Raw genomic sequence first — 69,860 nt, forward strand, 5'->3', positions numbered from 1 at the left:
TATATGACTTCTTGTTATATATAACTCCAATTTAAAAGTAGAATCAAGTAAAAACTGAAAATATTTGAAAATAGAACGTTATAGGTAAAAATGGGGCACAACTCACAAATTAAAATAAAGAGAAAATAGGTTATCATTTGTATATAAGTTTTTTGATCGAGTAACCTTAAAAATCACATGAAACATTGGTCGGGCTTGGAAAAGTGTTAAGCATCCTGGGTTCAAAACCTACCAAATTCATATTTACTCGTTTGTGTGGTCAGTCGATATAGATATCTAATTCTAATTATGAACAATCAGATCTGTCTAGCATCAATGGATAGACTCCAGAAAATTAGTTGGTTCGATTTCGGTCCGCCGGACACCCCAGATTATTAGAAAAAGGAAACCTTAAATACATTTCAAAACTGAAAAAATACAAATTCTGAAAAGAAGTTATTGTGGAGAAGTATGAGATTTTTTAGCCAAAAAAAAAAAGAAAGAAGTATAAGATTTTCTCCCGAAGGATGTAAATAAGTTGGGGCAAGTCAACCAAAAGCAGTAGTAGACAAGTGTATGAATGAAAGCGTAGATCCATAGGCAATTTATCACCAAAAACGTCAACGAGAATAAAATAAAGTAAAATCTTGACCAAAAAAATAAAACAAATAAGATCACCGACAGACACAAAAGAATAGAAAAGAAAAATATCAATTAACTAAAATTCAAAGCAAAGCAGATTATTTTAACGACCGTGACGCTATCTATCGCCTCTCTCTCTATCTATCGCTGCCGCTTGGGTGCTTAGATAGAGCCCATTTTCCACTAACTAAAGAGAAGAGAAAGTTCGTTGGTTTCCCAATATAGACTCACCTATTATAGAAGAAGAAGAAGAAGAAGAAGCAACTTCTTAGATCCGATTCTCACTCCCCTCTCTCTCTCTCTCTCCCTCTGCCTTGATCTGTTTGTTCCCATTCCTCTTCCGAATCTAAGAGCTACTGGTGAGTTCCTTCCTTCCTTCTCTGATTCCTTCCTTCGCCAGGAACTAGGAGGTCTAATATCTGTTCTCGATTTGCTTATTGATCGCAGAAGATGACGATTCTAGTTTGATTAATCCTATTGATTAGTTTCAATTCTACTTTTGATTGAATCGCGAATCTCATTAGTTTCCTCTCTTATCAGATCCAATGATTGTTTTAGATTCCAGTGATCAATACAATTTACTAATTTTGTCAATATCTGAGTCTTGTGAATTCTTTATATATAATAAGTTAAAATCACATTTGATTGATACTCAAGTTTTCCAAATCTTGTTTGTTTCCGTAGACACGACAAAGGAGAAGGCGATGAGAGGAGGAAGATCAGACGGAGGCAAGAAGAAGCCAGTGATCGCTTTGGTCTGCATTGCAGCGGTACTTCTTGTTTTTGTATACCTCTTCTTCGGCTCCTCTAACCATGGAGCCTCAGCTATCGAGTACGGGAGGAAGCTTGGTTTGGGTGGTGATGATGATCCCACTACCAAAAAGGACGAGCCTTCTTCCACCTCCTTTTATGTAGATGATAATGATGATGATGCCAATGGTTTCACTCCAAGAAGCTTCCCTGTGTGTGATGACCGCCACTCGGAGCTTATTCCTTGCTTAGACAGGAACCTCATTTACCAGATGAGACTGAAGCTTGACTTGTCTTTGATGGAGCATTATGAGCGCCACTGTCCTCCTCCTGAAAGAAGGTTTAACTGCTTGATTCCTCCTCCTCCTGGTTATAAGGTTGAGTTTCCATTTCATTTCTTCTACCTCTGACATGTGCAGCATTTCCTCACGCTTTTATTTTTGTCTTAGGTTCCGATTAAGTGGCCGAAAAGCAGAGACGAAGTTTGGAAAGTGAACATTCCTCATACTCACCTTGCTCATGAGAAGTCTGACCAGAACTGGATGGTTGTCAAAGGAGACAAAATCAATTTCCCTGGTGGTGGCACTCATTTTCACTACGGTGCTGATAAGTATATTGCATCCATGGCTAATGTAAGGCAGTCTGACTACATCTTATGGGTTGTAATACTTGTTCTTCAACTTACTGATATGATGTTCTCGAAAATTTTGCAGATGCTTAAGTTTCCGAAAAACATTTTGAACAATGGGGGGAGGCTGAGGACGTTTCTTGATGTGGGATGTGGTGTTGCTAGTTTTGGTGGTTACCTTCTTGCATCAGATATCATGACTATGTCCTTGGCACCAAACGATGTGCATCAGAACCAAATCCAATTCGCTCTTGAGAGAGGGATTCCTGCCTACCTCGGCGTTCTTGGAACAAAGAGGCTCCCATATCCAAGCAGATCGTTTGAGCTTGCACATTGTTCGCGTTGCCGAATCGACTGGCTCCAAAGAGACGGTATCCTTCTTCTCGAGCTAGACAGGGTGCTGAGACCTGGTGGCTATTTTGCGTATTCGTCTCCAGAAGCATATGCACAAGATGAGGAGGATCTCAGAATATGGAGAGAAATGAGTGCTCTTGTGGGGCGTATGTGTTGGACCATAGCTGCTAAAAGGAACCAAACTGTGATTTGGCAGAAACCAATGACAAACGATTGTTATCAGGAAAGAGAACCTGGAACCCAGCCTCCCCTATGTAACTCTGACAGTGACCCTGATGCTGTGTATGGTGTAAACATGGAAGCCTGCATTAGTCAATACAGTGAACGTAAGTTTTCATTTGTCCTCTTCCTTGTCAATAACAGAGATTATAAGTTATGTTTTAAGTAACTTGACATGTATAGCATATCTGAGAACATATGCCCACTGACACAATTTTCCTTTATTCCACTAGATGATCACAAAACCAAGGGAAGTGGATTGGCTCCATGGCCAGCTCGATTAACCTCTCCTCCTCCTCGGCTAGCTGATTTTGGATATTCCACTGACATGTTTGAGAAGGATACGGTATGTTTAAGCTCATGATCTTAATTCTTGTGACCAAAGCTTCAAGTGATATAGACTGTAGTTGCTTCCACAAACAGGAAACTTGGAGGCATAAGGTAGATGCTTACTGGGATCTCTTGAGTTCTGCAATTCAATCAGACACTGTGAGGAACATAATGGACATGAAAGCAAACATGGGTTCCTTTGCTGCTGCTCTGAATGACAAAGATGTTTGGGTTATGAATGTTGTTCCTGAAGACGGCCCTAACACGCTTAAACTGATATACGACAGAGGCCTGATGGGTGCTGTTCACAACTGGTCAGTTTCTTCCTTAACCTCTTAATTTTATCATAATCTATTTATATCTATGTTCCTTAATGATATATGATTATATGGCAGGTGTGAAGCCTTCTCAACTTACCCTAGGACTTACGATCTACTCCATGCTTGGGACATCATTTCTGATGTCAAGAAGAGAGGTTGCAGCGCAGAGGATTTGCTGTTAGAGATGGACCGTATACTTCGGCCAACCGGTTTCATACTCATAAGGGACAAACAGTCTGTCGTTGATCTTGTGAAGAAGTATCTCAAGGCTTTGCATTGGGAAGCAGTTGAAACCAAGGCAGCCTCGGATTCGGACCATGACTCGGATGTGATACTCGTTGTCCAGAAGAAGCTCTGGTTGACAAGTGAAAGCCTCAGAGATCTCGAGTGATCTCCATGATTGCCAGAAACTGCATCCAGACATGAAAAAACAAGATTCACAATAGATTTCTTTGTTGGAATCAAAGCATACAACGATTAAAAAATTCGTTTTATAGCGGCTTAACGTTTTGTTTTCTTTTTAATATCTTTCTTTACATTTTCATATATATGTTGTTTGTATGGTTCAGTAGAGATGCTCAGTTTCCTATCAATTTAAACTTTTTGATGCAGTTTAGTTATGTATACCTTCAATCATTGCTTAACATATTTAAAGAACCCACTGATTGTTCACTACTAAACACTACAGATTTGTGATTAAATACTTCATCAAACTTAATCCCAAAACCTTAGATGATGAGAATAATCTCGTTGAAGCTAAATCATTAGAACTTAGTGATCAATAAAGAACAAAAAGAAAATAAAGAAGCAGCGTGATAGAAGGAACAAAAGGCATGCGTGTTATTTACTTAGCCCCCATTATAACTCGGAAGTAACTTTACTGTTGCTGGAAGAAATCTTTAGGTTGTCCCAAGCAAAATTGGTGATAATGATTATTTTATGAGATAAAAAAGAGTAAATAATTAAGTATATGTAATTGCATTTGATGATTAGAACATTTTATTGGTCTAAAAGGAAACTAAACATGTGAAAGTGTTATACAAGTTTGTCTCGTGGACACAAAGTTGAAGCTGTTGTCCACTTCTCTAAGTTAACTCCCATGATTTATGTCCCCACCTTTTTTATATATTCGATCCGAATAATTGATATTCAAATTAAATAGCCTTGAGTGCATGACAATAGCATCCATACTTTCTTACTTTTATAGCTAGACTCATACGACAATAGATTTCAAAAACAGTTTCTTGCTTTCTTCTTCTTTGTATATGTTATATTATATATAATTACACTATAAATGAAAGAAGATATATAGTAGGACTTGTAATATCCTACCCATAGAATCCAAAACAATCGTCGCTGAAAATTAAAATCTTCTTCAGTAATATGAATATCCTTCATTGAAAAAATTATATATATAAAAAAAATATATATATAAAATATATATATATATATATCTAAAAATTAGATACATTTTTAATTAGTATTATAAATTATAAAAATTATATTCATATTGATAATCGATGTATTTAATATGTTATTTTGTTTCATTGTTTTATTTATAGAATGTAGATTTTGGATCAAAATTTTTTTTTTTTGTATTTGCGGATTACATATAATTCACTGTCATTGAAAAGATTATAAGCAATTACAACTCATAAAATATCAACAAAATAACAATACACAATAAACATTATATATTCACTATAATTTAGATTTTAAAAACAGTGAAGCAAAATCACAAAAAGAAATTAATTACAAAAAGTTATATTTGTATTATCTTGGATTATGTTTATTGTTTGTCAAAATTTTAATGTTATTTAACGGTTTATCCAGGTTTTTCTCATGGTTCCATATATTTTTAGATAATCTTTATTTTATTTTAATATGATATTTTCAATTTTGGTTTTAAATAACATTTGTGATCTTATAGATCAAAAAATAATTTGATGTTCATCATATACAAATATAAATTAATTTAATTTAGGTTAAGAATATGATTGTTTAATTTTCTAAGTATATGATTTTTTTAACATAAGTATATAATTTATATTTTATGACATTTATTGTAATGATGATTTAACTTTAATCTTAAATTTAATACTGTAAGAATATGTATTTGGATCAATTTATCCAATAAGAATCAGAGAAATTAGCTATAATATTAGTCACTGAAATTATAAACTAAATATAAAATATATGTAATTATAATATTATCGCTAGATTTTTTAATATCTATTGTTAATATCTACTTATTAATTGAATATTCTAAATATTATGATCAGTATATATTAAAATATATTTAAAGTATATGTTAATAACTGTTAATTAATTATCTTAAATATCATGATAAATATAAAGATAAAAATAAAATTTCAAATAATTATATTAGTTAAACTAATGAATTGTCCTAAAATTATGGAGAAGATTACAAATCATTAAAACCATTTATATTTCTCAAATAATATTATAGATATGTATATATGTATAAGTTTTTTCAACTCATTTTACTGAATATAGTACTTAACGTTTACTTAAATACCAACATAACTAGGATATGATCCGCGCCTTGCGCGGGGTGATCATGCTCAAAAAAAAATTGGGATATATAGATTAATATATACAAACTTTAAAAAGTTAAAATTTTACGGTTCTCTTTTTATTACTTTTATTTATTGTTTAAACTATGTATTTCATCAATATGTTGTGTAATTAGAGATCGGTTACGGATAAAACCCGCACTGCTCACCCGCTAACCCGGGTTTAAAAACAATTTGGTCAAAAAATCTAACCCGCACTACCCGCAAGCAAGTAATTTTGTACCCGCACCTGCCCCGCTTTATTTCCCGGGTTTATACTTTTTTAATAATTATTTAATTTAGTTAGTATAAAAATAATATTTATAATTAACATTGTGTATATTTTACGTAATACTAAAATTATTTTTACTAAATTCTCGATTTTTTTTTAAATCATTTACTTTTTTACTAAAAAAATCAATTTAAAAAAAAATATATATATATATATATATATGCGGGTCGGCGAATATCTACGATCTAAAATCCATTAACCAACATCCGCCCCGCATAAATAATTCATGACCCACACCCGTGAAATGATTTTATTTTCATATTGATGGACCCGCACCCGCCCTGCAGCTGGTAAAATGGGGCGGGCCCTGCGGGTTTAAACTTATATTATCAGGCCTAGTAATAGGGATGTCTGTAAAATATTGTGAATCGTAAACACTGAAGTAAAATTTTACAAATATAAATATTAATTATACTTTGGACCATAATAATCTATGATTCAAATTAAGCCTATTTTTTAATATAGTGGTATCTATGTTTCCACACAACATTATATTTTCTTTTTACTATTATACTTATTTCCAAACATTTTCAAAAGGTATTTCTAATTTAATAAGATGTTGTAAAAAAGAAAAAAATTAATAAGATAAATTCCAAACTAAATTATATTTTTTATTACTATTTTTATTTTCAAACATTTCCAAAAGAAATTTCTCCTTTAAAATATAGATGTTCCAGTCTTGTGGCAGAATGGTTGGTTTGGTCCACTTAAATTCCAAAAATTATCAAAAAAATATTCATTTCGTATATTTTATAGTACTCACTGACATACACACAAAAAAATCAAATAAAGATTAAGTTTAATTTCTGAAACTATAAGACCCACTATTTTAAAAGCGTTCGTTAAATTTACACAAGATAAAAATCAATTTTGAAAGACCTTGACTGAGAAAAGGGTCAAATTGGCTGATTTGTTCCATCCTAACAGTAGCATGGATCTTATCCCTCTTATATAACAAAACAATATTCTTTAGTAGTTGGTTTAGATAATCAAACAATTAAAACTGAAAGAAAAAACACTCTAGGTTTTCAGTATGTTTACTTTGGACTCGACCAAAACCATCTCTTTTTCTCTCCCACAGCACTGGAATATTGTTTACAAAGACGAAAAATTTTCACCTTCACTTTCCACGTAGATTCGAAAGGCTTCAAATTAGAAACAAAATCAAGACCAGCAATTTTAGGCTTGTGTGGTTTAAGTAAAAAGTTTAGATGTAGTTGTGTTCTAGGACCGAGAACAAAGTCTCATTTATATAGTAAACACAAACCTTAGTAAACAAATAATTGATATTAAAGAATAAGGAAGGCGTTATCTCGTCAATCCCGTTAGCAATAATTACGACATATGATTGTGAATTTCTATTGTATATTTTGAAAATTACATGAGATTACAATACCAAATATCAATGAGTGTACGCGATGATAGTCATAAATCCTCAATTCAAATAATTATCATAATTTTTAGTAAGGATCTATAATAGGAAACAAATAACGAAAACATAGGTAATCAAATAAACGTTATATTAGGATACTGAATATCAATAAGTGTACGTAATTCAAATTGTTAACACAATTTTTTGTAAGGATTTATAATAGGAAACAAAAACGAAATACTGTATTAGGCAACAAAAAAAAATGAAAAAAAACAATTAAAGCTATTGTCGCGAATAAGTGGGGTGGATTCTCTATACTTAATGCTAATTATATATAGTTACGTAATATTTGATTAAGTCATGCCATAAATAGTATATATTGTGACAGCTTTATAGGTAGAAATGATTGCGTGATTGATGGATTTTTCTATTGTATGTTTTTGAAAATCACCAGTGATAGTAATTGTATAATAAATCATATAAAAAATCAAACTACTTAAAATAGATAAAAATCAATCCACATGAAAATATGTAAACACATAAAAAATAGCCTTTCATCAAAAAAATAAATCACATAAAAATGTTGATGTAGAGAAATAAGACATGTTTAGTATTATATTGTATTCATTTTTACCGAAGAAGATAATGATATACATATTCAACCATCCTACACTTAAGTTGATAATATGACCCCTGATAAACTTTGGACCAAGGGTGGATCTCAAGTTTATATTATAAATTGAAACCTATTAATAATAGGCTATTATGTAATATAAAATATGATCTCTCATTTCTTAAAAAGATAACACATTCGTAGTATATCTTCTCTTGAATTCCGAAATGTAAAACAAAATCTAAATGATAACTTTATGAATCATGATAGTTGTCCCTATGTTGTCGCTATAGGGGAAGATAAACAAAAAATATATTCTATGTAGAGAAATCATAACTTATACATTGTTTTTATTTTCTTGTATTCAAAATAACAAAATAATATTAGTGTGACAAATATTTTATCGTGATAGACATATATTGTGAATATGACCACGTAGAAAACTTAAGTTGATAATATACGGTCTTATTAAATGAATGTAGCTACGTTATCTAAATAATATGATACAACATAATATAATAGATGAGAGTTTGATCAATGGCATATCTCGTAAATAATCTAGTCTAATAAGGATTTTTATAAAAGAAGGCTGAGAATGAATGTCAAGACGACACGTCATTATAATGGCAATATTGTAATAAGTTTACTCATTAAAGGTTATGTTTTTTAATTGCTTCCTTTTTAATAATAAGTGGACTATTGTCAACAAGTACCGCAATTTTTAATAATTATATGTCGAAAACCAAAACATATGATAATGACACTAACAATAAAATCTAGGTGAACCTTTACAATAGTGGTTTCTTATTTTTTTTTCGTATTAACTATTGTTGGAACCACTGCAATTACACACATAACGTTGTGATACATCTACATTTTTATAATTAGTTACATTTAATTTATTTGAAAAAAAATATGAATGTGATAGATACCTACAAAGTCTGGCAACACACAAAATGGTCCCCGCGTTATTCTTCCCCACCTCAAAGCTCTTCAAAGATTGCGAAAATTAAACCCTTATCCTCTTCAATCTTTAAAAATGTTTTTTTCATAAAGATAAATAAAAGTTGCTTCTTTTCTTTCTATTTTCAAATTCGTAATGCTGTGGCGCATAAGAAAATATCAGATATCAAGTACATCTATCTTTTTAAAAAAATCAGTTCATTTAGCAAAATTAAATTTCATTATTATTTTTTTCAAGTTATATCTTGTTTTTGTTATCAGGAGACCTTATGAACAGAAATCTAAAAACACATTTTATCACGTATATACAATTATACGTTTTTGCATTTAAATGACTAAAGTGGTTATACATGAAATTGTTTTGTTTTGTATGTAGTTATTAAAACTGAAAAATGAGATATATGTATATAGCAAAAAAGAATTGAAAAATGAGAAGACGATATATGTATATACTGTACAGGCAAGAAAGAGAAAAGGAGTTTTTAAATATGACTTAAAATTTTAAGTTAACTTCAAGGTAATTTTTTGGAATTTATATTTGTCATATTCATTTTAGAAATTTAAGTTATTCACGAAAACATCATTTATTTTCTTTTCGAAAATAATTGTTTTACTATGTTATCCTTATTTTCTTCTTTTATTTACAAGTTATTAGCATCAATACACTAACCACCATGAATACACCAACCAACTAATTTCAAGTTCTAAATACACCAAAAATGACATTTATATTTTCATGTTCTTATTTCTTACACACAAATCATTTCTCTTTTACTCTCTCTCTCTCATTTTATTTCAAACCAACTTTTTATATCAAAATTTATAAACTTATTGGAGTTACTTAACTTCATGTTTCTTGGTTAACTTTCATTATGAAGTTATGTGTGTTTGGAGAAGGTAAACATGAATCTTATAGGATCTAAGAATGATATTGGATTTTTTCCAGATCTTTTCGAGAAGACTTATAGAGAAGTCTTCTGGTCAATGCTAGTTACTTTTGCAATTGACTATTTTGAGTGTCTTTCGTAGAAGACTTTTATAGAATTCTTTTAATTTTTTGTAACAAAAAATAGAAAAAACTTCTATTGTCGCAAGAAAACTTGTATTGAAGTCTTCTCTTATAAACATGTTAGTTTTGCAATTGACAAAAGTTTGCAGATATTTGACTTTTTAAAAAAGATTTCTCACAAAAATTTACAGATATTTGACTTTCTAAAGAAGACTTCCGGTGAAGTTTTCCGGAGAAATCTCTTCGGAAAAGATTTCTATCGTCACATGAAGTTTTCAAAGTGTTGCAAGAAATCTGTTTAGTTTAGTTTTGCAACTGACAATAAATGATTAAACATTTAGTATTAATTAGAAGATTTCTTGAAAAGTCTTTGCTGGTTTTATTCCGAGATTCTCGTCAAATTTGTGGTTTTGAGAGAATACTTCTGTAGAAGTCTTTCAGTTGAAGATTTTACAAAATTCTCTTCTTAAAAGTCAAATATGGTCAATTGCAAAACTAATTTATGCAGACTTTTTTCTTCATGTGACGGTAAGAAGATTTTTTCAGAAATATCTTTAGAAAAGTTAAATATCTACAAAATTTTGGTCAATTACAAAACTGACATCTTTATCAGAGAATCTTTCAAAAGCAAAAGTAAACTAATATTTACAAAGGAAAGCTTCTCTAAAAGTCTGCTCTAAATAAGTATTTTCTAGAAATCTGCAATAGAGAAGACTTATTAAATAAATAATTTTTAATAGAATATAGACAAATTAGATATATTATTTCCAATTTTATATAAACTATCAGAACAAGAGTCTGCTAAAAAATCACATAAAATTAAGTTTTTTGCTTAAATTTTAATATCTTGTTTAAATCATGTGAAGTCTTCCGAAAAATCTGCTTGAGAATTTTGTTTATGAAGTCTGCCGAGAAGTCTTCTTAGAATTCTGCTATGAAGTCTGATATACATTCTTCAAAACTGAAAAAAAAACATGCATATCTAAAAAAAATATTAAACTTAAAATAATTATAATAAAGAAAGATATCTTATTTTCTTAAAGAAATATAAACCATGAAAATATAATTTTAAGCTAAAATAATCACATTATGTTGAATTTGTAACTTTATTGATATTTAGCACACAAAATAATTGGTGAAAGTAAAATTTTACCAATTTGGCAGTTTGCATAGTTAAATTTTCCAGAAAATTTCTTCATAAGTCGAGAAGATTTCTCCAGAAGTTTTGAGAAGTCTTCTGGAGAGGTCCGACTCAGATCTGATAAACATGCAAATCAGAATATTAAAACGGTTTCAAAACAGAGTAAAACTTCAAAACAAATTATGCTTAAATAATAAATTAAACAATCACATGAAGTTGAATATATAGTTTTTTCAAATCTAACATATAAACACAAATAAAATTACATATCTAAATTTACAAATTTATTTTTAAAGGAATGGAAGATAAAAACCATAAAATGAAAAAATATGCAAAAACAAGAAAAAGTAGTGAGAAAGATATAAGAAAAAATAATAAAAAGTTGATATAACGTTTGGTATCTTCAAGTTTTTTTTTTGATATCCAACCACTTTCAAAAGCAAAAGCAAAAGTAAACTAATTATTTGTCTCTTTGTATAAATTTTCTTTATATAAAAAAATAAATATTCTAATTAAATTAAATATTTTCGGTACTGAAAACTTCTTAGGAAGTCTAACATAATGTATTAGACGAATTCTCAAGAATTTTTCTAATGCACCATATGTTATAAGACTTCCCAAAAATTCTTCTTTCCCTTAAAATCAAATAAATAACTAAATAACAACAAAAACTTCATTAATCATAAGTTCAACTTATAAATGGTTTAATATATTCAAAACTAAACACATATATGTAAAATTTAATTTAATTTTAAAATTTTAAGATGGTAAAATATAAACCCCTTAAATAAGAATAATACTAACATATCTTACTAAATCTTAAACAAAGTACACTCGTGACTTACAACCTATATTCACTCATTTAATGAAAACAAATTAATTTTAGTTTATGTAAGTTTACCTTATTTAGAAATGTTTATAGTTACATTCTTTTAATTTATTTTCTATCAAAATATTTTTCTATAAATGATTTAGACTTTGCTGATCTGAGAAGACTTAACAAAGTTATAATCGTAAAAGTAATTACAAATTATTTGTTTGGTCATAAAGAAATATTGTAATTTCAGTACTTTATTGGGTTAATTTTGTATTTAGTTACTTTTAGATTATATTTTTACATTTAAAATCAACTTTTATGTCATTTTGGTAAATCTTTCAATAATAGAACGGAAAATGAGTGGAATCTTTCTTTAGCTGCTAACTATTTAGAATTTATTCTACTAATATAAAACATATTTGACGAAATAAAAGTACATGTATTTCAATAATTATTAGTATTTTTTTTTTGAACAACAAAGAATTATAAGTATATAAAATCAAAACACATAGCTAAGAACTAATGAATAAAATAAAAAATTTAAAGTTATCTTATAGAGTGGCTTTTTGTGAATTATTTTACTATTTATATACCGTATATGTTTTCCTTACATATAAGGAGGGGTTAATGGGAGTACAAGTTATGTAGAGTTGGCTAATTCTAATAATCGATAGATTTGTTGAATTTTTAAAGAGTTGAAAAGATTTTTTCGTATTAAAAGAAATTATCAAAATTTGCTAATGTAATGATTTTGAAAATCTAGTGGTTATATGCAAGATTTTTGAAGTTTTGTTTTATAAGTAAAATTGTCTAGAATTCAAGTTTCAATAACATTAGATTTAATAGGTTTATAAAATCATTAGAAACTAAAATTTTAAAATAAAAGAGATTTGTAAGTTACTAAACAATCATAAAAATAATAGCACTATATTTTACTAAGAATATTAGAATCCATTAACCAATAACACTAAAATTTAAGAATTTTAACAATCATGAAATTTCACATCCATTAAATAAAAGTACATGTGCTTCTTTTTTGGAGCAACAAAGTACATGTACTTCAAGAATTACTAGTATATAAAATCAAAATACATAGTTATGAACTAATGAATATAATGAATTCTGGTAGAGTTCAAACTCTCCAAAGAGATGAATTCACTAGGCTAAATAGGAAAAGCTATGTCTATCAAAGGAGGAGGGTGGGATTGGTTTCCTATGATCCATGAGTTTAATCTAGCTTTACTAGCAAAACAACTATGAAGGCTACTTAAATACCTTGATTCGCTAGTGGTTCGAGTTTTGAGGAGAAGATACTATAAATTGAGTTCGCCTTTGCGAACAATATCTGTAAGTAACCAATCATTTGTGTGGACCAGTATTTCAGCGGCTCGAAAGCTTTTGCTATTGGGAATTAGACAGAAATATACATTCTGGATATAAGGTTAAGGTGTGGGAGGATCCTTGGATCCCTACAATGCCAGCTAGGCATGCTCATCCTGAAGCACCATTTTTGCACCTGAACAAGAGAATCAGCAACCTTATTAATCAGGAATCGAAGACGTGGGATATTCACCTACATGAGGATTATATGTTGCTCTCGCTGATATACCTCCCATAAGAAGTTTGGCCATAAGCTCAAATCATCGTCGTGATACATTATGTTGGAATTTCACCAAGAATGGCCAGTACATGGTTAAATTTAGATATTGGATAGCTCGAAATTTATTGAAGACAGAGAAAGAAAAAGAGGTACTGGAGTCCAGTATAACTAAACCTCAATCCTTTGCTTGGACGATTAAAGCTCCTCAATATATATGTCATCTTATATGGCAATTGATAACATGATATGTGGCAGTAAGGAAGAATTTGAATGGGCGTAATATGATATGTGATAACTACTGCCCATGATGTGGAGAACCAGAAGAATATTTTACTCATGCTATCTTCGAATGCCCGCATGCTTTACAAGTTTGGTACCTATCAGCGACTCCAACTAATCCAGATATCTTTCCAGCACCGAGTATTTATGCTAATATGGATTAACTTTTCTGGAGAAATAACAGCATTGTCGAGCCATAGTTAGACAGAGATCCTTATCCCTGGATAATCTGATATATTTGGAAGGTTCGAAATGACAAACTCCTTAGGAGGATTGATAGGGATCCACTGGGGTTAGTTTGTTATGCAGAAAGTGAGTGTCAAGCATGGTTCAATGCAAACGAAATGAAGCCTACTATTCTACAAAATCACAATATTGAGGAACCCCAAGTCTTAATCTTGGAAAATATTTTCATGTTAGATGGGTCATGGAGATCCACATTACATTTCAGCGAGTGTGGATGATCTTGGTTGGACAGTTTGGGGAAGTTTCAACTTATGGAAATACGAAATTATCCACAGCGAGAAGTTGCTTTGCATTCAAAAGTTGAAGTACTACAACGGGCGATGGAGAGTATACTCCAGCTTTCAACATTTCAGAACTTTAGAATGGATTTCATGGATTTGATCACCATAATTAAGGAGCCTCATATTTGGCCGGTCTTTACAATAAAATTGGAAATGATAGAGACTCAACAGATATGATTTCCGGAATTCAATATCATTCATTTTCCACGAGCGCAAAATCAAATTTTAGATTCTTTAGTTAGGACTATGAGATTTTTCCATAAAGAATTTTATTTTATTGATTGTTCTATTCTGATACGGTTATCCAGATCATTTTAAGTTTAAGTAATATAAATAACTGTTCGTCGTAAAAAAAATATAGTGAATAAAATGTAAAGTTAAAATGATCCTGCAACATGATTTTTGTGAATTATTTGATGTGGTTAAAGAATAAAATATATTTAACTAAAGAATATAATAAATAATGGGTTTTCCAAATTGGTGATTTTGTGACGATAAAGAATTGCGGACAAATCACAAAATAGCATTAGAAAGCTTAGGACCACGGTGTTCATAAATACCACGTGGCTTGATGGCACTGCATCACCGGCGGATATCTAGGCTTTTGAACCTTTTTCATTTGGTGTCTGTCTAGCGTTGTGGTTAGGAGTTAGGACTCGGCAAGAACCGGATATTCGAGTTTTTTAAGATATTTATGATTTGCTTTGAATATTATGGATATTTAATTTTTCGATTTATTTTGCTTCGGAAAAGTACGGATATTCGAAAAATAGATATTCAAAAAATAAATATCCGGAAAATAAATAGATATTTGCAGATATTTACGGATATCTCATTTGTTTTGACTAATACAAATAATCTTAAAAATTCGATACAAATTATTTTGTAAAATATATATTTTGCGTGATATAAAGGATAAAAATTAAAAGTACTGAATCCTCATATTTTGTAAATTTTTAAACTTAATTAACAACTATAATAATAAAAAACTTAAGAAAAAAATTATTGTTGTATTAAATATTTTATCTTTCTTTTATGTAATACTTTTAATAAACAATAATGTGAATAGAATCTGTCAAATCATATGTTAGAATAATAATTATATAATTTTATACATTTAAATTTTAAATATAATAAAAACATACATGTATTTATATATTGACGAATCGGATTAGATATTCGCTTCCTAAAATTTTAATATTTGTGATCTGCTTCGATTTTAGCGGATATTGAATTTTAGTACTGCTTTACTTCGAAAGCTTACGGATATCCGAAATTTTTGGATCGAATAGCGATAAATAACGAATCAAATCAAATTTAAGGGATAAAATGCTCAGTTTGCAGTAGTTTCTCAATTCTTGTTTAACTAGTATAAATAATTTTGCCCAAAAGAAAAGGCTAGTATAAACAATAACTTTTTTTATTAATGACGTTTGCTAATAACAAAGAAACTATTCAAATTTAACTATTACAGTATATTTTTAAAATAATAATATCACATTAAATATTGCTGCATCATGAAGTGGATAATCAGTTATTCTTTCGGTTTTTCATTACTTTAAATTTTATAATTTTTAAAATGTATTTTTTAGATTTTTATGTAAATTATTCTTGTAGTGTTCTTTTGATTTCCGATTATTTATATTAATTTAATTATTTTTTGTTAATTAAATATATTTATATAGATAACTATGGAATTAAGAAAAAAGAATATTTTCTTACTCTAATTGAAAACGTTAAATAAGAAATAAACGGAAGGGAATATTCATGATCTCAATTAGTATCTATGATTCTATATACGTCTACGTATAGATAAGGTAACAAATGACTTTTTAGTAAGACTGAGATCTATACAATTAAAAGACTCCTAATCCATTGTTTCTATGATTTTGACAGTAAACCAAATCCTCATAGTTGTAAAAATATTTATGCCTAAGAGAGGCAGAGTTTGTGCATATAATTTGTCTACACATCAAAAGCAACGAAAGCTTCAAACTTTCCTTTCTCCCTTTCTCTTTCACAGCAGACTGCAAAATTTGAGGAATCAAGTTCCCCTGAATCGAGGTTCCCTCTCCTCTCCACTTAAACCCTCACCACCAAAATCGACCCTCGCTCTCTCTTTCTCTTCCAAAGTCTCAAGCTTTGTTCTTCTGGGTACATTCTGTTTACTCTTTTAAATCGATTTTGGTATCGCTTTGCTTTGCCTTGATCATGTTTATTGAGTTTTTGCTTTGAATTTTATGGGTACAGAGTAAAGGTGTAAGCTTTACTGTTAGGGTTGGGTAGTGAATGTAATCTTTGTGGGTACAGAGTAAAGGTGTGTAAGGCTTTGATTAAATGCTCAGGCTTGTTTGGTTGTGTAAGGCTATTCCTGCTTTTCTTATTCAATAATCCTTTGATCATTTTGTTTGCTTATTAGCTATTCTCCAACAATACTGCAAGGGTAATACCTCTAAGCACATTTGGTCAAACATTGTCTTGCTAGTTGCCTTAGATGTGGAGTTACTGTTAGCTAACATGTGTTATCTCGGTGTAGGTGCAAAGACGCTAGAGATTCTTTTTTGGTTTGGGAAGGGATGGATATCGTCAAAGGTTGGCTCAATAAGTTAAAGTCTAAAGGGAAAGACAAGTCCTCTAAAAAGATGGAAGCGGCTACTAGAAGTAACAATGTTAAGGATGAATCCAAAACAGCTGGAGGTGGTGAAGAAGCTGTGTCCAATGTGACCAAGCAGAAGGCTGCCGCTGCGAAACAGTATATCGAAAATCATTACAAAAAACAATTGCAAAGTCAGCAGCAAAGACAGGAGAGGTATGGTCTCATTCTCTTCACAATATACATAATTATTGTGTCTGGCATACATATTGTATTGTTGACGATTAGCTTTCTATGTAGTCTTCTAGAGTATGCTAATCTTTATGAGATATTTTTTTTGATAATTCAAGGATAAAGCATAATAATTTCTGCTCTTTTTATGTGAACTTATACATATCTTTTGTGTGGTAATTTGGATTTTGGTGCAGACGTAATATGCTGGAGAATAAGTTAGCTGCTGCAGAAGTCTCTGAGGAAGAGCAAAAGAATATGCTGAAGGATTTAGAGAAGAAAGAAACTGAATACATGCGACGTCAGAGACATAAAATGGGAACTGATGACTTCGAGCCATTGACAATGATAGGGAAAGGCGCTTTTGGAGAGGTTAGGATCTGCAGGGAGAAGGGAACTGGCCATGTCTATGCTATGAAAAAGCTCAAGAAATCTGAGATGCTTCGTAGAGGCCAGGCAAGCTCTCTTTTTTTTTAATTTTGATATTATCTTCCTTTTTTCTTTTTTTTCTGTCAGTGAAATCTGTTGGTTTGCTTATGTTCAGGTGGAACATGTGAAAGCAGAGAGAAATTTACTTGCAGAGGTTGACAGCAATTGCATAGTGAAGCTGTATTGTTCATTCCAAGACGAAGAGTATCTGTATCTTATCATGGAGTATCTACCTGGTGGAGATATGATGACGTTGCTTATGAGGAAAGACACACTTACTGAAGAGGAGGCGAGGTTTTATGTTGGGGAGACTGTCTTAGCTATCGAGTCCATTCATAAGCACAACTATATCCACAGGTCTACTGAAGTTAACAAACTTTTGTATATAGCTCTCTTGTCTGCCTATTTTCCTTTTTGATGTTCAAAAAGTGTTTATTTTACTACAGAGATATCAAGCCTGATAATCTGCTACTGGACAGAAGCGGTCACATGAAACTATCAGATTTTGGATTATGTAAGCCATTAGACTGTAGTATTCTGGAGGAAAAGGATTTCACATTTGCGCAGAACGTTAGTGGGGCTTTACAAAGCGATGGTCGCCCTGTGGCGCCTAGACGCTCCCGCTCCCAGATGGAACAGCTTCAGAACTGGCAGAGAAACAGAAGGATGCTTGTAAGTTTATCTCTGTTAGAAGTTTCTGTTGTAATACGGCTTTTACTTAGTAAAAGGTTATAAATATCAATTGCAGGCTTATTCAACAGTTGGAACTCCTGATTATATTGCTCCAGAAGTTTTGCTGAAGAAAGGGTATGGAATGGAATGTGATTGGTAAGTGAAGACAACTGTTGGGTCTTGTTCTGTTTGGTTTCTTTAGTATAAAGATCAGTTAAATATGTGATGAAATGATTCCCGTTTAGGTGGTCTCTTGGTGCCATAATGTATGAAATGCTTGTGGGGTTTCCACCATTTTATTCAGATGATCCAATGACAACTTGTAGGAAGGTAACACATTCCTCCCCTTCTTTGGTGATACTAGTATATGCTATAACCTTGACAAATTTCATATTGATTTGTCTTCTTTTTTGTTTATATATGCAGATAGTAAATTGGAGAAACTATTTGAAGTTCCCAGAAGAGGCTAGATTATCACCAGAAGCTAAGGATCTCATCTGTAGACTTTTATGTAACGTAGAACAAAGGCTTGGAACAAAAGGAGCCAATGAAATTAAGGTGCTGCTTCCTCTAAAACAACCGTTAAGATTTGAAATTCTCTTGTCTAAAGTCTATTGGTAGATGTTTAATAAAACGCTTATTCTTTCTTTCTTTGTAGGATCATCCTTGGTTCGTAGGTGTGGAATGGGGAAAGTTATATCAAATGAAGGCTGCTTTTATTCCCCAAGTCAATGACGAGTTGGACACCCAGAACTTCGAAAAGTTTGATGAGGTAAACTATAACAGAAAGATGGTTTGAATATATATATAAATAGATGGACACCCACGATGATGCATGCGTATAAGGAAGCGGTTGATATTCATCTTTTAACTCCTTGTGTAACAACAGACTGACAAGCAAGTTTCAAAGGTGACAAGATCAGGTCCATGGAGAAAGGTACGTGAAGTCATGCATATACGTACACATTCTAATGTCATTAGCATTCTTAACATGAGACTTGTCTTTTGTTTTTGTTTTTTTTTGTCCAGATGCTGTCATCTAAAGACATAAACTTTGTGGGTTATACTTACAAGAACGTTGAAATAGTGGATGAAGATCAGTTGTCAGGGATAGGTAAATTTCACTTTTTTTACATAACGAATCCAACTTGTAATTTAAAAACGTTGCATATATATCTGCTTCTGTTGTAACTTGTTGTTGTGGTACTGGTTGTTGCAGCTGAGCTGAAGAAGAAGAGCAGCAAGCCAAAGCGGCCATCAATTAAATCCCTCTTTGGTAAATGCATTTCACATCTGCAAGAAATCTATTTGGAATGATATATACAATTATGATAGGTTTATATTAATTACAAGGAACATCAATTTTTATCATCTAACTAGATTGTTAAAACCAAACATTGAAACAGAGGATGAATCAGCGAGTAGCAACACAAGTCACCAAGGAAGCTTCTTGAACCTCTTGCCACAAGTTCCAGAGAAAGAAGGCAAATCCAGCTCATCATCCGGTTGACGACAATGTGGCTGTCACAAGCCTAAACCAAAACTTGTAGAGAGACAGAGAGAGATACAACATTCATTTTAAATTAACAGGTTTGAGTTTTCGAATTCAGGGTTCGAGAAAGTACAGTTTCCCCTCGTGCCCTTTGATATTTGTGTGGAGATAGAGAGAGTTTTTAAGTATTGTTCAAACAGTTTCCAGAGAGAGATTGATATGGTTTGGTTGATTTGATATCTTCTTGTTCAAAAGGTGGTTTTATTTTAAGTACAAACCAAGTAAAATATTATCATTATGTTTTTATGTGTATATTCATCTCTTCTTGTTTAAAAGGTGGTTTTATTTGAAGTAAAAACCAAGTAAAATATTATCATTATGTTTTTATGTGTAAATTCATCCAAAGATCACATGTAGGTATATGACCATTCATCAAACACTAGCAGCAATAGCCTTGATGATAAGATATCGTATAGGAACTGTGAGCACATAGTCACACCCCTCAACTTCTCCTCAAACTTCACCACTTGTCAGCCTTTTAAGGGCAATCGCTGGACACCAAATCATCTTTTCCAACATGATAGTACTTATTATTATGTTCCCAAACCTTTCAAACCTCTCCACATGTTTACCTCAGTGTCCTACAATCTGAAGGTACCGTCCTTGACAGAGTACAAAAACATTCTCTATCACGCAATAAAATTCTTCATACCAAAATGAACTCATCTTTGTGTTGGCAGATCATCTCACTTATTTTCTTTGGAGTTGTAACCAGGATCGGGCCTGATAATTATAGGCCTAGAAACAAAATAAAACAAAAAACTGACTCTTAAACGTATAGGAATTTGAACTCGTGCACAGATAATCAAATACATCTATTTAATTTGGCCCTAAAATATTTTTGAGAACATCGGCCCCGAAGCACATGTTTGATGAGCATGTACTCAGGTCCGGTTCTGGTTGTAACAAACCACATTATTGTTAGTAGCCATGTGGAAATTTCCGTCGAGACTTGCGCTTTTAATGTTCGATAAATCGCGTGTTGTTTCTCTTATGGGAAACACATGATCATCCCAAACAACTTGTGGTTTTGTCATGTCCATTACCTTGGATGAGTTCTTCTTCAAATCGTAGAACTGGACTTCTGCAACAATGATCAAAAACGCTAGCAGAGAGTGTCTGTAGCATGACACGCAAGTTTGGACCCTCATGGCTGCCATGTGTGAGACCGACAGTTGCGAAATGAGAAGTTAGAGGTAGAAGATCTGATGATGTGGTAGATATCAGAACCAACCGCTACAATACCCGAGAACATTGGCATCGCATGAGGAATATGGAGAGTTAGAGGCTGGAGCTAAAACATATCCACTTAGCTTGGGCTTGGGCAGGCTGGCATCTGAGGGTGAACCAATGACATTTGATAGCGGACTGTAAGCAAACATAAGGACAACTCTCGGTGTAGCCCAAGAATGATCGAGTCTTGTATAGCTTCGGTGAAGCAAGGAGAGAATAAAAATTCTTGGAGATGAGGGGGACAGAGCAGTTGCTGAATTCGAGTTTAGTTAGATCAATTTAAAGGTAATTTAAATTCAAATGTGGATCCTTCAAAGGCGTTTTATTGATCAGCACGTGATTGCAAGGAGATTAAAGAAAATAAAGAAGGTCAGAGCTTTGTTGAAAGCACCGAAGAAGATACAAAGAGGCTCGAGTGATCGTAAAATCCTAATCTTTGTCGTGAGTGTTTTTGTGTTTGTTTTTGGATCCTCTCATTGTTCTCCCTTTCGTCCTTTTATAGTCTGAGCTTGTAATTCTTTAATCTTCCCTAAGCTCGTTGGCCCTAAGGGGCCAAGCCTGAAGCTGAGCTTTAATGGGATTTTTAGCTGATCAAGGGCTTCGTGAGCCCGGCCCGATCAATCGAGCCGACACATGGTCTTGTTGAGCCGTCCGAGTGACTTATTGAAGATGTTTTTAATATGTTCACGCAAGATGAAAGGCAAAGGAACATCAAACCCTCTTCTAAAATTGATAATGTGATATTTTTAGACTATTGGTTCTCTTGAATCATCTTCCCTCTATGAGTCTTTTTCAGATAAACATGTGCTTGCTACTGAACGTTAGAACTACCATCCTAAAAAAATGTCCTTCGTGTACGCATTGTGGGCGATATAGTCATGTGATTCAAAAAATGTTTCAAGATTCATTATCCACCAGGTCATAAGTTGCATTGCCAAACTTTAAAAGGACATTCTTACAACAGTTTTACTCCACGTGGAAAACAAAATCAGCAAATTCACCCTTGTTACTCGGCTAATACTTCAGTCCAACATCAATCTCAAGGTCAACAATATTACTCAAAAGTCGAATATCGTCACAAATGTGACTAATGCTCTCGTGCAATATCAATCTCCACATGCTCCACTTGACTTGAACATGCTGAATTAGGATCAAGTTAAGACTCTTCTCTATCATTTACAACATCATGTTTGACCTTCAAAGCATGTTGTTCCTCTATAGAATGCTTCCATTACTTAGGCTCGTTACATTGATGCACAATCTAGTTTGGTATAATTCCTACTCTTTCTTTTGACCCTTCTGTTTGAGCATCAGTCTCTCACTTTCAATCATCAATTTCTTTCTTCTCTTTTCAATGATTTACCTCATGGTTCTTGTATTTTTGACAGTGGAACCACCATACATGTGTGTTGTGATCTAGCACGTTTTAGTGATATTTTTTGGTTACTGGTGTTACGGTCTCACTTCCTAATGGCCTTAAGGACCATTTTAGTTATATAGGCAATGTTTGCATTTCACCTCATATTACCTTACATAATGTGCTCTATGTACCAAATTTTATTTTTAACCTCATAAGTATTAATTGTTTGATTAAAGATAATCATTTCTCTGTTCATTTTTACTTGGACCATTGCATCATTCAGGAATATACTTGGGACTTGATGATTGGTAGAGGCAATCTTTATATTCTTGATACAAGTTTCTCTTCTTTTGATGTGTGTGCATCATTGTTGACTGATTGAAAGCTTTGTCATCAACGTTTAGGACATCCATATTCTGTCAAATTGAAACGTAAGTCTGTGTCTGAGATAGATCATAGGATATTTAAGTACATCAAAAATAATTATGGCCAAGGTTTATTCTATTCTGCAATTTCAAAGACTTGTGTCAACGCCTTTGATGACTCTGATTGGGCGACCTGTCCAGACACTAAACATTCTATAACAGGCTATTGTGTCTATATTGGCAGTTCTTTGATTACTGGGAAATCTAAGAAATGGGATGCAGTGAGTATAAGTATCACTTAACAAGAGTATAGGAATATGGCTCATACTGCTTGTGAATTTTAATGGTTGCAGTAGCTTCTTACTAATTTTTATGCCGGTATTACTACCTCCACCAAACTCTTTTACGACAACAAATCTGCTATATACATTACCACGAATCTGGTTTTCCATGAGTGCACTGAAATTGATTATCATACGGTTAGAAAACAAGTGAAAAAAAAAGATTTCTTGCTTTTAATGCATGTTTCTAGTGCTACTCAACATCTCACTAACCATTTACATACGGATTTGTACTTTTAAGTCTCTTTATTTCACAGGCTAGTTCCATACAGAGACTTGAGGAGGTATATTAGATGATATAAGTTGGTATATTCTGGTTTAGTTAAATGTTATTGAGTTGGTTTATCTTCCTTTTACTAGACCAATGTATACAATTAAGTGATCAAGAAGTCAATTTTAGTCCAAGCTATGGTGGGGAATCGATGGTTTGATTTTATCTGGGCCAAAGCCCATTCTGAAGCCCATTCAGTATCTGAAAAAAAATGAATTCGCCGACGTCAATGGAAATCCTAAATATCCCCAAGAAGCGACGGCACATAAATTGAATCTACTTCACAAGAGCTCTTGCGAACTTAGGATCTGAAGATGCAGGTATGTATCTTTTCGAAACCCTAGCGTCTTCTTCTTCTTCTTTTCCTTCCAAAATTGAAACTGTGGATATAGCTATGAGGAAAACCGAAAGCCCTATTCGATTCGCTAATTAACACTAACTTAGTTCAATTTCATTAATTAGGTATCTTTAGCATCTGATAGTTCTGTAAATCTCAATTTTTTATTGTTTTTTTGATTGGTGCAGGCAAGTGATAGGTTTAACATCAACTCTCAGCTTGAACATCTTCAAGCCAAGTATGTTGGTACTGGCCATGCTGATTTGAGCAGATTGTAAGTTTTCTCTTTTTGATGATTAATTTGATTTTCTTAAGGCTTTTGTGGACTAATTGGGAACTATCTTATTTTATAGTGAATGGGCTGTGAACATTCAGCGTGACAGTTATGCTTCCTACATTGGTCACTACCCCATGCTTGCTTACTTTGCTATCGCTGAGAACGAGTCCATTGGACGTGAACGCTACAACTTCATGCAGGTACTCTTTCACCTTCTTCTGTTCTCTCTTGACTATCTTTGCTTCTTCTGTTAAGAATGATATTGCAAATATGTCTGTGTGTTTTTATGTTTTGGTCTCAAAATTCATTCATTGATTTGTTTGTTATTGCTGCTAAGTTTATGCAGTTCTAGTATGATAATTAGCTGCTATATAGCTTTTGCTGATCAATAGAAATTAATCTATAGGTTACATTCAATTTGAGAGACTGATAAACCTATCCCATCTTCTATTTGTTCTAGGAGCATGTTTTCTTTTTCACATGACTGATTCGATTCAAAATAATAGCAAAGCTCATGTTAGCTCAACTTTTTTGGTTTTGCAGAAAATGCTTCTACCTTGTGGCCTTCCTCCAGAAAGAGAAGACGACTAAAGAGAGAGATTTGCAAGTGCTGTGTCGCAACTCTAATCAGAACCAAAAATAAATAAAAAGACTCTGTCTACTGCATTCTGTCCTAATGCATTCATGTATTGAACCGTATAAAACTCTCTCTCTGGCTCTCCCATTGTGTAAACCAAATTGTTTTAAATTCAATGAAAAATTCTATGCTTTTATATAGTGCTTTTTATACTGGTGGATATCCTTTTTAATCTGGTATGACTGGTTACAAATAATTAGCCAGGATTCTCGATGTCCGGTTAAAGGATGCAAGAAGATGACATCCTGGTCTAGGGGCTGGGGTCGAAAACGTATTTGGTATAAACAGTTTTTTTTGGTTTAGTCATTTTTATTGAACCTAAACCCGTAAAACGTTAATTATTGTGATTTTTTAATTCGTCAGATTTTTTTTGGAATTAACCGAAGCTGAACCATGTTAACCATATTTTTTTTATATCGTTTTACTTTTCGCGTTAATTCATCTTTTATCTTTTCGGAAGCGTTATAACTGAATTTGAAAAAGATACGCCAAAATGTTAAATGGAAGAAGTTCAAACAGAACCATAAAAGAACAACCTTTGCGCTTAAAAACGTTCACACTCATTCACAAAGAAGAATGAGTTCATCATCATCAGCAAAAGCCCTAATCAAAACCCTAATCAAGAACCCAACACGCATCAAAACCAAACACCAAGCCAAGCAGCTCCACGCCCAGTTCCTCCGAACCCAATCCCTCTCCCACACATCCGCCTCCGTAATCATCTCCCTCTACACAAACCTCAAACTCCTACACGAAGCCTCGCTCCTCTTCCACACCCTCGACTCTCCCCCCGTCCTCGCATGGAAGTCCCTCATCAGATCCTTCGCCGACCAGTCCCTCTTCTCCCGCGCACTCTCTTCCTTCGTCGACATGCGAGCTTCGGGAAGATGCCCGGACCACAACGTCTTCCCTTCCGTCCTCAAATCGTGTACGATGATGTCGGATTTACGGTTCGGCGAGTCTGTCCATGGATACGTTATTAAGCTTGGGTTGGATTGCGATTTGTATACTTGCAATGCCCTTATGAACATGTACGCTAAGCTTCAAGGGATGATGGGTTTGAAAACTAGTGCACGTAAAGTGTTCGATGAAATGCCTCAGAGGATAGATAGTGTGAGGAAAGTTTTTGAATTGATGCCTAGAAAGGATGTGGTTTCTTGGAACACGATCGTTTCAGGGTATGCACAGAGTGGAATGTACGAAGATGCTTTGAGGATGGTTAGGGAGATGGGGAGTGATGATATAAAGCCTGATGCTTTCACTTTGTCTAGTGTTCTTCCGGTGTTTTCGGAGTATGTTGATGTTAATAAAGGAAGAGAGATTCATGGGTATGTGATTAGGAGAGGGATTGATGCTGATGTGTATATTGGGAGTAGCTTGGTTGATATGTATGCTAAGAGTGCTCGGATTGAAGACTCGGAGAGAGTGTTTTCTCACTTGTTGAGACGGGATAGTATCTCGTATAACTCGCTTGTTGCCGGGTATGTACAGAACGGTAGATATAACGAGGCTTTGAAGCTGTTTAGGGGAATGGTGAACGCAAAGGTTAGGCCGGGACCTGTGGCTTTCTCGAGTGTGTTGCCTGCTTGTGCTCACTTATCTACTTTACATCTTGGGAAACAACTTCACGGGTATGTGTTGAGAGGTGGGTATGGAGATAACATGTTCATAGATAGTGCGCTTGTGGATATGTACTCCAAATGTGGGAGTATTAAAGCTGCTAGGAAGATTTTTGACAGGATGAATGTACACGACGAAGTTTCATGGACGGCTATTATAATGGGGCATGCGTTACATGGGCATGGGCATGAAGCAGTTTCCTTGTTCGAGGAAATGAAACTGAAAGGAGTGAAGCCGAATGATGTGGCGTTTGTTGCTGTGCTAACTGCGTGTAGTCACGTGGGGTTGGTGGATAAGGCGTGGGGGTATTTCAACAGCATGACTGAGGTTTACGGTTTGAACCCGGGGTTGGAACATTACGCAGCTGTAGCTGATCTTCTAGGCCGTGCAGGGAAGCTGGAAGAAGCGTTTGATTTCATTTCAAACATGCGTGTTGACCCTACGGGTAGCGTCTGGTCCACGTTACTGTCTTCTTGCAGCGTCCACAAGAATCTTGAGCTAGCGGAGAAGGTAGCTGAGAAGATATTCGCTGTTGATTCTGAGAACATGGGAGCTTATGTTCTGATGTGTAATATGTATGCATCTAACGGGAGATGGAAAGAGATGGCGAGACTGAGATTGAGAATGAAGAAGCTAGGACTGAGGAAAAAGCCAGCTTGTAGTTGGATCGAGTTCAAAAACAAGACTCATGGTTTTGTTTCAGGAGATAGATCGCATTCGAGTATGGAGAGGATCAACGAGTTTCTTAAAGAGGTAATGGAACAGATGGAGAAAGAAGGGTATGTTGCAGACACAAGCGGAGTGCTTCACGATGTGGACGAGGAGCATAAGAGAGAGCTTTTGTTTGGACACAGCGAGAGACTAGCTGTTGCGTTTGGTATCATCAACACAGAGCCCGGCACTACGATAAGGGTCACGAAGAACATAAGGATATGCAGGGATTGTCATGTAGCGATCAAGTTTATTTCGAAGATTACAGAGAGAGAGATTATCATTAGGGATAATAGCAGGTTCCATCATTTCAACCGTGGAAGCTGTTCTTGTGGGGACTATTGGTGAGAGAGTAAGTGTCAAACTTGCCGACTTCATGTTTGTTCAGAGTTCGCATAAGGGGGAAGCTTCCATTACAATGAAGAGTTAAGGAAATGTGAAAACGATATTCTATTTGTTTCCAAATCAACAAGAAGCCATTTCTTTCATGTTTTGCTTCAACATACGGATTAATTAAAAAAATATTGGAAAACAAATGGAATGTTTGGACATAAATGTTATGATCTGTTGTGTAAACAGCAGCAACAGCAGAAGCTGACCTTACATTCACATTAGTTATCATTGCCTACATCCTCTACAGCCCATAGGATGTTTGGTGAGTGACATAATGCAGTAACAATTATGTCCAGACTGAAGAAGAAGATGATGTTAAGCAAGTATGTTTCGTTCTAACAAAATTAAATTCGTGTAATACTATGTAGTGGTTCCTGCTTGATTGTCAACCATAATGTGATGTTGATAGATCGTAGGTTTTGTGTGTTTGATTTCGAAACTTGAAATGCTCTGTTCTTGTAAACATGGCAGTTACTACTAACTATTAATCCACATTCCTTGCTTGGTGGTGCTACAGGAACCTGTGAGTACATGCACTCTAGAGGATTTCTTCACCGTCATATTGAACGCATACAACTTTTTTTATGGGTCTCGGTTGTAAAGCAAACCAGTGTGATTCTCTAGTTTCCAGATGTAGTTAAAATGTTTGATGTATATCTAAAAGTAATCTTAACAAGTTAAATTTCAACATCAAGTGTATATTATCGATTAAGGGCTTGCAAAAAAGTATAGAGATCTTCAGATACAAAAGCATATAGGTAGGATCTATAAAATGTTTTGCTGGCAGTTTCATTTGTGCAATCTTCTTCCATGATTACGAGTTAATTAAATCTCTTTACAGTGAAAATAAGAACCTAACAGGAACTGCTCAATTACTCACCTTTGGATCGGTGGTTCACACATCAGAATGGCTTTCGTTACATATTCATCAATGTACTGTTAAATAACTCTTTTCTATTCAATGAATAGCAAAGTAGAAGAGATGATATGGACTCTGGAGTCGCTTGGTTACGCAGTTTAATTCTTTCTGGTGAAGTAATCTTTTTCTCTGATGTTGCCTAGGAGGAAGGTATGAAGCTATTTTGGCTTGTGTAAAGCTATGCAAATCCTTAAAACTTGGGACGCTGTGTATCTTCTTGTCTCAGTCACAACCATCGCAAGGTCTAAAAGCTGGTACCATGAAATACGACAAGTTACTGAAACTAAAGATGCTTAACCCCAAGTACATCAAATATATCATAAAATCATATTTAGCATTTCTGTAAGTTTTTTAATCAAACACGTCTTTGCAATTCGCAAGCCATTTCCGTCTGAGTTTATACTTTTTTTTGTCACATCCGTCTAAGTTTATACTTAAATGGACATTTTCATTCGGGTAAGTTAAGAGTCTTAAGTTCGCCTCCTTTCCTGGTAACTCTTTTTTTTTTGAACAATAAACTTAAACTGAGGAATTGTAGGGCTTTACCCCGAAGGGAGCCCTTCCAGAAATTCTCGAAAGCCCAAGACAAGCTTAGGCCCAGGAGGGGGTTTGGAAATAGTTTTCAACCAGCAATAGACGCGCCTCGGTTAGTACCTCATTAGCTGCGTCATTGCCCCAAGCGCAAAGATGCTTTTCTAGTGAGAACGTGAGCTTTGTTTATAGCACTAGTTTTTTGAGCTTCCAAGTTCTCGCCACCGATGTGGGACAAATACACGCACCTTTTACAAATAAACACCGATCGGGCTTCAGCGCATCTTGGGCCTCAGAATATGGGCCTACTAAAATCAATTAACAGCTTCTTCTTTCTTGAGGTCGAATTTAGTTTTGCTTTATTTGTTTCTTATTAAACATGTTTTTTTTAAACATGTTTAATTTCTTTTTTTGTCAAAAATACCTTTTTAACTTTTAATACAATTGGTTAAAGATAACTTTATTTAAAAACTGTTATTGATTTTCATATAACCGTTCAGGAAGAAAATGAGAGAAAACAATTTATCTCTCCCCTTAATGTGTTCATATGTGTTACAAAAAAAAATGTGTTCATATAATTTGTTAGTCAGACCTTATAAAGTAGTAACAAAAATTCGTTTAATTACACTAATTACATTTGGTCAAATATTCATAACCTATTAATAGTTGTTGACTTCTCCTGAAGTCTCTGAGCTAAAAAAGTGGTTATTCATGAGAATGTTTGGTCTTGTGATAACATATAAGTGATTTGTTGATGGAGGGAGACAACAGTGATCATTCAAATTTGTTTTGTTGGAAAATTTGATGGGGACACTTTGGTTTGGAGAAATCAAGAAACAAGCCTCTTTGTTTCTTCATGACAAGTACAATGTTGCTAGACTTGTTCTCACCGATGTTACCGAAATTGAGCTGTAAGACTAACACTATGACAAGCTAAGCTAATAATATGCATTAGTGATTGTTCAGTCTCTTTAGTAATAAATTGGTTTCTTGGTATTCTTTAGGTTAGTAGAAGAAGTGACAAACGATGATCCTTCTTCTCCAGACGCTAAAACGATGACTAAAATAGCCGAGGCATCGTTTAATACAGTGGATTACTGGAGAATCGTGGATGTCCTTCACAGAAAGTAATGACTAAATGAATTCTCTTAAGTTTGTTTCTTGTGGAGACTGATCATCAATGAGCTTAACATTACATAACAAAATTGAAAACAGAATAGGAAAAGGGGAAGGAGAGATGAAGAAGTGGAGAGAAGCTTACAAGGCCATGGTGTTGTTGGAGTTCTTATTAACACATGGTCCTCTTCATTTGCCTCATGATTTTCTTTACGACTTGGACCATATTCGCTTCCTCTCAACCTTCCAATACGTTGACGATAAAGGGTACCTATTAATTTCCAAAAGATCCATTTTCATACATTCTAGAGTGGGATATGCACTGTTTTTTTAAAAAGAACTGAAACTAATTTTGATTAGGCACATTTTTTCTTAGTATGTTTTTAACGGTTTTTAACTAGATTTTAATCCGTATTATAAATTTCCAATTTAAAAAAAAAAAATTAGAAACATTAAAATCCAATGTATTTATACATTTATATATAATTTGGTAAGAACTGTTAAAACATAATAAGGATTTTACATTACTGGTAAATAGATTTAGAGGAAAAAAATGAAATGGTTATTATAAGAACAATACTTAAGTTCAACCTTTTGAAATACCGTTTTTCCTAGAAAAATTTCTATATAACCACTGAAAAATATGTTACCACGCCTTTGACAAAAATGGTTTCAAATTTAATTTAATTAAATTTAGTTCATTCTTTTACAATGGATTTTACTTAATCTTTGTCCTCCTCAGGTTTGATTGGGGAGCTAAGGTACAAAAGAAGGCGGATCAGATTCAAACACTTCTTCTAGGGAAAGAAGAACTAAGAGAAGCTCGTGCTAAAGCTCTCAAGATCACCTCCCAAATCAATGGCTTCGGAAACTCCACATGTTTCTCCACTCCTCCTCCGTCTCCTTCACCGGTCTCACCCTCGAGCTCCGGTACAACACTTACCGAAAGAGAAGCTATGTCCGAGTCAGATTCATTGATCGGCGTGGATGACAAGAGGAACCGAGCCGCCGGTGAAGAGACGCTGATCAGCGGAATCTGCTCTAAGCTCGCCGGTTTTAGCCCTCTGAAGAAACTTCACGGCGGTCATACGGCGGCCGGATTTCAAGCGTTGTCGAACGTTGAGAGAGTTTCAAGTAAATGTTACGACCGCCGCAATTCTATTGGCTACTGATTAAATTTGATTCTTTGTAATAAAAAAAAAAGAAAACGGTTCTGTTTTTTTTTTTAATTTCATATTTACCGAATATCCGGTTAAAAACCGGTTTAGGTAAACCTAATTACTTTTTTTTTTTTTTTTTGAATAACCCGGTGTATCCTGGCATCCACCGAAGTGGATCCAGACTAGCGGCGAGTGTCCGTATCAGCCTACATTATCGGCCGGAGTACGCCTCGGTCACCGGACGCTGGGGAAGCCCAGATTTTAAATTTAACCCCTAGTGGCCAGCGGGATTCGAACCCGGGTCCGTATTGGGGCCGAAGCTCCTTCAAGACCACTAGGCCGTCCTCGCTTGGTTGGTAAACCTAATTACGATACAAGAAATTTCGCTTTTGCTAATCCTGTTTAAAGCTTCGTTGGCTAAACATTTTGCAGCTTCTTGAGGATCTTCCATGTGTCTGATTAGATTAATAGCTTCTTGATTCTTCATCACCTGCATCATAATCAAAACCATTATATAAGTATTTTTCGCTAAGTGATTAGTCTCTGTAATTCGATTGATTATTAAACTAATTATACCTCCCAAATCCCAGAGCTACCAATGATGATAAACTCTGTATGTGAACTAATCTTTTCTGTAACCAAAGAAAGCTCTGAATCTCTTGAATCTGATTCATCATCTGTTTCTCCTTGATTACAAACTGAGATCACACAGTTAAAAGCAAAAACTTAGTTCACTTTCTTCTTACACAAGTTAACAAAACCGGTATTAACCGGATTTAACCAGTGTAATATCGGGTTTAAGGGAACAAACCTGGGAAAATAAAATCAGACCAATTTCTTGTTGAGGATTTAGCTCCTATTTGGTAAGCCTCACCGTCTTTGCAAACCACCACTCTATGGCCGCCGATACTCGCCGTAGCTAGCTTTTCTCCGTTCACCACCGTCACGGAAGCAGCCGAGCCGCTGCTTCTCTCTTCCTCGACGTACGCTCTTCTCATAATCTCTTTACATTTTCTCAAAACTCCATGCTGCTGTTCCATCAAACCACTGATCAGACTTATATTAAAGAATCAAAATTACGGAATGTAACTGAAACGTTCAATCACCTTATAATGGAGCTTATCAAAGAGATGGTTCTGCATATACTTGACAATCTCTTTTCCGGTTCCAGCATCTGACACTGCAAATAACCAAACTTCACGCTCTTCTTCGCTCTGTTGCTCTCTCTGTACGGTAACGGAATCTGCACTCGGTGAACGGTCGATATAGCTTAACCGGTCGATGGTATAGCATCCGTGAGAAACCGAATTCAACCAAGATGGTTTCCTCTTCCTTCTACTTCCATCTCCATCTACTAGGCGTTCAAACCGGAACGCCTGTTGAATTCGTTAGGTATTGTTATAGATTTACTACGATCTTGAAAAGAAACCAAAAGTTCATATAGTCAATCGATGTATTAAAAGATTATGTATTTTCGGAAATTTCAAGATCTTAAAAATCCATGATGTAGACACAGTCTTTGAATCTAAGAAAATATAATTAAAGAGGAAGAAAGAGATTATACCTTTTGCATGAAAGGGAAATCCGAGAAGCCCATCTTTAATCATAGCTTCTTATTTGCTAATTATCATTTATAGTCTATTGCTATGAGCTTTTGATGACAACAAGAAAACTTTTTCGATTCTCACAATTCAAAAGAATACAACTTTTTCAGTTGCAAGATACACTTTCGTCGGTCGTTTTTGAATATTATAAAATTGTAATTTAGGTGCATATTAGTCAACTTAATTAGCAATTAAACGCTTTTTCATTTGTATGGTAAAACAATTTGGAATACATACAGATAAACTAGAACATTAAATAAAGCGTTATAGAGAGTAACGTACGCCTTGTTTTCTCATGGCGCTTATACTTTGACTACGTTTACGTTTCTTCACCCTTAAGGTTTCTAATACAGATTTACGTTTTTTCTTTTTGTATTCCGTAGAGTTATAGTTTGTTATTGAACGAACTATCGCTGTTCGCGTTTTATTTTCCTTGTGTGATTGCATTTTCTGCTGAGAGTTTCTTTTTTCAGCAAAAGACCAACATGCTTCGTGCTCTTAGATTGCTTCATAAAAGATAGCCTAGTGAATTAGCCAACTCCAAACCCCACGAGTGCATATGGGAGAACAAAAGCACCGGTCCAAGCTCTTTCTGCAAGCGAGTTTGCCCGGATATTAAAAGAGTTATTAACACTCACAGACAGTTTACATGTTTTTATTACAACATAAGGCAGTTTCAGCTACCGAAGTACTTTTTTGTAACTAAAACCAAACAAATGTTAACTAAATTAATTCATCTAACCAAGATGGTCCCACATTTGACAATTTGTATTATCTCTCTCTCTTCTCCCGTCTCTTCTTCTTCTTTTTGAAAAATCTGCTTGGCTTTTTTTTTTTTACTCTATAAATCATTTTTTATCATCATACTTTCATCTTCTCTTTTATTTTTTTTATCACTAACTTATTTTTTTATTCCAGATCTACAAATCTAAAAAATCAATGCAAATTTATCTTTTTTTTTTTTTGCTTTCCAGATATGTGATGAATAGAAGATACATCGGAAGTAACCACAAATCGGTGCCGATCTTCTTTTATCATCACCATCAGATCACCTTCTCAGAGCTGCAAGGATAGTCGTAACCGGTTCGAGTTTTTCTGACGCGGCTCTCCTTTGTCACGAAAGCTCGATGAGCAACAATGGCTATTTTGGTTTTATTTCACATCTGGTCCCTTGACTCTTGAGTATACTCATTTCTGCCCCTAAAGTTTCTAATTTGCAAATATATCCTTTCAAATTGACTCATCACTTTTTAATTGTACATACCAGACTTTTCTGATTTGCAAATATATCTCATTCTATTCAGTTTTAACTTTGCAAATTGCAAAAATAACCTCTGAATTTAATGTACATGCACTACCATATTTGTTGTACACATGTACACTACTGTATTTGTTATACATATGTACATCACCATCCTATTATGTACACATGTACACAACGAATGTACACAACTTTACAACATGATGAACATCTAACATGTATCTCAAACATATGTGTACATGTGATTTTATTATCCACATATACAATGACATTAAAATCATGCAATATCACTCAATTTGTGTATCATGTACAAGTAAAATGGTATAGATGCGGAATATCGAGTATTCATGTACATTTGGATAAATAGTGTACACATGTACACTATTATGATAATGTACACATGTACATTGTGATGTATAATGTACATTTTGATATTAGTGTACACATAAAATTATGTAAGGTGGATAAATTTCAGAAAAAAAAATACAAATGTAGTTTTAAAAATGTAGAAAATATTTTGAAATGCAATACATCTTGATATTACAAGTAGCTCAATAATGAACATATCTACATGTACACTATACCATGTACACAAATTATAATATGAAACCGTTCAGTTCTGTCCAAAATTCATAAAATGTAACCTTAATTTTGAAAGACATTTGGCGTGTACACTATATAATGTACACGAATTATAATATTCACATGTACAATGATTCATATTTACATCAATTAACTTGTATAATAATACATAGACACCATATAATAAGTTAAATTTATTTGCAATAATATTTACATCTGATAATCAAAAATACATAACAATGATAGGAATTATAGTCAAAATCACCAATGTGTACATACATAGAAATGATCATCAAAATCACCAATCACCAATGTGTACGTAAATATCAATGATAATAAAAATCACCAATATGTACACAAAATCAAAATCGCTAAATCACCAATATTTTATGATTTTAATGATTTTGAATATTTTGTGTTAGTTCAGTTTAATCATTTTAAGTTACATTTTAAGTGTATAAATTGCATTTGTGTATTTATTTGTATATTGCAAGAGTTTAAATGTTTTAGTGCTATATATGTGTACATCACTTTACATATCCACATGTACAAAAGGATGTGTGTGAATTGGATGTACATCGATTACAAAACACTATCAAAGATATAGCTTGACATATCTTAAAAGATAGAGAAAATTATGTAAATAATAAATAAATATAATTCTTTTGGAAAATATAAACTGAAAACAACAAATTTCATTTTATAGAAAAGATTCAAAGTTCAGAGAGAGAAAGAAGATGAAGAGAGATACATGGGCCTACTTGTAATTAAATCTCGTCAGAAAAAAAATTCATATCTAATCTATTAATTTAGGGATTATCTACTATTTGAAGTTCTCATTTAAATTTTGGACTCTTTCATAGTTGTTGTTAGAATATATCATGCCTCTTATACAATACAACCTACCAACTTAAATTAAATCAAATCTTAACCAACATAGATTAGTTAAACCTAACCAGTAACACTTTTATAATATTTGTGGTTAATCTCTTAATATAATTAGATCATATAAAACTGAACCACTCTTAAATCAACGAGTTCCATATCATTCCAGATATAAGAGAAAAAATATCCGACTCATTTACAACGTAAACATACAAAAACCGTGTATGCTTATGCTCATTGATCTTCCAAAAACCAAATAATTGTGGCATAAACCAACATAGGCTCATGTTCGTATCACTAACTTTATTTCCATATATTTACTCTTCACCTACATCATATCACAACATACACAGTTATGCATGAACATGATTTTTTTTGTTCAAACAACCAAATAATGGTGGCATATGGTCAGTAGATTTTTAAAATATGTTTTTTTATATATTACATTTTACGAGACTATGTGTATAAATTTTTTTTTGAAAAAGGGCCTAACTATGTGTATAAGTTAAAAGGTAAAAGGTGTGATAAGGCAAATTATTATACTAAAAATGAAAAAAATTAAATACAAACTAATAACAAGTACAACACAAATTATAACACTATTAAATTCTATATATATTTAATAAAATATTATATATATGTCTAATATGTATATATATATATAAATGTTACACAAAATATATATAATATTATATACACATATTATATATACCATATATTATTAATTGAAATTTGACAAATCAATTCCCGCCCTTTAGGGCGGGTCCTAATCTAGTTAAATATTATTAGTAAATTGTCTTTAGTTAGTTACAATTTATTTAGTTAGTTTTGAAGTGAAAAGTGAGATTAGTTGGTAAAAACTACCCTAGTAGCATAAACTGCTCTATAATGTAATAGAAACTTGAAAACTGTCTTTAAGTGTAATTGTTTCATATTAAAATATATATGAAAAGACATGTCAGAGAGAGATTTTATGTAGGAGGAAACAAGAAAAAAATTCTTAAAACAGATAAAATGTTATATTTTATACTTTAAATTATCTAAAAAGAACTCTTGAAACGCACCATTCTTTAACTTGCAGTATCTCCAAAAAGTTATAGGTTGACCCAGAGAGGTTGGGGTAAACAAAAACAAAAAGGTTCGTAGGCATGGGCCTTCTAATTTTGTTGTTGGGCCGGTCAGAATAAGCTTGAACCCGGTATATTAAAATAAACAATCGGTTAAAATTACAAAACCGAAACAATGTCAGAAAACTAAAACCTCCTCCTCGAACTCTTTCAGTCCAGAACCAAACCTTCTCCTCCGCCTGTCTTTCATAAACCTCAAAAACCTTTTCCTTTTCCGCGAGAGAAAAAATGGGCATGGGGCGTCTTCTTACTCCCAAACTGAATCCCCATCTCAGCTGCAGAGGTGATAACTGAGAAACCCATTCTCCTGAATCCTTGTGATTTTCTCATTTTCTGTTGTAAATTGAAATCTTTGTTTTATAGGTTCCCTACCTTTGACGAGGAGGTCTTCTTCTTCTTCTTCTTCCCTGGAGAATGGCCGGAATCTCGAGAGACTGCCGGATTCTAAGGCTTCTTTTAACAAGTGAGTACTCTTCTCTTCTCCACTGAAGATCATAATATTAGCAAAAATCGAACTCTTTTATTATCATAATATGAAAGCAAATACTAGTTTTAGATTTAATGACAAGATACCGAATTTAGAAAATGGATTTTTTTTTGCTTGGTATTTAACTTGTATCCTCTTTCTTAATCCTATGTGGAGCTACCAAAGTTTCTTAATTACATTTATTCTCATGTTTAATTTGGTTGGCTGTATTGTTCTTCTTTACATACAATGTTTTATCTTTGGATTTGTAGAGATATTGGCCAAAAGGGAATGAATTGGTATTCTTTAGGAGGCTTACTCACTAATCTAAAGCAAAAGCTTATGGGAAACATGCCCTCCTTTCTCAACCAACCTCCTGCTGAAAAGATGGTCAGCTTGCACAAGGACAAAAACTCTATCCCTCGGAGTGCAAAAGATGATGAGTCTTTAGTCTCTCAAAGTGTTGCTGAAATTGAGATGGTTATGAAGAGAGAAACCACGCCTGTAGAGAAAGATAGTAATAGCTTGGAGCTTGCACAGGAGAAGAAGAAGGTGTTACAAACTGAAAGAGTGGGAGTAAATTCTAAACATGTCCTACCAGGTTTGGTAACTGAAGAAGAAGCATCCGATAAAAAGGTATCACTCTCCAACATGTTCATTAACCTGCATCCGGATAATGAGGTTAGGTCAACTCTCACATCTGAGGCATTGAGTAACACTAATTCCACAAGAGAATCCTCTTGTGGTGGTCCACACGGCCTTTTTCAGAATATCACCAAGCAAACTGATCAACAGAGCGGAGAAGTGACTGCTATTAGAGAAAGGAAGACTACATATCCTTTTGGAAGTTCTAAAGAAACCCTTGCAGTGAGCAAAGACTCGAGCATCAGGAATTTGATAGTCACCCTTCGAAAGAATGATCTTTTCTCTGCGACGGAGGAAAAAGAATCCAAAGGATTGGTCTGCAGCCAGGCAACCTTGCCTGCTGCTGCTACCAGTGTGAATCAAGAGTCAACAGAAAAGAGTTTGGACGCATTATCTAACAGAGAACACTCTCCTAACAAAGTAGTGTTGAGGTTTTTGCACCAAGGGTTTCAGAAGAGTGACATTGTTGAATCATTTTCCGAGTTTGGAGCCGTTTTAGATGTACAAGAAGTTCCATCTTTCGAGGGCTGCATTTACAAAGATGCTCTCGTCACTTTTGAGGTTAGTTTCATCCTATCACGAGAATACGAGTTACATTGTCTTGTTGTTTAAAACAGTGCGTTTCTTTGCTTCTATATTTGTAGACTAAGTCAGCAGTCAAGAAGGCTCTCAAGAAAGGTGCTGTGATGGTGAAACATTGCAGTGTAATTGTTGAGGCAACTTCTCAGAAAGATATGGTAGATAAGATACGCATTCCGGATCTCATTGGCGATCCAGATGTGCCTGTTTCATTGGTGAAGGAACCAACCCGAACAGTTAAGATTCATCCACTGGATCCAAGTATAGGTTCAGATCAGATCAGAGAAGCGCTAAGGTTCTGTAAGAGTGACATATCCAAGATCATCTTTGGTTCATCCACAAAAGCTGCTTTCATTGAGTTTGAGGTGCGGTTATATTGTTAGCTAGTCTGGTTCTTATACTCAAAACCAAAGATAAATCATCTACTTTGTGGTTTTGCAGACGGAAGATGGCAAAGAGAGAGCACTTGCAGCTCATTCAGTTGACGTGCTCAACAAGCAATTGTTTCTCTCAAGGATTGATATACCGAGGACAACCGTTGCAAGGATCTCAAACTTGGCAGGATTAATGACTAGTGACTTACGGAAACTGTGTGTGCCTTATGGTCAGATCAAACAGATGTTTCACAGAGGAAAGGATGTTGCAGATGTTCATTTCGATGTCTCTGAGTGGCCAAACATGCTCACTATTCTCAACAGGTAAAATACCTGAACATTTGCTTTTTTTTTGTGTTTTGAAATAATGAGTGGAAGTCTTGAAGTTTTTGTTTTGTGTGTTGTTTATGATATAGCATGAATGGTAAAGAGAGAAATGGTAAGAAGTGGGTGGTTCGACCAGCAACAGTGATACCTCATGAGATTCTGAAGGTTTTGTGGGAAGACCCTCAAGGAATGAGGTATGTGAAAGGTTTGATTAAGAATATGGTGAGAGAGATTGAACAGCCTTTAGATGCAGCTGCTTTATCTTCATTGTGCTCAGCTCTTGAAGATTAGAGGATTGATCCATTGTTTCGGTAAAACATCTATCGAAAAGAAAAGCTAACCACGTTGGAATTGGTTTTGTTTTAGGGACCACGTTAAGAAAATTTCTAATCAATAAGATTTTAATTTAAGACTCAAGTCATTTAATACCAGCAAAAGAATTCTCTGGTGCTTCCAAAACAGCTACGAGCTACCACATATAATTATACAATAATATCAACTAGATTTTTAATTAATATAATAATAAATATTTAGAACAGTTTTGGAAAAATTATAAATAATATTTTGAAAATTGCTTTCTGTATAATTGTTAGTTTCTTACCTTCTAAAGTATATATTTTTATATCTTAGTCTTATTGTTTTAACATTTTTTTCCTAGTATTACTTATTGTTTATGTTTTTTTTTGTAATGTATTGCATATTAATACTGCTTTTAAGATTATTAACATAGACAATATAAATAAATATAATCAGTTAATACAATTGATATATCTATGATGTAATTTGATGTTGATATATATTTAAAAATATTTGGTTTCTCATAAATGCAATAGCCTTTTCAAAAAAATATGTTTCTCAAATAAACAATATTAATAATGCTTAGATTATATTAGCGAAAAAGCTAATGGGTCTCATTACCAGTGGAAGTTCTCTTGTATATATAAATAGTTAAATATTGGCAAAAATATACATATATCAACTTCAAACTCCATTTTTATACACTTACAGTTATATTACAATGATAGTACTGTCGACATGTGTGTTAGTCACTGGTATTGTAGTGTGCGTCATAGTGATCGTGTTTGCTATCCTTAAAATGATCAGCTCTAAGTTTTCCATGAAAAATGATAACAACGACGACAAATTCGATGCTATGCGTGAACAATATGGGCAAAACAATCTTCTATCAGCAAATTTTATCGTTCCTTTTCTATAATCTTTATTTTTCGTGAATTCGATGGTTATATTTCGTTATTTATATTTCTCAGATAAGGAGATGAATTTGGTTGGAGGTTGTTAACAATGATAAAAGTTTCGGAATTCTATAATTAGTTATCTATAATCCAATAATGGCTAAATATATATGACTATTAATGGATCAACTGATGTAATGACCTTTGGTTAAGAGCTTAATTAAGAATGAAGACAATGACACTATCCAAATGTCATATAATTAACTTGGGAGATGACCGTAAAATATATATGGTTAAACGTCAATACTGCAAATAAATTAATAAAGTTTAAACGTAAAACCAATATGCAGTAGTATCTCATGTAAACTTTATTAATTTGTTTGAGATACTATAATGAAACTTGACTATTTGTTACTACTGTACCATGTTAGTTAATATATACCCTAGGTGTTTTTAATTTGTTTCATTTTAGTAACTCAAACAATTTCAGTATTTAGGTGGAAGTTCCGATCAAGTTCCTAAATCTTATTAAGCTTTTCATAGAAACCAACGCATCTCTCGCGTTTGCCAGTAAAAACGACCGTAAGGTGACTCGGAGTAACCTTAATATAGGAAGGAAGACAACCCACCAAAATAAGGGTAAATCTTCTGGTTATCCGTTGACTTTCAACTTCTTCATCCAATAATCATCGGCCATGTGTCTATTAGACATGTGTAGAAAATAAGAAATAGACACGAAAGAGAGAAAGAGAGTCTGGACACATTTTGAGAATTTTTTTTCCCTTGCGTTACTTTCCTCTTCAGCTAGCGACACATAACAAAACACGAAACAAGAAAATAACAAAAGAAGTAGAGAAAAGCCTATTGATTTTTTTTTCTTGAAACAATTTGGAAACATACATATCGTTTTGGAGTTTGCAATCCAGGTATTTTATTTTCTTTAAACTTATTTTGTCCTTTGTTTTCTTAACGCAAAGAATATGTTCTATTTGTGTTCTTAGTTGTTTATATATCCCTCTCTCATATTTGCAGAAACTCATAGCTCTTGGAAATCTTTCTGATTCAGTTTCTTTGTTAATAGAGTTTTATCTCCTCCCATAACATGTAAGTTCATTTTATTGATTTCTGATGCCTTTTATTTTATAGTAGGATTTAACCCGGAAAAATCATGCACCGATCTCTGCATTATCCAAACTTAATGTGTAACATCATGTTATTAACATGAATAGAGAATTTGTAACCAAAAAGAAGCAGTCTATTAAAAAAAACAATCTATGAAAAAGTTTTTGATTTCTTGATGTGCAAGTTAGGTATGCATCTGCAAGTTGAAGAGTACCTCACCAATGAAGGGTTTCTTAAAAGGGTTGAGGTACATTGCTCGTATCTTCGGTGAGTTTCGTTTATTAATTTATCAATATTGTATGTATGTTTACAAATAAATCAGATTCTAAAATGTTATAAAAACTGCTGCATGCAGAGGATGCGAAGGAACCAGAGATACAGATTGGAGAACCGACCGATGTCAAACATGTTGCTCATATAGGATGGGAAGGGCCCTCTGCTACGACCCCAAGCTGGGTACATATAGCCTCTCACACTATCTACATAGATATTTTGGTTGCAGATGAGCTCATATCTTTGATGGGATTCTACAGATGCATGAGTATAAGTCTCCAGATTCAAAAGGAAGTTCCAACAAGAAAGAGAAGCAAAGGAACAAGGGGAGGCGTAAATCATCTACAAACACAAACAACTCACCTGCAGAGTCTCCATCAAGGGTGGGAGGATCAACGAGGACATCAAGACGCAGCACGGGTAAGCAGAGAGAGCAGGACACAGGTGAAGGGTCAGAGTCAGGTTCAGGGATAGACTTACCTCAACAAAATGATCAGTCCTTGGGACAGAAAAAATCTAGGCAGAAGAAGTCAAGAGGGGCAACAGGTGGAGGAGGACGAGGCGGTGAACCTGCAAAGTCAAAAGAAACAAATATATCCGTGCAGGGTGAGAAGGAGAGTTTTTCTTGATCAAGTTTAGACTAGAGTGGTGTTTTTGTTTTTCTTCTCATCATCTACATACCTTTTTCTTTTCTGATCTCCCTTTTGTTGGAGATGCATTTGTATAACAAGACCAATGTTTTTATCAAGTGATTTGCGAGAAAAGAGAACCCTATGATGATTATGATTAACAAGACCAATGTTTTTATCAAGTGATTTGCGAGAAAAGAGAACCCTATGATGATTATGAATCAGGATGTGTAACATATGCTTTTGCTTAATGATTTTGGTTACTCTAAAGAATATTCCATTGACCTTTCTATTGGGTTCTTAGAGTTGTTGATTTTAGAAATGATTTAAATCTTAGGGAAAAAATGATTTAAATCTTAGTGTACCAGTAAAATGCTATATTCATTTGACTGAACGTCAGTTTTTGAACAGTATAAATACAAGTTGTAAAAGTTACAATTCATTCTTTTTCTTTTTGCCAACTAGAATTAGCTAGAGAAATTTGGTACCATGACCATAACAAAACAAGAAATGAATTATATAACTATAACATCCATTGCGTTATGGTATTTATATAATAAATACTACTAGGTGTTTGCCCTCAATATTGCGGTAATTATATTATATGAAAAATATATATTATGTTTACATTGTTATAATTTTTGAATAATAATTAAAATTTTAATATTTTAGTTTTTAGTTTCAAATAGTTGGACAATCAAAAATTTCAGTGTATATTTTTAAAAGATCTGTGAGAATGAAAATAATTCAACATAAACCTTAGTCATTACAAATATTTCTCATATCGAAAAGTGATATTATAATTAATTCAGATAATTAGTTATAGAATTACTTTATATTTTATTTTAACACGTAAAAAACCGGGAACACTCTAGCTTTCAAGAAATAAAAAAGAGAGTTTTTTTTTTGTGTAGGACCAATACATTTATCAGATGCTTTTATCATGAAGATATATTGTAAACACTTTTTTGTGGACTTTAGAAAACATAAAAAGTTCTAATAATTCTTTACCTACAAATCTAATTCTTTATATAAAAATATATAACCATTAAATTTATTTCAATAAAAAGTTAAAGTATTTTATTTAATTATATATAAATAATTGATAAAGAAAAATAAGTTGATAAAACTTATATATTATTTCTCTAATTCTAAAATTAGTTACCATAAATCATTATCTGTAATATTACTTGTGTTATTTGGTAATTTATATTAATTAGTTATATAGTTACCTTTTATTTTTAGATCTGATTAAAATAAATACCTAATAAACATCTTCTCTGTCAATCAAATTATAACTATTTTTAAAAACTTAACCTATTAACAATACATAGGAAAAATCACTTAATTGACTTTTCAATTAATATATAGTATGATTTATCTCTTTAAAACCAAGAATAAATTTGGTTAATGTAACCATTAAAACATGTATTAGGAAAATGGTAGTCTAAGTAATTTCTCTCATAATTTTGTCAAATCACAAATAACACTTTCTCACTCATTTTTTATTTAGTGTTTAACATAAAACTTAAATGGGTTAAACAAACCATTTCTTCCTTTAAAACATAGCTATTTTAGTAAATCTGATTAATTAATAAGAAGAAATAATTATTTTAAAATGAAATGCTTAACATTGATGTGAGATCAAGTATTATATCAAAATAAAATATTATTATTTGTATAAAATTTTATTATTTTACATTTTAAAGTTCTTACACCGCAAAAATATACATCTCATTATTTTAAATTATTTATCCTACTTGCAGTTTACATTATATTTTCTATCTTTGATTTTAACAATTGTAGAATATTTCATTGATCTTTCTTACTCAATTTATCACATTGTTTTAAAAACATATAAAACTAATTAGTTCACATATATAGTAACACAAAAATACATGTATCTCGACAAATAGATAAAATTAAATACATAAGAATATAAAAAAACCAAGAACACAACAAACATATTTTATTATTCTTCCTTCCTGTTTTTTTAATTTATGTCTCATTTATTTTTTTTACTATTCAAAACAAGCATGCTAATTTTATTATAATCAAAAATATATGAATCATATTAATAGAGTATTAACTCTAGTAAGAACATGTGAAAATACTTTGATTAAATTAATTTTAAATAACTTACTATATAATAATTTTAAATGTATCACTATATAATATAATTTTAAGTGACTTAGCATATAATAATTTTAACTCATCTCTTTATATTAATCATGAATTAAATAACATTTCTTGATTAATATAATTTTATATGACTTACCATATAATTTTTATGTTTTAAAATATAAAAATATTGCAATCATTTCTAAAAATGATAACTTACCTATGATATCACATTCTCATTGGAAAATGATGAGATTTTTTTTAAAAAATTATATTTTTAAAAATATAAAAATATTTTAATCATTTATAAAAGTGATAACTTATCTATGATATCACATTGTCATTGGAAAATGATGAGATTTTTTAAAAAAATATATATATTTGACTGTTCTACATTCATTTGAAATTTTGAGAATATATATAGTGAATGAGTGAGTTTAATTAATATTATTATGTTTACATTAATTAGTGTTTTGGAATCTATGATTTACTTTATTCACTACTAATATATATATATATATATATATATATATATATATATATAAACCCGTTTTTATAATTTTTTGTAGTATCATACGTATTTAAATGTATATTATCAGTTTACATAATGTAATCTACGATATTTAATTGTTTCTATAAGTAAATTATGTTAATTCATATATACTTAAGATGTTTAATTGTATGTTTAGAAACATATATTAGATTAGGTAATTCTACAGTTAGTTTCCTTTTAAAAGCTTTAGTTAAATAAAATAAAAAATCATAGACCAATCAAATTATAACGATTAATTGGAAAGCTCTCACATGAGCGACACATTATCAGAAATCACTTAAGTGAATTCTCAATTAATATATAAGGGATTTTGCACTCTATCACTTTCCTTTCTCTTTTTAATTAACTATATCAATTTAAAGTTTACTTATTTAAATTTATACTCCTTTCGTTTCAATTTAATTTTATTGTAGAGTAAAATTTTCGTTTCAAAATAAGTGTTATTTCAGAATTTTAATACAAAATTTATTAAAAATATTCTCCAATTTATTTTTCTATTAGGTGAAATATGGTTAGGTGTCTAGATATTGATGTTTTTTTATTTTGGAAATATATAAAATTCAATGTTTTCTTAATCTCTGTGTATAATCCTAAACAATAACTAAAATGAAATGAGAGAATATTTACATACAAAAACATATTATTTTTTATCATTTGTTAAAACAAACATATATTTATAAAACTAATTATGTGAAGTTATAATAAAATATTAATTTGTCTTATTTTATTTATTAAGCATATAATAGAATTGTTATTATACAATCTCTATATATTTCATTTCTCTCTCTTCCCTCCCTTTTCACCTTCATTTTCTTTCTTTCTCTAATATGTAATGTTACACCAATATATTATTATATTTTATTCTTTTTACTAATTATATGATAGGATTATAATTATACTATTCTTTCGTCATTCTTTTCCTCTTTTCATATACTTTTGTTCATCATTCTCATCTTCCATTTTCTCTTTTTCTTCTTTTTCCTCCTTACATGCATCCTTCTCATCCTTTTCTTTTGCCTATATTTTTACATATGTTATTCCTCTTTGTTATTCACTTCCTATATTTTTATATATGTCATAATTTTTCTCATTTCAATTATTTTCCTCTCCACTTGTCTATCTTTTTTTTTCCTATATACAATTAACTAGATTCGTGTCCGCGCTACGCGCGGATTATATATTTATGTTATTTTTAAGATGAATATGAATATATGTTGTTGATAGTTGGATTATTTGAAGTATGATAAGATTTTGTTGTCCATTTGTTAATGTTTTGCTGATGATCTCATTTTGGTGCAAATTGTATTTATAACACTAAATTCATGTATATAAGTACTACTCTGCACATAATGCTATGGTAAATTTAGCGTTAATCATTTTGAATAGGATTAAATGAGAAATAAATTATATTCCATTCATTTCAAAATAATACTCTCTCTGTTTTGAAATAATACATGTTTTACTTTTGATAATTTATGGTTTAATGCTTCTGGCTAAGACAACTTCATTTTTGCGAGTTTTTGTGCTTTGAAATTATCTAAAATACAACAAAATAATTTACATTATAATTTAATTTATTGGTTACTTTTAATTAGTTTTTATCGAAAGCATAATAAATTTACAGTTTTTATAAAATATAAATATAATATATTAACTCATTATCTTATATGCGTCTATTAAAATGTTTATTTTATAAAATATAAATAAATTCTTTGATTTGTATCTAATTATATAATTAATTATTGAACATACTTACTTACTTTTCATATAAATTTTCAAAAAGAAAAGTTGATGTACATTTTTCTTATAATTATATCAGAATATATGTAAACGTAAAAAACTTCACAAAAATTTATGAAAGTATAGTTACTTATCTTAGATAAAGAACCTAACCAAATGCAATGAATAAAAGTAGATCCGTTTTTAGCTAATTAAAATTAGAAATATTTTAATTCAGTTTACAGAAACTATATGTAAGTTAATATATCTTGAAACTTATAGCCGAACAATTCTAAATTCTTATACTAAAATCAAAATTTAACTAAAACAAACAAAATATTGTTACTTGTAATAATTGTATTTGTTATTATACATATAAATTACAGAAACTCAAGATATATTAATAAATGAAACTATAATTTTAACTAACTGTTATGATTAAACTACTTTGAAAATTTAAATATGTGTGCATGAGCTTTTAAACTTCAAATTGATCAATATTTTATTTTTAAAAAATCTGAATACAATATTTATCAAATCATATATTTATCTAGAATAAAATTTATGAATCTAAGACAACAAACTAAACACATTAAAAACTAATAAAAATTAAAATAATAATGTTATGAGTGAATTCAGAAAAGTATATACAATCTGATATATATATACACTATCCAGATACTTTATATCGACATGACCAATTAAAATAAAATAATATTGTTTGAAGTAAATCATATTTACACGCACAGTCAAATATTACAAAAGAATTTATAACTAAGTAAAAATATTATTAATGAATTGTTGTAGTGTGCTTACTTTATAAATATTTACACCCACTGTCAAAATTACCTAGTATGATATATGAAGCTAATATTATTTATAATTTTAAATATACGTGTCATAATGTTTAAAATAAAACAATGACTTATTCTAATATTCATAATAAATATAAAGTTTCTGTTCAGTTGGCTATCATCTTCGCTACTTCAGTTGTGTTACAGAACCTTCGAACTTCGAAGCAAGGAGAAGATACTTTTCTTATAACACAATTGGAATTTTTGTATCTCTGAGAAACAAACTACCTAAATTATTTTCCACCAAATAGCCAAACGAAATCAACCTTGAATGTCAATCTACTAAACTTCCCTGGGTATGTGGTGCTTTGTTATTTTTGTATTCTTTTTGTAGTCGTCTCTTCACTGTTTAGACAAAAGTTTGTCTAATTGAAACTTTAACACATTTTAACTTTTGTGCTCAATATCGCTTCTACACACATCTAAAATACATAGGTTCATTTCCAGAATAAAACATTTCCTTAATTGTACTCGAATTGAAAAAAAAAAGTTGAATGGAGTTTCATGGACACCAACAGCAGATACGGTTTGGTTCAAAATTTTGTGTCTTGAAACCAAATTTGGATGTCGCAAATGTGCCATTGCATTGCTTTGGTGATGTCATTGAGGAAGAGGTCCGGGTCTCTCTTGTAACTTTTGTTGTACTCTCAAACACCATTTCTAGGTACCGCCATGTTTTCAATCTGTAATTGCAAGGACCACTGTATCTGGGCATTAAAATCAAACAACAACATATATAATAGGACTAATACTCTTTTTGGTTAGAAAGCAGACAAAAGTTAGTTTTAGCAGCTATGCAGGTGACATCATTACCTTGATCTTCTCACGGAAACGTTCCTAAGCTTCCATATGTAGCATTGAATCTTATGTGATCTAAATGCTCCTGGTAAAGAAAAAGGGACAAAATTAAACATGTAAGTAATACTATAACAATCAAATTTTGAACAAATATGAAAGAATGATTCCATGTTTGTTGTGTAGTCAGAACATAAAAATTTCTCAAGTTCTAATGTCAAGAAATTTGATATCTTTGGTAGATGTCATCTTCTTCACGGAAGGAAATGATATGCAAGATCAGAAAATTCAAACCTGTTAGTCTGTGACAGCAGCCTACGCCCAAAAGATATTTCACTGAATACTCCGCAACTTTCTTCAGTTCTTGCTACTGGGAACTACTCGCAGTGTCTATTGCCGCAGAGGTCAACCGTAGCGTTCAAATGAGCAGCCACTATGATGAAACGACCTCCAAGGAGGCAAAAAGTAAAGATAGGTAAAAAGTCACAAATAAGGTGGAGAAGTTTGCTGAGTCATAAATGACAGAAGTGGTGGCCATGGAAACTTTATTCAGATCTTCTACGCTGGTGTTGCTCTTACGCCTCATGTCCATCTTCCAGTTAATCTTCTTATCTGAATGATAACCAATAAAATTTTAAAACAACAGCAAATCAATCATCTTGATAGGAAAAAAAAAGATTTTTGATCCACAAAGCACCCAGCTTTCTTATGTATAGAACCAAAAAGAGTACAGAGCTGAACAATATTACTAACCTTATCTTCCAGATTCTCTGTTCAAGAAATAATTTTAAAAAGTGATTATTTTGAAACGTGAATTACAAACTTGGCATTAGTGATTATTTTGAAACGTGAATTACAAACTTGGCATTATAGAAATAAACGAAAGCGCCATAGAAATATTTATATGTATTCAGTAGAGACGGAATTGATGGAAAGAATAAGCTAAAGGAGGAACCTTATCATGGGTTTGCCTATGATTTGCATGTGTGCTTGCTCATGAGTCGAGAGGGAGTGATGATTCCAATGACCCGACTCTGGAATATTGGATTGAACTATGCGCCAATCGACGCCGCATTCGCCGTTCCGGCGTAATCTCCGGTGATACTGTGGCTGAGAGAAAGAAAAAAAGAGTTTATGAGTGACATTGAGATCTTCCCAGAAACGGATAAGGATAAGGCCAGTAACAACTGACTGAGCAGTTCTTCCGAGGAGAAAATCTAGGAGACAGGACCTCTATATACATATAGGAGGATGGAGAACGCTTTAGGTGAAGATGAGTCGTTTCGTCCGTTTAGATCGGTTGAGGAATCGAAGAGATCGAGAATAAAAAACGACTCGCCCGAAGATGAACCACACTCAAACGGATCTCAAAACGGGAAGAAGATAGGGGCTGAAAATGGCAATGTTAAAACACATCAGAAACTGAAGCCCACACTAAACCCAAATAAAATCGATGATGACATGGACGTAAACTGCAATATTACTGGCTAATTTTTCTATCCAACGTGGACACACTCATAGGCTTTGTTATTCTCCTTTTAGTATAGAGTTAGATTACATACTATACTATTTACTATTTAGTCATCAAATATAGAATAACTTTTATTCTTTAGAATATATCAGTTCAATATTTTTTTTCACATAATATAATATACACTAAACATATGTCATACAAATAAATATGTTCTTTCATATTGTCTAGCCTGCATTGAACCCTATCAATAAATAATATAAAAGAAATCAAATGATTTTTTTATTATAACATTTATGATTCAGACGATTTATTATATGTCGCCGTTATAAGTAGAATGGTATATGATTATAGTGTGTGATATACACATCCTTACACACCGTGATGGACATCAATATCTATTTACATGGAAAAGTGACACATTTCCCAAAACATGATTATGTTCTTAATTCTTTATTTACTATGATTATACACTAAATTCACCCAATTAGTTATTACTGATCAAGAATTACAATATGTCTGATAAAGAAAATAAGAGTATGTAACATGCTCCAATCTTAGTTACAGTAAATAATAGTCTTAGCTAATTTATCAGCAACTTAATTTCCTTGTCGACCAGTATGATAGAATAAAGTGGGTGTAATTGTTGCTTCCATGCATCAATTGTAGCCGGATAAAACTGTAGTTTTGGATTTGTTGTTCTCTTTATCAATTGTTGACACATGTTGTAGTTGTCTCCTTCGAATATGTTTGTAGATTTCCTAATGACCATGCACATTGCATTGCCCATATCAAAGCCGAAGCCTCCACTTCTTCCACTGAGTGTCTGCCTTCAAACTTGCACATTCCTCAATCGAGTAAGCCTCTTTGACAATTCTGAATTACACAACCATTTCTGATGTTTTATATTGTGTGAGTGAGACATCATAGTAACATTAACCCATCGCAAGAGCAGTATTTTCTAATGAGATATTTCTCGATTCAGATGCATGGTTGAGTTCGATAATAAAGGATCCAGAGTTACAATACTAATCTATTTTCCAATATCAAAGTTTATATAGAATAAAATATTTTTGAAGTTAATTATCCTTAATAGAAAACATGAGATCATTTCTGCTCTTCCATAAACGACATAGGATCCAAATGGATAATAGTTATAATTTATTCATTCACATAATCAGTAAACAAACTTAAGAAATTAGTATTTACTTTCTAATTTTTGTTTTTGTTTTTTTCTGAGGTTAGTTCGTAGATTTACTGACATTGTTTGAAATGGCATTTGACTCAAAAATCCATATCTTGGACTAAAATTATTATGTAATGAGTTCATACAATGTTCATGTTTTGCCGAATTCAAGTCACCATCGGCGTCTGCAATAGACTTAACCCATAAAACACAAATTCTGGTTCTAAAATGATAACTCCAACTATATTAATAACTCTATAAATAAATAACGATGGGATTACAAGATTCTATTAATTTATAAAGTTATTAATTTAAGAATTTTTTTATATTTATAGATTCTTTTAAATATTTTGTGTAGAAAAATGAATAGAATATATCATTCATCATATTATTATTGAGTTTATAGATTTTAATTTCAACTATATTATAAGATTATTTATATAATACGTATCATATAAAATAAATTTACTTTTATATATAGCTCGATAAAACTAAAAATAAATTTCGAGATGAAATTCAAACGAAACATACACAACAATTTTTTTTTTGCATATGTTTATATAAAATCTATATTGGGTAATTATTATTTTATAGTTTTAGTGGGACTATATTTACCTAAGAGTTAAAAAAAAATTATTATCCTATTACTTATCGAATTATGTTTTATTTTATATTGATCCGATCGGAAACCAAAAAATATTAATTTATTGTGGTTATTAATTTATTGAGTATTAATTGAGTCAATTCATCCCATTCAACTCGCCCCTTAGTGGATTCTGGTGGGTCAACCCCGTTAAATGGGTCCCAAAAACATTCATCCTAAACCTTGTTCAAAAATGCGCCCGTTTTACCATTTATTCGCCCAATTAAATAGTGATCAGAAGACTGCCGTGGCGAGAAAGAGGTAATTGGTGGTTCTAGGTGCTGAAACGTAAAAACATTCAAAAATCAAAAATTTAAAGCTAAATCAATGTTTGTCTCATGAATCTACTATATTTAAGTCAAACTCACAAGAAACAGTTGTAAAACCTATAAAATCGTGAAAAATGAAAAATAAGATATTTTTTCATTCATTAAACTAAAATCAGAAAATGAAGTAAAATACATTGATTCCAAACCAAACTCGTGATCCTAAACTAGTAACATGGGGAATGGACCGTTAGACTGCGTAATCTCAATGTCTATTCTTCGCATACTTAATATATGTACCTATGAAATTAGGTGTCGAGTTCCTTTAACCTCCGATTTTTTGGTAGTGGCTAGACTTAGTGTTACTGCCTTGACTAACGCCTAGGGTAATTCCGAGGAGGCATCCTAACTACTCCGTGAGTAACCAACGCGTGTTAGCCTAGTGGTAAAAGAACTCCGGCTGGAGTGCCCACTCTGGGTTCGATCCGCGTTGGCCATGAGAACATTCACATGGGCTTCTTTCGCCCTCCAGACCACTTCGCGTAACCAGGAGCCTTTAAGTGGAGGCTTAAAAATCTTGTAATGGCATGGGCATAAGCCGGTGGACTAATCGATCACGTTTAATGGTCGGATACTGGATTATAAAAAAAAAAAACTACTCCGTGAGTTTTGTGATTGATTACGAGCACTTACCTTTAACTTTTCTTGATTAAGTTCCCGGTTTATGTGAAACCCGCGACAAATGCTTAATTATCCTAATTGGCACCCTATGTAAAGCCCAAAGTCGTTGTACTAAATAAGGGCCTATAAGTTAGTGGAGGCCCAAAGTCGCCGTTTTACATTTTATGGTTTTAGGGTTTCTGAAAAGTTTACTATAAATTCTGTTTCTTTAAGCTTCCGTTGGCTAGCAGAAGACGGCACACAAGCTTCACCGGAGATAGATCAGAGGAGCGAAAATGGTAACTATTTCTTCCTTTTCTATTTTTCTATTCGTATTCGCTGAGAAGCTCGTTTCGATTTAAGTCTTGTGAGGAAGAATTATACATTGTAGATAGATTTACTGGTTTTTCAGATCTGTAGTTTGAGTTTTCACTCTGACCAAAAACTGTTTTAAGATGCTTTTTATCATAAGATAGCTATTACTAGTTTCTCTATTTGTTGTTTTGGTTTTCGAACTTAGAGAAAGATCCTCATTTTATAACCTTTCTGTATTAACCTCAGATGTCTTTTGATTTTATATGTGTCACTGATAATTGTTTTTTTGTTGGTGAAATTGAAAGGTGAACATTCCGAAGACAAAGAAGACATACTGCAAGAACAAGGAATGCAAGAAGCATACCTTGCACAAGGTTACCCAATACAAGAAGGGTAAAGACAGTCTCGCTGCTCAAGGGAAGCGTCGTTATGACCGTAAGCAATCCGGTTACGGTGGTCAGACTAAGCCCGTCTTCCACAAGAAGGTACATAACTAATCTCTTCTTCTTACATATTGTTTTTGTTGTTTTTTAGGCTCAGTTAGTTAAATCAGTGTAGGGAAGCCATTTATCTAATTTTGTTAGCGGCTGTACTGATCTTGAACTTCTATACTTGCAACTCATTCAGATCAAAATCCTGTTTGTTAGTAATATTTATTGTTTGTCTTTTGTTCTGTGTGATTGGACTCTTTAATTCTGGACGTTAGTGAGAGTAAAATCATCCAATAGGATCAGCATTGTGTACTGATACTCATGTCTTTGTGATTTATCTGAACAGGCTAAGACCACTAAGAAGATTGTCTTGAGGCTTCAGTGCCAAACCTGCAAGCACTTTTCTCAGCACTCCATCAAGGTAACTTCAACGAACATTCTTCAGCCAGCAATTCTTATTACAAAATCGAACAGTCAGCATTCGATTTGAGACTCTTGGTTGTTGTTCTTACACTGTATCTCGTTTTTCTTTCTTTGATATCTTCAGAGGTGCAAGCATTTTGAGATCGGTGGAGACAAGAAGGGCAAGGGAACATCACTTTTCTAAGCTGGTCTCGTCTTAAGCTTTACAAGTTTTGTACTTCGTTGGATCTTTGATTTCATCTGTTTTAGCTCTCGTAAACGATTGTTTCTCATCTTTGCCTGTTAACTCTATGTTTTTGTATCATCAAGATGTGTTATTCAGTTTATCTAAAGCATTCTGTCAATTTTAAATCGACTATATTCATTTCATTATAGAATACTTAAATAAATCTCTATGCCCATTTGCACAAAACTCATGACGTAGTTACAATAACGCATAAATTAATCTAAACAATCCATGTTATGTTATTTCTATATATTGAAATACGGTTTTTGTCTCACTAAGCAGGATATTCTTTTCATTATAAAATACTTTAGTTCTATAATCGTTAAAACGATTTGTATAAAACTCACAAGGAAAGTACTTAAATCTTTACACGTCAAACATATCGTTCGAGCTTAAGCAATGACAAACACCCTAAGTTCACCTCTATCCCCACGAGTTATGCGCATGTTCTCATCAACATAGGTGACTTCAAAATCTCCAGTTCCAGGGTTTGACGGTGGCCTGAAACTATCAGGAAGCCTCGGGATCTCAAAGGGAGGAATCTGCGCTAAGTTTCCAGACGTCTTCACTGTTGTTTTCTCAAATGTGATCTTGATCTTGCAAGTACCTGTTCTCCCATTAAGAGTCTTAACACAAGCAATAATAGTCTAATAGTAAAAATCAAGGTGGAGAGGGAGAGAAGGCAAACCTAAGAGTTCAAATTTGTGTGCCAGTGTGGCAGTGGCTTCCAGAGGCGGAAGCGGCCATGGAGCTCCTATCTCCACTTCCGCTATGTTATCGAAATCTTTGCTAAACACATCGATCCTTTGAAAAACCTGCGGTCCGTCCACACATTAGTTTTCAGACGATATGTACAAAAAAAAACTTGGCTTTCTACTCGAGGAAGGTGAGAGAGCCAAAAAGTTAAAGAGTCTTGGCTCATCACAACCAAAAAGACCAGGCCGTCCACAAAAGCTACTAAGAGATGACACACTCGAGCACTGGACATTATTAAAAAAAAAGAAAAGCTAGAATCTTGGGCTGATGATGATAGACCAGGGCATGCAGACACTAGGGAGCATTACCTGGCCAAGAGTGACAGGAATCAAACGACCAGTGGGTAAACCAGGACGGCTACCACCTAGAGAGCGAGAAGAGAAGGCGCTGCTATACAAGAGCCTCCACTTCCCTTGGAGCTTATCAAGACCCTCGGTAAGATCCACGGGTCCACCAGCCGATTCAAGCTGTTTAGCAGCAGTCTCAGCACGTTGTAGATCATCCACACTCGCCACGAGTCCTCTGTTCAACCCCGAAACCACACTCTGCACCCCACACAACACACATCATAGTCACAAAAAGAGATTCTTCGAATGAATTTAATTGAATCAGAAGACACTCACCAGTAACTTGAGTTTCAGCGTTTCGATTCCCTCCTTGTCTCCCGATCCAGATGTCTCCGGTTCGCGAAAGGACACCTCTCCCACCGTTGATTTCACCACGAGGCTTCTCCTCTTCTCAGGTGTAGTAGTGAAGCTCAAACGAGACGATCTGGGAGTAGCGATGAGCACCGGAGAGGAAGAGATGGAACAGCATGGTGGCTGAGAGCGGTTGTTGTTGGAGAGAAGTGCCGGTGAGAAGAAGGTAGAAGAAGCCGCCGCCATGGGAGAAGAGAAGAAAGAAAAGTTTTAGAGGAAGAGGAGAAGAAGCATCTTCTTATTATACAAAAGAATCTCTCTTTGTTTGGTCCGTTTATTATCATGTGATTTGAGAAGCGAACACGAGTGGAGCGCGCTAGCTGTCACGTTTTCTTTTCTATATACGTGTGTAGTAGTGTATATGCAAAGATGGTATCAGACGCACATTCACATTGCAGTTTTTTTAAACGTTTTCGCCTTTGTTTAGCAGACTCACATTTACATTTTTGGATTTATCTTATTAAATTCTCTACTCAGAGAGAGAGCCATTAATAGATGCGATATGTAGTAAATGACACAAATTTGCGTGTTTTTCTTTCCTAAACTTATGTAGTAAATGAAATAATTGTGAGTCTTGTTTCTTTTTTTTTCCGACTTATTCTTGGTTTAGCTCGAATGCTCAAATCTCAAATGAAAGCTTCGTTTTAGAGGCTTACTAAGTGAATGGGCTCAGTCGCTGAAGATTGAGCTTCGAGAAGCTGTCAAGTAGGCCTAAATATGTTGTGACTTGTGGCCCAGGCTCATCTTGTTGAGCTTCTGCTTTAATAGAAAGCCGACCTTAGATCCTTTTCTTCTCTCTAGTTTCTTGGTTTTCTTCTTCTCTGTAATTCCCTAGTCCTGAACTGACAGAAGATTGGATGATGTCAGACACTGTCAAAGAAAGTAACTTGTTAATCTTGACATGCAATAACATTCTTTCTTCACATATCCATCAAAGAGAGAATCAAAGAAAGATTAATACATATATGTTTTTTCTCGACAAATATTCCATTAGTTCTAGATTGAAATTAATATATATACTTTTGGAAAAATTATTACATAAATTTTTTTGAAACCGGACCGGTTAGCAAACCGGATTTTTATGGGTCATGGATCATTCTGGTTCGACCAGGTTTTAATATTCTTACAAAAATAGATCATATCAAATAAAATATTTAAATAGCCATAACATTTAGAAAACTTAAAAAATAATAATTAAAATGTAAAAAGAATGTTATTAGTTCAAATCTAAAATCAATATGAAAAGCATATTTAAACTTTATTCTCAGATCTTATCACTCTAAATCGCATGACGTTTTAAAAAATTATAAGCACATTATTATATTTTGAAATAAAGATTTCACAAACGTAAATATTTCAATTATTAAAATCATCAAAATAAGTGATCACGAAATAAAATTTAAATAAAGTGAGAAATAGAAAAAAAACAATATCTTAATGTAAATATTTAACTTTGTGAATCTTGTAATTTATAAGTTATAAAGACGTCAAAAGAAAGAGATAAGAGACATTTATTAATCTTTAATAAATCCTATTTTATTTTTATTTTTAAAGAAGAATTAATATACGAACCGGGTTTTGGCCGATTCATTAGACCACTGATTCCTAGGTTTTTGACGGTTCGATAGAAGTTTTTAATTCGGTTCAACTTTAGTTGGGTTTTGATATTAACTCAATCCAGATTATTTTTTTGGTTCATGGTTCAACTTGGTCCAACTGCCAGTACGATCCTGATTTAAAAACACTACAATTTTTAGTACTTACAATATTAAACATAGAAAACATTTGCGTGTTAGTTTAAGACATTCTCTATTTCACTATCATTTTCTCATGACTGAGATATATCAAGATCTAAGCAATTAATCATATCATTCAGTTGGTTAGAACTTTTGTCCTGTGCATTTTTTTTTCAATTTTTTTCTTTTATTAAACGAAGTCCAAAGATCAATCTACAAACAAATTCACTTATAAAATTTAGCCCAAAACGGAGTTTAAATAAACCAACTGAAAACATGGTTGACACGTGTTCAATACCATGTTTCTTGAATCGAGAAAGATGAAGGCGGTTCCAGATCTCTTGCCAGAAAGCCAGCAATCACCATCTCACGTGAGGCTATTTGCATATTCCTTCCACTATCAGAATACGCCACCCACAAGATTTTCTTTCTCCAGTTGTTAGAAGAAAAGAATAGTAACTTGTCGGAATACTAAATCTAAATCTTATATCTTGATCATCATGGAGACTAAGCCTGAACACGAGCGAAGCTTGATACCACCTCCGAATCGGAAGCTAAGCTTGTTTAACAAAAAGCAAATCCAACTTTCCAATCAAACACTGTGAATATCAACCCAGAAGGAGAAGAACACAACCAAAATTTTATTTATGTTCAATTCATCAGAGGAAGATAAGAGTGATAAATTTAGCAAAAAAAAAAAAGATAAGAGTGATAATCAAAACTCTTTTTTTTTAACTTTACACGTTAAAATTGTCTACGCTAATAGGGAGTCGCCAACATGAACAGAAAATCGATAGTTTAGATTTTGTCAGATGATATATCTATAAAATGGGTCAATTTTCTTTATGATATTTTCTTTTGTAAATGAAAGTTCATAATTTCTGTTTTTTTTTCAGAAAACATAACAACTGATATGTGTTGCCAAAACATATAAACTGATATGTTTAATTAGTCCTTTCATAACCCAGCCCTGAACTTGTATATTGAAATGAATTATGCTGATAGCTTCGTTGTGAAGGAATGAAAAAGTTTTGACTCTTGGGACTAGACTTGCTAACTGCTACCAAGCTGGTTTTAACTCACTCACACCTGTCCAGTAGAGTCATCACAGGTTTACATAAATCATAAGGTTTTCGGGTCAAGTTTCATTTACTGAGCAAAAAAAAAAACCAAAAATACGTGGTTCAGAATCATATAATGAATTGACAGGTGCTTGTATGAACTCCGAACGCTTGTCGAATGCAGAATACGTGGTTCAAAATCATATTTATTGATCAGAGTTGTCTCAAAATCGTCTCACGTCCAAACTCTCAGGTCTCAACTATACAATTTGGTCTACTAACTTCACTACTAGTATAAGATCACTTTCTTATTAATAGAGAAGCAATTTAAAGAACTAACCTTAATTTAGTATATTATTTACATTACCGTCATTATGCTGACATTTTACATTTTCATGCATTTTCAGACTATTTATTTAATTACCCTTTTATAACTAGAATAATTACAATTTTTATCATTGGTACAACTTAGATTAAAAACATTCATATTCATATGAATATGATTAAACACTGCATCTTACAGAATGCACCTTATGCCTCACCCTTTCTCGCTTCTTGATATAATATTTTCACCGACCTGCCAAATACAATAAAATGAATATTAAGATTAGGTTGTCGATACCTAACTATTTCTACTGTTCCGTCAATACAAAAAACGTATCTGACTTCATATAATTCAAAACAATACCCTTATCATATGCATATTTATGATTTTTTTTTTTTAATGATTTTGCTTAATATAGGAAAAAATAATACATTTAGAAATAGTGCTTTACATTCGAACAAACCATTTTCATGATTATTCTAAACAATGCTACACCAAACTATCACATCTTCATTGTATTTAACTATTTAAAAAAAAAACTATTTTAACGGAGAACATACCGAAGGTGAGCATAAGGTATCTCTCCGATTGATTTAGCATCTGAGTCGAGATTGTCTTGCGGTGAAGAAGAGATGGAGCGGTGGGGCTCCGGGAAGGTTAGGGACTCGGAGTAGCAGCGCACGCGGAGGCGGCACCTTAGCTGCTAGGGTTTTTTCTGTTGGGCCTACGGGCTTTCTGTTCTTTTGTTTGGGCTGTTGCCTTTGGGCTTGACCGTTTGTATGTCATGGGCTTGGGACCTTTTATCTTTAATATTATAATTATTGAGGGAAAAAAAAGGTGAGCATCGTTTAAAATAATGCTACACCAAGAGTCATTTTGGTGTCGTGATAATAATGATATACTAGGTAGGACATGCGCCTTGCGCAGAGTGAGATTGTGTTTCTAAAATTTTAATTTAATTTTAACATATGTTCTAAATTTGTAAACATAGTTTCTGGATTGGTTATGTAATAACATTCTCAACATATTTTTCTTCATAATTATTAACTACAGATGATATACATCTATTTTAAACTACGGATGATAGACATATATTTCTAATTTTCATCTACCTATTCGTTCGAAAGGTACGTAGCGACCTTTTGTATACATTGCAGTACTTGAGCGATTTTTGTTCGTTAATGAAATAATAAACCAAACTTTCATTCCGGTTTGGTCTTCTGACAAGTGTCTTTGTTCTATTTAATTTTGGTTTGTGTAGATCTATCTGATGGAGCTTTGAACAATACAATAACAAAAAAATCAAATACAAATCCCAAGACAATCTGAAGCACTGACTGGAATCAATCAAATCTTTGATAGGTAACATTAGGTTACGTAATTTTTATTTTATTGAAAATAGTTAAACTATAGATAGACTACCATCGAAAATAGTTACATGATATGATTCTGTAGGTTCTATAGTATAAAGAGAGGAACATTATGCCAGCATAACTGAGATCATGATATTGCGTTTTAGGTTAATTGGCAAATATGATTAAATAATATGATTTTGTGGTTCTATAGTATATCATTTATTAGTTTCGTGAATGTAAAATATTATACCATAAAAGGATAATCAAATATAAATGTTAAATGTGGGTTTTCTATGTGAGTGACATATTGTGTAGACATGCTTCAAATCACCAACAAATTAAATCTAAACCTGCCATTTCTTTAAGTATTGGATCTCAAAGAAAGTTAGAGACAAAAGAATAGAGAGAAGATGATATCATTGAAGCACTTCCATCACTTATATTTATATAAGTTTCAAATTATTTCTTTATTAAATGAGATCAATATATCAAATATACGCTCGATGATACTGATTGGCAAATTGCAAGTTAAGATTTCTTCAAATGTTTTTGTTTTCGGAAGTTGATAAATACGGTTGAATACTGTTTTGGGTTAATATTAAACATTTGAATCAAGGATTTCATTTGTGATGTAAAGATTAAGAAGGTAGTATAAAACACGGCAATCAACACTAATTTTATCTCCACATAAAATTTTATAATTGCAATCAAGACTTTCCATATACAATACAATATTTTTTTTTAAAATATCTCCAACTTATATTCTAAATCATAAATGCATTAAATTAAAGATCATAACTTCCAAATCACGATTATGAATTGATACCATGAAGTGTATCATTTACATTTAAATATATAGAAATTTGATTTCAAATAAATTAGTTTATTTGTGAAAACATTTCAACTTAAATTGTTCTTGTATTTTTTAATGTTGGAAATTAATATTCATATTTTATGTAATTTAATTTTTGTTTGCGTTGTAAAATAAAAATCACTATAAGAAAATACATATACAAAAACCACAACAGAGATTTCGCAGGTACAAAAATATTATAACAGGGGCTTACTTGTTTTTTTTTTGAGAAAAACATTTCAACTAAAATTGTGTCTAATAGAGTTCAAATGGGACCGAATACATAAAGGGGATTCATCCCGGTGTATGCGACATAATATTCGTCCAATGGAATTCACATTATGTAGTATGTACTTTATAAGAAACTATGTTATAAGAAATCGAGGAATAAATTTAGAATGTCTGTCCAATGACAACTATAGTAAATTGCTAAGGTGAATATGACTGTTTTCAAAAGCAGTTCTAGAGTCCCTAGCTGTTTGTCACGTCGCCATAATGAAACTTCTCCTAAATAGTCTACCATTTTAAGGTTGCTCTTATTATTTGCTTCCCTTTAAATAGTAAGGGATACATTATATAGTTTTTTATTAATAACATGCTATTCATACACAAATCCATAAAATGATCTATTCTATTAATTCTCCACCATGACCAATTGATAAAAGTTGTGTCCACTTTTTTATTTCCTTTATTTAAGGAACCATTTATTATTCTCTTTATATAAGTGACATCAAAACGGGATTTTATCTTTACAACTCATTCTTCCCATTAACTTGATAACTGCTTCTATTCTAACTACCTTGACGATCATGTGCAACTATATACGTAAGTAACAATACCATTTTTTCTTGGAGACCAAAAACAACGACACAAACCAGCAAAAATGTTCTAAAAATGTGTTGGGTTTGTTTGATACATCAATTCCAAATTTATAAAAATATAAAAGTTCACTGGGAAAAAGAAGTTTATACTTTTGGTAGGTATTGTTTATTACTCTCATTTTTTTAATTGTGGTTATAGATTTTAATAGTATAGATATACCTTATAATTTTTCAAATTCAAAAATAAAAACAACAAATGACATAAATTTTATAATACATAAAGAAGTATCTAAATTTAACATAAAGAAGTATCTATTACTCTGGTTAAAATCCAATAAATACTTCAAATATCTCCAGTATTTTAAGTATTTTGGATTACGTTGCAGTTTTTACGGATTTTTGTACAAATATTTTGTAGCCATAAACTTATTTTAAATTATGAATATAGTTTTGCGACAGTATCTAGAACTAAACCTTTTGAAATAATTAAAAATAATTTTTTATTACTCTCTTTTTTTGAATTATGGTTATAGATTTTAATAGTATAGATATACCTTATAATTTTTCAAATTCGAAAATAAAAACAACAAATGACATAAATTTATAATACATAAAGAAGTATCTATATTTAACATAAAATTACTTCTATTCAAAAATATGGTTAAACCCCAATAAATACTTCAAATATCTCCAGTATTTTAAGTATTTTGGATTAGCTTTTACGGGTTTTTGTACAAATATTTTGTAGCCATAAACTTATTTTAAATTATGATTATATTTTTGCAACAGTATCTAGAACTAATTTTTTTTGAAATAGTAAAAAAGGTATTGTTTATTACTATCTTTTTTTGAATTGTGGTTTTAGATTTAATAGTATAGATAGACCTTATAATTTTTCAAATTCAAAAATAAAAACAACAAATGAAATCAATTTTATAATACATAAAGAAACATAAAGAAGTATCTATTAAAAACTCTGGTTAACCCAATAAATACTTAAAATATCTCCAGTATTTTAAGTATTTTGGATTACCGTTGCAGTTTTTAAGGATTTTTGTACAAATATTTTGTAGCCATAAACTTATTTTAAATTATGAGTTTAGTTTTGCGACAGTATCTAGAACTAAACTTTTTGAAATAATTAAAAAGTATTGTTTATTACTCTCTTTTTTGAATTGTGGTTATAGATTTTAATAGTATAGATATACCTTATAATTTTTCAAATTAAAAAATAAAACAACAAATGACATAAATTTTATAATACATAAAGAAGTATCTATATTTAACATAAAATTACTTCTATTCAAAAATATGGTTAAAACCCAATAAATACTTCAAATATCTCCAGTATTTTAAGTACTTTGGATTACCGTTGCAGCTTTTACGGGTTTTTGTATAAATATTTTGTAGCCATAAACTTATTTGAAATTATGATTATAGTTTTGAGACAGTATCTAGAACTAAATGTTTTGAAATAATAAAAAGTATTGTTTATTACTCTCTTTTTGAATTGTTGTTTTAGATTTTAATAGTATAGATATACCTTATAATTTTTCAAATTCAAAAATAAAAACAACAAATGACATAAATTTTATAATACATAAAGAAGTATCTAAATTTAACATAAAATTACTTCTATTCGAAACTCTGTTTAATACCCAATAAATACTTCAAATATCTCCAGTATTTTAAGTATTTTGGATTACCGTTGCAGCTTTTACGGGTTTTTGTACAAATATTTTGTAGCCGTAAACTTATTTTAAAGATTATAGTTTTGCGACAGTATCTAGAAATATTTTTTTTTAAATAAGAAAAAGAGTATTGTTTATTACTATCTTTTTTGAATTGTGGTTAAATAGTATAGATATACCTTATAGTTTTTCAAATTCAAAAATAAAAACAACAAATGACATAAATTTATAATACATAAATTTAACATAAAATTACTTCTATTCAAAACTTTGGTTAAAACTCAATAAATACTTCAAATATCTCCAGTATTGTAAGTATTTTGGATTACCGTTGCAGTAAGGTTTTTGTACAAATATTTTGTAGCCATAAACTTATTTTAAATTATGATTATAGTTTTGCGACAGTATCTAGAATTTTTTTTTTGAAATAATAAAAAATGAAAATACACAAATATAAAAATTAAATTTTCAAAATAAAAATTAAAAACAAAAATTAAAAAAAATTAAATTTCTCAATGACACAAATATAAAAAATTAAATTTCTCGAAACAAAAATATGATTATAAAAACATAAATATAAAACTTATGATTATATAAACACACAAACATATTAATTATAATAGGCAAAAAAATTAAATACAGAAAATATACCCGCCCTCTTGAGGGCGGGTCAATCTCTAGTTAATTTTTAAAACTATAGTTTTTGATCCAAATGAATGCGACTGATTTAAGGATTGCTCTCTATTAGTGTAGTCAATTTTCAAATTTTAGTTATCAGTGTGGCTTGCAAAGCATTAAAATCAATTTTATATAATTTCGGAAACAAAAGAAGGTAAGAAATATTGAAAGAGTAATAAATTCCATAGTTTTGGGACATATTTAACAACCATTGAAGGTTCGTCTTCTGGATTTTATATGTACTGGTATAAACTAATGAAAACCATTGAAGGTTTGTCTTGTGTAAGCAAACATAGAAGTAAAATAATTAACAGATAAAAATTTTCATATATGCTTACTTGTTTTTGAAGGCTTCTATTTCTAGGAGTTCAGGGTCAAACAAAATGTGAGAACATGAAGCTCCTCGTCTATTTGAAGTCACCTGCTTATATATTTGAATCAAAAAGAGAAATCAAATCATTTTTATCCTTGTTTCAGAAAAGGATCAAACTAAGAAACCAAAACCTTTTTAAATGTAGCATTTTGTCAATACATGAATGAAAAAATATCATAGTGTTTTAATAGTTTTAAAACTATTGCCATATCATGTGTTCAAAAAAAAAACTATTGCCATATCACTTATTATTGAATCTATTTTTGGAATAAAATCAGTCTTTTGCGATTTGGTTAAACCATATTCAATATCAGTAATCAGTATTGATCATGATAATCACTTCATAAAAATTAATAAAAATTTATTATATATTTTTCTTATTTGCATAATGTTTGGTTAAACCATTTTTTTAGTTATGACAAATATATGCTACTATGATATTTAAATGCGTAAAGGATTCAATAATAAGATTTGTGAAAGTGGTAGAAAATATCATAGTGTTTTAAGGTTATATAAATTTTGGGTACACTATGTTTTAGCTAATAATCAATAAACAACAATGCCAGAAAATAACACATAAAAGTATTACCGATATTATATAAGTGGAAATAAAAAATATTAAAATAACAAAGAGTAACCAATAGCTGCATAATATTCTTTAAACTAAACATAAAAGAAATAAGGAAAGCTACATGCATATAATTTGACAAAAAAACCTGTGAATTAGAAAAGTAAAGCTGCATAAATTTCTCCATATGCAAAAAGAGCTCAACTTCGATTCTTAGTCTCTCGTTTGAAAATGCTATGGTTGAAATCTTGGAAACCATTAGACGGATTGTTATAAGACAATAAAAAAGAGCAACATGTACACGAATTATAATGCAATAAAAGTAATGGAAACCTTATATAAACACACCTACATGTACACGATTTATTTTTTTGCGGAATGGCTTACCTCCATTATCGTTATATATAGTTTTAGATCTTCGACACCAAGTTTAAATTTCCGTAAATATTATGCAATTAATACCCGATATTGCGAATATCATAATTGTCAATCCTGGAATGATAGCATAATTACCAATTTTGGAAATGAATAAATGATAAAAGGAATAATTGTGTAATCATGATGGATGGATCATAATTGACAATCATAGTATTTTCCAAAATTGAAATCTAATTAAAGTCACTAAACAAAGATTGCTATAAATGTACACACAAAATTAAAGTCAATAAATTAAAGCCACTAAATTAATATACGAAATTAAATGTACTAAATTAAGGTTGCTATAAACGGGTTGTTCAGAAATTGAATGCGAAGACGAAGTTGGAATTCGACGATGAAAGTATAGTATAAAAGCCGATTATTCACATGTATCACAATGGCATTCGAATGTAATTATTCTAGTGAATTGAGAGTTAATCTAAAAATGAGCTGAGAGTGAATATGGTGCCGCCACGTCAGCATGATACACATGTAAATAACTTACATAATGAAGGTTACTCTCCAAATTTGCTCCTTGATTAATAAGAAGGGGATTCAACTTTATCATCTTTTCTTATATATTGTGAGTTTCAGTATGTTTTGTTATCTAACTAATATAAACGTTTTGGTTCGAAATCAACATATGAGGAGCGCCAAACTCAGCTGACCCAGCAGTCCGCCGACGGATTACCTGTTACCTTATCCACAACTGAAGTGGATAAGATTTACGAGGAAATAATTTTAACATTTTTTTTTTAATTATTAATTCATTAAATTTAACTTTTAAATTTAACTAACAAATATATTTTTTTGTTTCTAAAGTTATCCCTAAGAAAAAGGGACGTACGTTGGGGATCGATTCCGTCAATAATGTTCCGAGAGCGACATCGTCTTATGCTCAGAGACGGACCGAAGAAGTCACTGAGTTGCATTCCGAGCTGGACGCTAGGGGTGGGCATTTTACCCGACACCCGAACCCGTACCCGAACCCGACCGAAAAAACCCGAACCGAAACCGAACCGAAGTAGCAAAATACCCGAACGGGTATTGAATTAGGAGAGATTGGATATCCGAACCCGAACGGGTAATACCCGAACCCGAATGGATATCCGAAGATAACCGAACATATGTATACTTAAGTCTATATTCCTAGTTTACTTCTTTAATTTTATTCAAAATGTTTATTTTTATTATGCACATAGTTCAAAATTAAATAATTTACATATAATTGGAAAAAGGTGAAATTTTACTCACTTAAAACGCATGTCAAGATTTTTATTTTAGTGCATTAACAAAAGTTACATCCAAAATTTAAAAATAATAATCAATTTATTATCTTTTATTTGTAAAATGTTATCTTCAAATTTATTAATCATTCAATTATTAGAAAATAAAAAATCAGTTAAGTGAAATTTATATTTTTTAAATACAAAAAAACTTGAGAAATAAAAAATTTGATATTTTTTTCCAAAATCTAAATATCTGAAAACTCGACCCAAAATACCCGAACCCGAACTAAAAATACCCGAACCCGACCCGAAGTAAAGAAATACCCGAACGGGTATTACACTCCTATACCGAAATACCCGATCCGAACCCGAACGGGTACCCGAACGCCCACCCCTACTGGACGCGACCAAAAGCCGTGTGACTGGACTCGAGGCCTTCATCGACTTTATAGCGACCACAAATCCAGAATAGGAAACTTTGTTGAGGAACATGAAACAACAAAATCCCATTCCAGGCGAGTCATCAGGCACACATAACGAGGAAGATGTTACGAGGAGGAGCGAAGAATTCTACGAGGCGATGAACGGGCCTTAGTTTTTTTTCGGTTTATGTATTATAAAATCCAAAACTTATTTATATATAAAATATTTTGTTGCATTTGAATTTTATTTCAAATTTATTTATAAACCAAATATTTAAATATTTTTATTTTATTAAATTAATAATTATTAAATTTATCAATAATATTTATTAATTCGAAAATACGCACTATACGAGTTATTTACGTCGAAAGTTTGCCGAGGAATTTACGAAGAAAGGTTTATGAGGTGTTTACGAGGAAATATTTTCAAGGAATCTACGTGGAGTTTACGAGGAAAATGTTTCAAAGATGTTACATGAAATTTACGAGGATTTGTTTTCAAGGAACTTACGTGTAATTAACGACGCAAGCTTCGCGTGGTTTGTACGAGGAAAGCCCGCGAGTGATTTACGAGGAAATGCGGCGAGGAACTTACGACGATATCTTTACTTCGTCTTTACGAAGAAATAATTGACTCGCTACTTTACGAGGAAATGGCGACGAAATGTGTGTTACGACGGACGATAAACGATGAAACCCTTTTCCTTGTTAATTCTTCGTAAACTTCCTTTTACGAGGAATTAACGAGGAAAATAGCCCTCGTTAAATATATGTTTTCTTGTAGTGATAACACATGAAAACAGTCAATTATTATAATAAAGGATTGGTTACGTAAGGTACACAGACACATTGTTTCATATTTTGTAAACATTAGAATATTTACAAATTATTATTATGAGCACATCAAAAATCATGGTTTAGTCATAATTTGTAATCAATTTCATTAGCTGTGGGAACCTCATTTGTGTTTTTATGTCACAATTAAGAATCGTTTTAAAAAAATGCACACATGTAATATACAAAAATGAAACCCCCTAATGATTTCCTAAAATGCTAATTTTCTTAATAATTTTCTTCTACGTAGTGTACACACCAAGAAATACGACATAAATTCAATTATGTGAATTTATGACAAAAAAAAATTCAATTATGTGAATATGGGCAATGATTAATTAAATGGTATCTTGACTAAGATTTCAAATGATCCAAATTAAAGAGAAATATAGCATTGATTCACTTAATAAATTAATTAGTTGCAAACAAAAATTTAGGCAAAATATTAAAAACAGACTCCATATAGTTTCCTAATTTGTTATGTCTAATTATCAAATGATTCCGAAAATCCTCCTATATTAAACTTGCGTGAATTTGCTAATTTCTAACATAAATCTTTCTCATCAATGCGCTTATTATAAGTTTCTCTTAGATTCACCGACAAGGTGAATTGATAGGTGGATCAATCAATAGTTGAGATCTTTTAAAAATGAAACAAACTAATAAAGATTTGTTAGCTATATTATGTTTAAAAATAAAAAGGTAAAAATAAATAAAAATAGTAGTAGTTGCCAAAATATATATTTTTGAACTTTTAACAATTCTCTATATATTAAAGAAGAAACATTAAAAGAGTTATAACCTGTAGTTTTGTACAAATTAAAAAAAAGTGCTATGCTGAGTTGTCATGTGACTGAAATGTTAATTTTGTTTACTTGAAGACTAATTTTTTAGTTATTTAATATATAATTATTATTTTATAATATGCAAAAAACATAAAATAAGTAATAAATATAAAATTTTTGTTCTGCACAAAACGCATATCTTAATCTAAGTATGTATCTCTTTAATAGTTTTAAATCTTAAACATTTCTAAATCTCAGGCCAAAACAAAAAAAACAAAATGAGAATAAACTCCAAAATCAATATTTATATTGAGCAATAACCAACATGAAAAAATGACATAAGAAATATTGAAGATAGATAGGATTGACACATGAACGTAAACTTCTTATAACCATAATTAACTTTTAAATTGTTAAATCATGATATAAAACCGAACTGACATAGTTTCATTGAAACCAAAATAGTATGCCTGAGATTCTTTAGCCTAAACAGTAGATTCTTATGCGATAAGTGATTTTTTGACCTAAAATATTTTGAAAAAAATGAGATTATCTCATTAGCAAACAAATTGTGTAATTAACAAAAAGAAAAAAATTAAAAATTGTCTAAGGGCCAAAAATATTAATTCGATCAAAAATATAAATTTTATTTTCATAAAATATTTTTTAAATAATTTTCATATATATTCACTATGCAGAAGACGCAAGTCTTATCCTATTATTATAGTAGTGATACATTCAGTGCCGTGCCAACGTTTTAAGATCAAGGCAATATTTTTCTTTGACAAATACTTAAAGCAACTTTTCTTAAATGATTTCTTCATATAAAATCTTGGTACGTTTACAAAAAATCTAAACTGGTAGAAACATATCTCTGTTTATAAATAAAATCTTAAGAAAACGTCCAAACTGAAACTGAAGTAATCTTCTATTTTTTGTTCTTACTCCAATTCCTATTATATTTCTAGAGTAAATTATGAAGCAAAGATAAAGATGTCCTAACTAATGCACTGTATACATAAATAAATTCTTCATTTTGAATAAAACTAGAGAGTCTAAAACGTTTGTTTTTATATTCAAAAAGTGATAAAATATTTTTTTATTTTTTGTTCATGCTCCTTTCCTACTCTATTTTAGAGTAAATCATGGAGTAAGGATATACATGCCCTATCTAATGCATTGTAAACATCAATGAATCCTTAAATTTTGACTAAAACTAGAAGACCTAAACCGCTTGCCTTTTATATTCAAAGGGTAACAGCTTTGGATTATTCCTTTTTATGATATAGTTGTATTTATTGACATGATGACATAAAAAATAGAGATAAAGAGAAGAGATACATGCAGATCCTTCTCTCTTTTTTTTCTC

The 69,860-nt window shown here is 31.9% G+C and overlaps 10 protein-coding genes, 2 long non-coding RNA genes and 1 other non-coding gene across 14 annotated transcripts; 9 read left to right on the top strand and 4 right to left on the bottom strand.

The window, feature by feature from the left end:
• Positions 1-718: 718 nt before the first annotated feature.
• Positions 719-3,833, top strand: LOC108862963 (probable methyltransferase PMT1). The gene is made up of 7 exons (XM_018637237.2): positions 719-980; positions 1,306-1,748; positions 1,821-2,003; positions 2,085-2,679; positions 2,806-2,918; positions 2,996-3,216; positions 3,298-3,833. Exons 2-7 carry the CDS (start codon positions 1,326-1,328, stop codon positions 3,611-3,613), a joined length of 1,851 nt encoding a protein of 616 aa, XP_018492739.1. The 5' UTR covers positions 719-980; positions 1,306-1,325; the 3' UTR covers positions 3,614-3,833.
• Positions 3,834-16,336: 12,503 nt separating this feature from the next.
• LOC108805331 (uncharacterized) lies at positions 16,337-20,126 on the top strand. The gene is made up of 13 exons (XM_056986426.1): positions 16,337-16,565; positions 16,948-17,220; positions 17,433-17,691; positions 17,780-18,021; positions 18,111-18,336; positions 18,413-18,492; positions 18,582-18,666; positions 18,763-18,894; positions 18,995-19,108; positions 19,226-19,273; positions 19,366-19,450; positions 19,556-19,612; positions 19,743-20,126. The coding sequence occupies exons 2-13, from the start codon at positions 16,988-16,990 to the stop codon at positions 19,844-19,846; spliced, it is 1,665 nt and encodes a 554-aa protein (XP_056842406.1). The 5' UTR covers positions 16,337-16,565; positions 16,948-16,987; the 3' UTR covers positions 19,847-20,126.
• A 3,538-nt stretch (positions 20,127-23,664) lies between these two features.
• On the top strand, positions 23,665-24,712 carry LOC108859873 (uncharacterized protein At4g14342). Its single transcript, XM_018633777.2, has 4 exons — positions 23,665-23,778; positions 23,984-24,069; positions 24,149-24,272; positions 24,616-24,712. The coding sequence occupies exons 1-4, from the start codon at positions 23,773-23,775 to the stop codon at positions 24,661-24,663; spliced, it is 264 nt and encodes an 87-aa protein (XP_018489279.1). The 5' UTR covers positions 23,665-23,772; the 3' UTR covers positions 24,664-24,712.
• Positions 24,713-25,236: 524 nt separating this feature from the next.
• Positions 25,237-27,528, top strand: LOC108857500 (putative pentatricopeptide repeat-containing protein At3g23330). The gene has a single exon (XM_018631490.2). The coding sequence runs from the start codon at positions 25,286-25,288 to the stop codon at positions 27,386-27,388; it is 2,103 nt and encodes a 700-aa protein (XP_018486992.1). The 5' UTR covers positions 25,237-25,285; the 3' UTR covers positions 27,389-27,528.
• A 1,362-nt stretch (positions 27,529-28,890) lies between these two features.
• LOC130495396 (U4 spliceosomal RNA) lies at positions 28,891-29,041 on the bottom strand. The gene has a single exon (XR_008934667.1). It is a non-coding gene; the product is annotated as a U4 spliceosomal RNA (small nuclear RNA).
• A 646-nt stretch (positions 29,042-29,687) lies between these two features.
• Positions 29,688-31,220, top strand: LOC108860822 (uncharacterized). The gene is made up of 4 exons (XM_018634671.2): positions 29,688-29,794; positions 29,888-30,010; positions 30,099-30,266; positions 30,742-31,220. The coding sequence occupies exons 1-4, from the start codon at positions 29,688-29,690 to the stop codon at positions 31,169-31,171; spliced, it is 828 nt and encodes a 275-aa protein (XP_018490173.1). The 3' UTR covers positions 31,172-31,220.
• On the bottom strand, positions 31,046-32,541 carry LOC108858198 (putative protein phosphatase 2C-like protein 44; the record flags this gene model as incomplete). The annotated part of the gene is made up of 4 exons (XM_018632159.2): positions 31,046-31,649; positions 31,736-31,857; positions 31,971-32,187; positions 32,266-32,541. Coding segments are annotated over 4 exons (771 nt in total), but the record flags the coding sequence as incomplete, so codon positions are not given.
• A 4,199-nt stretch (positions 32,542-36,740) lies between these two features.
• On the top strand, positions 36,741-39,426 carry LOC108858199 (uncharacterized). Of its 2 annotated transcripts, XM_056985594.1 has the most exons (7): positions 36,741-36,901; positions 36,982-37,081; positions 37,357-37,720; positions 37,853-38,290; positions 38,374-38,673; positions 38,750-39,006; positions 39,099-39,426. In XM_056985594.1, the coding sequence occupies exons 1-7, from the start codon at positions 36,847-36,849 to the stop codon at positions 39,298-39,300; spliced, it is 1,716 nt and encodes a 571-aa protein (XP_056841574.1). In that variant the 5' UTR covers positions 36,741-36,846; the 3' UTR covers positions 39,301-39,426. The 2 variants fall into 2 exon arrangements, with proteins under 2 accessions (XP_056841574.1, XP_056841573.1); XM_056985593.1 differs by having other exon boundaries at positions 37,357-38,290.
• Positions 39,427-41,231: 1,805 nt separating this feature from the next.
• On the top strand, positions 41,232-42,346 carry LOC108862821 (CRIB domain-containing protein RIC5). The gene is made up of 4 exons (XM_018637072.2): positions 41,232-41,306; positions 41,513-41,591; positions 41,680-41,780; positions 41,858-42,346. The coding sequence occupies exons 2-4, from the start codon at positions 41,546-41,548 to the stop codon at positions 42,224-42,226; spliced, it is 516 nt and encodes a 171-aa protein (XP_018492574.1). The 5' UTR covers positions 41,232-41,306; positions 41,513-41,545; the 3' UTR covers positions 42,227-42,346.
• Positions 42,347-46,609: 4,263 nt separating this feature from the next.
• On the top strand, positions 46,610-49,083 carry LOC130494809 (uncharacterized). The gene is made up of 2 exons (XR_008934249.1): positions 46,610-48,387; positions 48,511-49,083. It is a non-coding gene; the product is annotated as an uncharacterized LOC130494809 (long non-coding RNA).
• On the bottom strand, positions 48,043-48,683 carry LOC130494810 (uncharacterized). Its single transcript, XR_008934250.1, has 3 exons — positions 48,563-48,683; positions 48,287-48,356; positions 48,043-48,180 (listed from the first exon to the last, which is right to left on the bottom strand). It is a non-coding gene; the product is annotated as an uncharacterized LOC130494810 (long non-coding RNA).
• A 3,559-nt stretch (positions 49,084-52,642) lies between the features above and the next one.
• On the top strand, positions 52,643-54,014 carry LOC108862823 (60S ribosomal protein L36a). The gene is made up of 4 exons (XM_018637074.2): positions 52,643-52,793; positions 53,115-53,294; positions 53,587-53,661; positions 53,788-54,014. Exons 1-4 carry the CDS (start codon positions 52,791-52,793, stop codon positions 53,845-53,847), a joined length of 318 nt encoding a protein of 105 aa, XP_018492576.1. The 5' UTR covers positions 52,643-52,790; the 3' UTR covers positions 53,848-54,014.
• Positions 54,015-54,152: 138 nt separating this feature from the next.
• LOC108862822 (plastid-lipid-associated protein 6, chloroplastic) lies at positions 54,153-55,606 on the bottom strand. The gene is made up of 4 exons (XM_018637073.2): positions 55,269-55,606; positions 54,954-55,190; positions 54,578-54,704; positions 54,153-54,496 (listed from the first exon to the last, which is right to left on the bottom strand). The coding sequence occupies exons 1-4, from the start codon at positions 55,527-55,529 to the stop codon at positions 54,282-54,284; spliced, it is 840 nt and encodes a 279-aa protein (XP_018492575.1). The 5' UTR covers positions 55,530-55,606; the 3' UTR covers positions 54,153-54,281.
• Positions 55,607-69,860: the final 14,254 nt, after the last annotated feature.

This window comes from Raphanus sativus, chromosome 5 (genome assembly GCF_000801105.2).
Source record: "Raphanus sativus cultivar WK10039 chromosome 5, ASM80110v3, whole genome shotgun sequence".
NCBI lineage: Eukaryota > Viridiplantae > Streptophyta > Magnoliopsida > Brassicales > Brassicaceae > Raphanus > Raphanus sativus.

Bases quoted from the DNA above. Each gene is read 5' to 3' on its own strand.
- LOC108862822 (XM_018637073.2), bottom strand. From the start codon at position 55,529: ATGGCGGCGGCTTCTTCTACCTTCTTCTCACCGGCACTTCTCTCCAAC. The intron at 55,191-55,268 runs GTGAGTGTCTTC...TGTGGGGTGCAG, and splicing joins CGCTGAAACTCAAGTTACTG to AGTGTGGTTTCGGGGTTGAA. The intron at 54,705-54,953 runs GTAATGCTCCCT...GACGGACCGCAG, and splicing joins TTCCTGTCACTCTTGGCCAG to GTTTTTCAAAGGATCGATGT.
- LOC108862823 (XM_018637074.2), top strand. The intron at 53,295-53,586 runs GTACATAACTAA...TTATCTGAACAG, and splicing joins AGCCCGTCTTCCACAAGAAG to GCTAAGACCACTAAGAAGAT. The intron at 53,662-53,787 runs GTAACTTCAACG...TGATATCTTCAG, and splicing joins TTTCTCAGCACTCCATCAAG to AGGTGCAAGCATTTTGAGAT.
- LOC108857500 (XM_018631490.2), top strand. From the start codon at position 25,286: ATGAGTTCATCATCATCAGCAAAAGCCCTAATCAAAACCCTAATCAAG.
- LOC108858199 (XM_056985593.1), top strand. From the start codon at position 36,847: ATGGGCATGGGGCGTCTTCTTACTCCCAAACTGAATCCCCATCTCAGC. The intron at 38,291-38,373 runs GTTAGTTTCATC...CTATATTTGTAG, and splicing joins ATGCTCTCGTCACTTTTGAG to ACTAAGTCAGCAGTCAAGAA. The intron at 38,674-38,749 runs GTGCGGTTATAT...GTGGTTTTGCAG, and splicing joins CTGCTTTCATTGAGTTTGAG to ACGGAAGATGGCAAAGAGAG.
- LOC108859873 (XM_018633777.2), top strand. The intron at 24,070-24,148 runs GTAAGTTTTCTC...CTTATTTTATAG, and splicing joins CATGCTGATTTGAGCAGATT to TGAATGGGCTGTGAACATTC. The intron at 24,273-24,615 runs GTACTCTTTCAC...TTGGTTTTGCAG, and splicing joins AACGCTACAACTTCATGCAG to AAAATGCTTCTACCTTGTGG.
- LOC108862963 (XM_018637237.2), top strand. From the start codon at position 1,326: ATGAGAGGAGGAAGATCAGACGGAGGCAAGAAGAAGCCAGTGATCGCT. The intron at 2,004-2,084 runs GTAAGGCAGTCT...AAAATTTTGCAG, and splicing joins ATATTGCATCCATGGCTAAT to ATGCTTAAGTTTCCGAAAAA. The intron at 3,217-3,297 runs GTCAGTTTCTTC...ATTATATGGCAG, and splicing joins ATGGGTGCTGTTCACAACTG to GTGTGAAGCCTTCTCAACTT.
- LOC108862821 (XM_018637072.2), top strand. From the start codon at position 41,546: ATGAAGGGTTTCTTAAAAGGGTTGAGGTACATTGCTCGTATCTTCG. The intron at 41,592-41,679 runs GTGAGTTTCGTT...TGCTGCATGCAG, and splicing joins GTACATTGCTCGTATCTTCG to AGGATGCGAAGGAACCAGAG. The intron at 41,781-41,857 runs GTACATATAGCC...GGGATTCTACAG, and splicing joins CTGCTACGACCCCAAGCTGG to ATGCATGAGTATAAGTCTCC.
- LOC108860822 (XM_018634671.2), top strand. From the start codon at position 29,688: ATGGGGACACTTTGGTTTGGAGAAATCAAGAAACAAGCCTCTTTGTTT. The intron at 29,795-29,887 runs GTAAGACTAACA...GGTATTCTTTAG, and splicing joins GATGTTACCGAAATTGAGCT to GTTAGTAGAAGAAGTGACAA. The intron at 30,011-30,098 runs GTAATGACTAAA...AATTGAAAACAG, and splicing joins GTGGATGTCCTTCACAGAAA to AATAGGAAAAGGGGAAGGAG.
- LOC108805331 (XM_056986426.1), top strand. From the start codon at position 16,988: ATGGATATCGTCAAAGGTTGGCTCAATAAGTTAAAGTCTAAAGGGAAA. The intron at 18,895-18,994 runs GTGCTGCTTCCT...CTTTCTTTGTAG, and splicing joins AAGGAGCCAATGAAATTAAG to GATCATCCTTGGTTCGTAGG. The intron at 19,109-19,225 runs GTAAACTATAAC...GTGTAACAACAG, and splicing joins ACTTCGAAAAGTTTGATGAG to ACTGACAAGCAAGTTTCAAA.